This window comes from Phyllostomus discolor, chromosome 7, assembly GCF_004126475.2.
Source record: "Phyllostomus discolor isolate MPI-MPIP mPhyDis1 chromosome 7, mPhyDis1.pri.v3, whole genome shotgun sequence".
Lineage (NCBI taxonomy): Eukaryota > Metazoa > Chordata > Mammalia > Chiroptera > Phyllostomidae > Phyllostomus > Phyllostomus discolor.
In genome coordinates this window covers 123,962,027-124,034,115 of record NC_040909.2, presented here as the reverse complement: position 1 = coordinate 124,034,115, position 72,089 = coordinate 123,962,027, and the positions used below count along the sequence as shown (strand labels likewise).

At 42.2% G+C, this 72,089-nt stretch overlaps 1 protein-coding gene across 1 annotated transcript; it reads right to left on the bottom strand.

The window, feature by feature from the left end:
* Positions 1-23,780: 23,780 nt before the first annotated feature.
* SLC30A8 (solute carrier family 30 member 8) lies at positions 23,781-54,524 on the bottom strand. Its single transcript, XM_028533523.2, has 8 exons — positions 54,454-54,524; positions 49,877-50,076; positions 38,814-38,960; positions 36,622-36,775; positions 32,655-32,805; positions 30,653-30,758; positions 25,802-25,936; positions 23,781-24,448 (listed from the first exon to the last, which is right to left on the bottom strand). Exons 1-8 carry the CDS (start codon positions 54,522-54,524, stop codon positions 24,303-24,305), a joined length of 1,110 nt encoding a protein of 369 aa, XP_028389324.1. The 3' UTR covers positions 23,781-24,302.
* Between the last annotated feature and the right edge of the window lie 17,565 nt (positions 54,525-72,089).

The following is a 72,089-nucleotide window of genomic DNA, read 5'->3' as shown; positions in this document are numbered from 1 at the left end:
AAGTCTTAAGACTAAATGGTAATTAATTTTAGCTATTGGTACCCACACTCTTTTCTTGTATTATATTCAACAGTGTAGGAAATAACAGGGTTTTCATAATCAACTATCACACTGACAATTTATCTTATCTATAGCCTCATCTCCACATTTCTATACACTTGGGCATATTAGCTAATATTGTAACATAAGGCTTTGTAAAAACCATCCTGAAATGAAACCCATTCCTCTCTCACACAAGTTTATGAGTCATGTGGGAAGTTCCCCCTGAGCTTGGCTGACATCGGTTGGCCTCAGGTCCTGAGTCTGCTGGTGGGTTGGATGGGGACCCCTCGTCTAAAAAGGCTCCTCTCCCAGGACCAGCGCTTCATCTGAGATAATGGGGTTGGCTGTTCTGCTCCCGGGGGCTCATCCTCTAGAAAATTAGCCGAGGGGAGGAGGAAGAAGGGGGGCAGAAGCCCACAAGACCTTCTGAGGGCTGGTCTTGGAGACAGCATTCTTTCGCTGCCATTATATTCTGTCGACTAAAGCAAGTCATAAGACAGTCCACTTTCCAAGATTGGGGCAAAGACTTCCCCTCCCCTTAGAAGATGTGAACAGATTCATTGCAAAGGTCATGGTTACCACTCACCATTGATATGTGCTACAGCTGGTAAAGTTACTCTTTTGTGTGCTGGAAGTCTACAACTGTCTTTTATTTAGATGTTGAAATCATCTTTTGTGATTGCCTTACCCGCCTTTCAGCCTCTCTTGACCTTGATGGTGACTTTCAGGAATGGAATTTACAAATCCCCGAAGCTCCCAGAGTGAGGCATCCTGGTGGTGCTGAGTCAGATACAGATTATGCACAGTGCGTTGGGTTGCCAGGGCACTGAGAGAGAGCTGTAAGCCAAACCGCTTCTAGCCTTCGGCTCTACGTTTGAGCAAGGCTGCTCCCAGGGACTGAAAGAATCAGTGCCACCTAACTGGGGCCTGTCTGTGTTCTTGTCTTCTCTCTCAATCTTTTATATAATATACATAATACATTTATAATAAATACATTATATACGTAAAATTGAAGGTTTAGGTACAGTGTGGAGGGGTGTTTGTCAAGACTTCCTCCCATCTCTGATCTGGTTGAGAACAGCTGCAGAAATATTGTTTGTGGGTTGTGACATTTATAAAGTAAATTTATAAAAACTATAGAAATGTATTTATATTAGATGTCTTAATATATGTGTGCATACGTACCTATGCATGTGTGTATATATAACATGTATTTGCGTGTATTATAAATTCATCTCTGTAAATTACCTATGATGGTGGCAAACACCGCTAGATATAAGTGTGAGGCTGAAATTCTGCTGAGATAAAAAATACCTGTAAGATTATGTAGGAATCAGCATGACAGCGTGTTCTAAGTCCAGAGAAGGTGACCAGGAGGCCCTGCAGGTAAATGAGGAAAATCTGCCCCTAACCTGAGCCTCACATCTGGTGTCAGAATCCAAGACTTGGACCCATCACTTTAGCATCACACCCAAGGCCAACTGAGTGGATGAAAAATTCAAACCAGCCATCAAAATAGAGAACATATTTGTGCCCCTCTGCCTTGAAATTCTACAAAAACACCCTTATTCTCGACTCATCTGTCTAAAGGCCCGCAGTGAGACTTAGATCTACCTCATCACCAGGACAAAGGTCCTTCCTTTGCAAGAAGCCACAGGTGAGGGGGTTTACAGGAGAGCACGGATAACGAGCACCCCTAAAGAAGTCCACCACGCCCCTGTCTTTGTCCCCCACGACCCCTGATAGCCCTGGAGCAAAGTCGTCTAGTGCGAACAAAGGGTGAACTTGAATTTCAAACCCCAAACAGGTGGCTATATATTTGTACATAAGGATATAGTTGATGTGTGTTTTTATACTTTACGAAATGAATTGTGATGAACACATAGTGTACATAAGAAACGCACCAAATTCTTGCTTCCTGCTGACTTGCTAGTTGGCAAAGCTGAGCTTTTTGGAAATGTAAAAAGCAAAATAATTTGCAAAATAAATAGCAAGGGCTTCCATGTGATTCTCAAGTACAGCTTTCAATTTACAAGTCTTTCATCTGTCCTTACGTTTCATCTGCCTCCTTCCCTTCAACATGATCTGAACCACAGCGTTTCCATTAGCATGAAGATTCTGAAAATTGCTTGGGGGCTTCCCTAAGGAGTACTGAACCATCTATTTAGATATTTTAGGGTACTTCTAATGGGAGTACAGTGGTCTCTGGCTGCCTGCCACATGTCATGTGGATTGGTGAAATTCAATCAGCTCAGGATTAACCTGAGATAATAATGATAATAATAGCAGTAGTAGTAATAATAATGCTAGTATTATTAGTAATAATTTACATACATTGTCTCACTGAATTCTTTTGACAACCTATAAGATAGCTCTTTTAAAAGTTAAGAAAGCTGGTTCATATTTCTCTAAACCACACAGCTAACGCATGGTAAAGAGAGGATCGAACCCAGGTCCTTCTGGCTCCAAAGTTCATGCCCCTAACTACTTCTCTGTGTTGTCCCTAGAGAGACTAAAATTGTGCCACTTTGCATGTTGCACAAGTGCTAGGCTAAAACCACTGGACCAAGATTACTGACGGCTTTACCTACAGGTGCTCAGGCCATGGCTCATAGGGAAGCAACAGTACACAGGGCAGGCCACATCACTGATCATGAAGAACCACATGCCCAGCCTACAGCAGCACGACGCAGCTCGGATCCAGCCTCGTCAGAAAGACACAGTGGGTAGAGTATGTGATAACTAGAGGTAGGCGGACTCTGTGCAGAAAGCACTGGACAACTACTGGAGCAAAGGAGCAGAACGCAGTGACAGGTGACATGCACAGATGGTTATTAAGAGTGTGGCACAGAGAGGTCAGGTGCTGCCCTCATGGCCTTGGGCTTCATCAGCAATCAGATAATTGTGAATAATAACACCACTAACATGTCAGCTTCTAGTCGACTTCACACATGTTATACACGCATTCGTAATAGTGAACATTTGTTGTTCCCAGGGCAGGTGGCTGTATAGAACACAGGATAGCCAGCATTTTAAAGTTATGTTAATGAAACAGTTTCTTCATGCTTTGTGTTAGATTCAATATGTTTTGGACACGAGCCTCTGACTCTGAAGACCATAGGACCCGGTGGAGAGAAAGGCACGCAAACAGCCATGGGATCTATTTAAAAACATGTAAAAATATATTTACTTCTTTCAGTAGGAAGATGTTAGAAGCACTGTACTGGAATTTAAAAAAACACTGTTACGATTGTCTAACAAATAGCTGTGCATATGTAACGGGTAAAACTTGATGAGTTCATGATTAAGTGCGATATACAGCCCTGAACCCATCACCGAGTTCTAGCCACAGACCTATCTAGAACCTCTAAAAGTTTTCCCAAACACTTGTAATATCAGGCCTCTATGCATAGAGTGGGAACTGTATTTATTATTGTGGAGCACAGGGTACCAACGAGAGACCTAATGTAGACTTGCATTTATTCACTTATTTATTCAGCCGATATTTCTCAATGCCTCCATTAAATGTCAGATACTATGTTAATCCCTGGCATATACTTAAGGTCAACATGAAGTGGCAGGGGCAGACACTTTGAAAATGCAGGAATCTATGTTTAATTATACATGTAGTTCGTGCTACAAACAAGGTCAGAATGCCAGGGGAGTGCACTAGGAGGAGGTCTGAAGCAAGCTTACTTGTGTGCCATTTAAATCGAGACTTGAATGAGAATCAGCCCTTATTCTATGGGGAAGAAGGTGGGAAGCTTCCAGGCAGAGAAACGGAATATGCAATGTCCTGGAAGAAGACAGCTGGGCCTTCGGATGGATGGAAACGTGGCTGTAGTGACAACCGGGGGGCAGAGGGGAAGAGAGGTGTCCGAGGAGGCTGGGCAGAGGAGTCACGGAAGACATTGTCCACCATGGTTTCTTTTCAGACTCTGTTCAAGGGGCACCGAGAAGTCACGCGAAGGGTTCGAAGCTGGGGTGTGCCATAATAGTAACGAGTCAGGAATTCTAAGCACTTTATGTATGTTAGCTCTGCAGCCCTACCAGGAGCATAAATGGGGAAGCTCGCCCTCAGAAAACTTCAGTGCCCAATGTCGGGCCACCAGAAGAAAAGCTGAGCCGGGAGTCGCACCCACGCGGTCTGGCTCCGGAGCCCAGGGATCATGCTGCCTCCGATGATTAGCTTCGTGTTTCAGAGGAGAGCGGCGGTGGGTCCGCGAGCTCCATGCATCATCAATCACGTCAGTTCGCATCGCAGCGAGTTGTTCACGTGAGTGAGCGAGAGCGGACTAAGCTTTCAAGAAGAAAGCACTGGCCATCCATCTGCCTTGGGTATGCACAGCTGGAGGAGGCTTTTTGACAAATGCGAACATTACTGGCGGAAGTACTTTCTACAACTCTGAGACATCTTGCACTTAAGAGGCTCTCCAAAAATGGGAGGCAGTCCATATGTCAGCAGCTTCCATTAAGCGATCATATACCTTCCAGGTATCTCCTGCCTTACAGCAAGCCTTGGATTAATCATAAGATCTTCTCTTTACTTAGTGAAAGTTTCCCCCCTCTCACCTGCCCAACCCTCCTGCATTCTGGCCCTGATACCACAGTCTAATCTTTGAATGTGAGCTATGTAAGGTCAAACCCAGATCTTGGGCCCTTGGGTGACTGGGAATCCTTTAGCAACTATAGCCAGCCTTTAATGATGGCTAGGAAGCATTGAAAGTTTTGGGCTTTTCCTTCTCCCAAAGGATCTGTGGAACAGAGCAGTGATAATCACACTCATATGCAAATGCCCCTTTCCTGAAATTCTAGATAAAACTCTGCCCCACCCAATTCCTGAGTATGAGAAACAAGGAGAATATGGTAGCAAAAGCTAGTCACTTAATTTCATTTTGCATATGCTTATATATGGAAAATCCAAAAACTATAGATGTAGAACTCTATAGACGTATTTTAATTAAGCATTTTAAGCTTTTGAACATGATTGCTTTGCAAAGTATATTTTTAAGTAACATATTCCAATACAAATGCAAACACCATTTTCCACTCATTTCACTAAAAATTATACACATCTTTATATACATATGTATATGTATATAAAGATGTATATAATTTGTATATATGTACATATGTCTATATACATGTATATAGACATATGTACACAAAATTCTAGTCCTCCATTCTTTAAGTAGAATAAATGGAGGCATATTCATTGCCAACCAGTTTCTTAGGTCATTCGATGTTTTCAGGACAGTGCATGTGTGAGCTGCACCTACAATTCTGTGGCTAATGAACCTTGGTACTGTTTCGACTATTCAACAGCTGAGAAAATTTTCTCTGATGTTCTGTGGTCATCATCCTCACCATTACTATTAGTATAATTGGCTTGCTCAAATGAGGCAAAATTCTCACTGCTCCTGAGGGTAGTGGGCTCAGAAGACAGACTGCAAAAGAACAGCATTCTTTTACGTTCTTTTTTTTTAAAGATTTTATTTATTTTTAGAGAGGGAAGGAAGGGAGGGGGGAGAGAGAGAGAGAGAGAGAGAGAGAGAGAGAGAGAGAAAGAGAGAGAGAAACATCAATGTGCGGTTGCTGGGGGTTACGGCCTGCAACCCAGGCATGTGTCCTGACTGGGAATCGAACCTGCGACACTTTGGTTCACAGCCCGCGCTCAATCCACTGAACTATGCCAGCCAGGTACTTTCTTTATTTTAGTCTGCCCACTGATCCCCATCTCATAGCCTCACCTTCCACAAGTAGGGAGCTTTTTGCCGCTTGGGTGCTAGTGAGAGACTTGAAGGCCCCCTCTTGCCCCACAGGCCGTGTTTCCTGTCATTCAAATAGCCGTGATGAGACCTGAGTCCGGGGAGGAAGGAGGAGTTTTAGAGCATGTGCTCTGGAATGACACAGACTTGGGTCTGAATCTTAGTTCTGTTCCTTGATAACTTTGGGCAAGTTACTTAAACTCTCCGAGCTGTATCCATCTGTAACGTGGAGGTTATCATACCTAGTACCTCAAGAAGTTCTGTTAAGGGTTAAGTGAGGAAAGGTGTTTAATTTCTCATCCCGGTACCTGACTCCTTGCCAGGCACTATTATCACTGATATTACATCAACAATATATCACTGTTATGATTATCATTGGTAATGAGGGAAAGGTTGGACCCTTTTCTCTCCCTCCAGCAGTTAGTTCAGTGTCTCCTGTCTCCGGTCCAAGACTTTTGAAGGGGATATGCCAAGCTCAGGCTGTTATTGCTATTTTAATGATTTGATATTCACTGGGCACTGAGATGGTAAAGCATTTGTGGAAGCACTGAGGGAGGCGGGGGCAGCCTCTCCCACCCGAGTGGGGTTGGGAGTGTGGAGCTGGCGGGGTATGTTGCTGAGAACAGCACAGCCAACAAAGACCATCTGGACCAGTGCAGTCAGGGCTCCCAGGAAACCTGGGGGGGCTCTGGCTAAACCAAGACATTTGCCTTCTAATCAACTTCACATTAAAATTCTCCAAGCCCCCCATCCAAGGCGCTAATTCCTCCTAAAGAGGCGTGTGATGTATAGGACACCATCTCAGTCAGGCAGGTGATGTTTCCTCTGCCTCCTCTGGCTCCTGTCAGCTGGATCGATCCACGGAAAGCGGAGACTTTTTCCTTGGAATAAAGCAGAACCTTCGTTTGAATAAACGACACTGCCAATCCCTCACTTTAAGGGGCCTGAACACACGGGGGGGGGTTTATGGCTGTGCCACTCCAATGATAACTTCCCCTGGCACAGATGCCAGATCCTCTTTCTCGTTAGGGCAGTGGGCGAGCTTTTTTGACCTGCCTCTATTTTCTAGAACCGCCCAGTCTTTAACTTTCAAGCCTCCTAAACTTGTGTAAAGTCCAAGGGTGTTGTGAACACCAGCATAACATTAGTTCAGTAGCTGTCTCCTCCAACACGTCAGCTATAGGATCCTCTACGAAGTCACAAAGTGCATCCAGCAATCACTTTCTTGACTGCATCGCCCGCCTCCGCCAGGAAAAGGCACTCCAAGAAGTCGAGCTGTGCCCACACTCCCACAACAAGTGAAGCAAGGCCTTCCTATTTAAACCCTGTTTCACAGAGTGGGCCTGCAGCGCTGGGGGAAACCCGAGGTCATATACCCTCTGCCTCCTTTTTCATCGAGTTACCTTGAGCTCCCCGGATAGTACCAGGCAAACAGAAGCGGCTCAGTCAATGTTTGCTGAACGGAGCACAACAATTACCACCAGAAGAATTATTTCTCGGCTTCCGTGGATTTCTATTTGCAACCTCATGGTCAAGTGTCTTACAGGAAGACCTCGATAAGCAATTCTCCACACGTTAGACAAGCAACCAGTCTGTGTGTGTATGAGTGTGTAGATATGTTGGAGGTTGGGGAGGAAGGGCGGCTCTACTCCTATGGAAAGAGATACATCTGTTGTACAGTTTCTACAATATAGTGCCATGCAGTTAGCAATATCTGCAGTTAGTAATAACAGTATATGATTATTATATATTATAATATGTAATAAAAATGAATTAGATGATGCATAATCTATTTACATAATGGCTGATTATTTGGTTTACGGTTAATAGTTTGGTTACATATCATGGTTTACAGTTTACAGAGTACTGTTGTCTGTGCTATCCCCTTTGATCTTTATAACAATCAAAGGGAGTAAGACATGTCAAAAATTTTAGCCTCCTCTTTTTTATAAGATTTTATTTATTTATTTTTAGAGAGGGAAGGAAGGGAGAAAGAGAGAGAGAGAGAAACATCAATGTGTGGTTGCTGGGGACCGTGGCCTGCAACCCAGGTATGTGGCCTGACTGGGAATCGAACCTGCGACACTTTGGTTCGCAGCCCGCGCTCAATCCACTGAACTACACCAGCCAGGGCTAATTTCCTCTTACTTATGGGGAAGCCAAACTCCAGAGACAGCTGCGACTCTCTGACAGTGACAGGTTTGCCTAAGCTGACGCCTGTCCTGTTCTACCTCCTACCACCTGGTCCCACCTGCTCCACTTCCTTAAGGGCTCACCCAGGGACCCCTGGGCCGCATCTGTATTTTAAATGTTGATATGTCCCATGATTCTTCATCCAACTAACTATCCCGTGATTACTTAGAGATGCTGGACACAAGGATGGGTTCTAGGAGGGGATCAAAAGATAAGTAAGACAAAGACCACTGCTTTTGAGGGACTCTGTCAAATTGGAAAAGCCAAACTGTAAATAACTATTTTTGTAGAATGTGATAAATGGCTACCAAAGAAAGAGATGAAGAAACTAACTCTTTTGAGAGGAGGAAGTCAGAGAAGCTTCAGAAATAGTCAGTCTTTGGCAAGGCCTTGGAGGGCGAACAGGAGTTTTTGTTGGCTTACTTTCAGTTTTATTGAGCTATAGTTGACATAACAGTGCAGAAGTTTACAGCATATAGCATAATCACTCAATACATTAACATCCATCATCTCACAAGTTATACATGCCTTTACTCGTGACGAGAACTTTTAAGATCTACTCTCTTAGCAGCTTCCAAATACACAATACATTGACGTCAGCTAGAGTCACCATAGTGTGCGTTGCATCCCCAGGATTTATCTTATAATCGGAAGGTTGTAGAATGTGAGATTTTAATGAAGAGGAGGGGAGAAGGGAGGGGAAATGAGCCAAAGCACACAGCCATGAACCAGTGTGGCCTACTCATAAACACATGAGAAGCTCCGTGTATTCCAAGTAAGGGCTACTTAGGAACAGTGATAGTAGATGAACCTGGAAAATGAACTAGGGCCAGATGACCCAAACTGAGAAATCTAGTTTTAACCCTGTATGTTTTGCATATTTTCAGAATTTAATTTTTAAAAGGGCAACGAGGTTTACAAATGAGCAATTGTACCTCAGTATTGGTTAGTAAACTGAAATTCCTTCTTTGGGACAACAGTGTCCAGGTCAGGTGTGGATGGATGGGGCATGGGCCTTGAACTCAGTGGTGGGGATTGTCAGGGTCCCAGGGCTTTTCCTTGGGGTCTGCATGGAGGAAAGGGACAGCTCCTGTAGACCCAGAGGAGGGAGCCATGCCTTAAAAGCCAAAAAAAGGAAAGGAGGGAGGGAGGAAGGGAGACTGAATATGGGTTTATTTTATCATAAACCTTTTGTAAGTGTTAGTGATGGCAGATGGGAGAAAGGCTCCGAAGGAGAAAGGCATCTCAGGAGCTGGAGATGGAATTGGCTAGTCACCCAGTCTCCCACCTCCAAACGATGATTCTCCTGACACAGAGGGTGGGGAGTAGTTCCTCAAATGTGCTTTGCTTTCTGTCTGTGTGTGTGTGTTTATGTGAGAAAAAAAGAAGAAGCAGGAGGAGGAGGAGGAGGAGGAGGAGGAGGAGAAGGAGGGGCAGAGAAGAAGGAGGAGGAGAAGAAAAGAAGAAGGCGGCTTTTTTTTAAGGGATTTTACCGTACTTGGTACATTTTTGATGAATTAGTTTGAAAGTGCATTTTGACGAAATAATACAAGCCCACAGAATTGCAACAAGCTAAGCAGCCATCCGGTGGAAATCTTTGCGCTTACTAAACCCTGGGCCTCCCCAGGCCTTACAGAGCTGTTCCCCACTGCAGCCCAGGTTGCAGTCTTCCCTCAGCCTCGGTCGCTGAGCTCAAGCCCACCGACGTCTCTCCTTTTCCTCAAACACCCTGGGTTCTTCCTGCCGTGGGCACACACTGCCCTCCTGTGTCCTCCGCCGCAGTGCGTGGCTGGCTCCTTCCTGACACTGTGGCTCAGCCCAAAGGTCATCTACTCATAACTGCCTCCCTCAGTTCCCCACCCATCACTACCACATCATCTGGCCTCTCTTTTTTTTTCTTACCACTTACCACTGTCTGAAATGTCTTCTCTGGGTCTCTCTACTTACTTGTTTACCGTCCCGGCCCCCACCAGAATGTGTCATCATCACTCCTGGCTCCCCATGGCTCCCACAGAACCTGGCACAGATCAGGCAACCATGTGGTAAAAGCTCATGTAATAAACAAGTGGATGCAAAAAGCAAAGGCAGTTTCAGGGTCACTTAAATTCTGGCCTGCATTTCCATTAGTGTTAAAATATCCCAACTTCTGTTGGGCTTTGCGGAGCATGGAGGGAAGTGGCCGTCTATTATTGCACTTGTGTCATATAATTTCAGTGTCCTCCACCCAGGACATGTGTGATTTACGAGCCTTTTTACCCTATTATCCCCAACCTCTCACCCTTCTCTCTTCTGTCTCTCATTCTGCATCCCGTGTCTTCATCGTCCCAATTTATCCTATTTCTGTTGGCAATAAGAAAGGAACTTACACTTATCCCGTTACCTAGGAGAATGCCCTAGCACACCAGACACTGTGCTGAGCATTTTATGTGCATAATCTCAATGCGATTTGCTATAAACACCCTCTGGATGTCGTCACCCTGACCAATTTGCGTTATAATTGCCCCACTCCTTTTATTTTTTAAAAGTACTTTTTCCCTTCCATCTTTTCCAGTTTCTATTTATTTCTACCAATGTCCTAAAATAACTGTATATTCAGTAGAGTGAATCTAATTTTTAAAGGACCTCTGATATGGGCCAGAAAATTTGTTTTGGCATATTTAGATCCTTTGACTCTTCAAATACGTCTGTTAAACTTTCTTCGTAAATAAAGAACTCATACCTTCTATGATACTATCCGTGTGGTCCACAACTTCATGTCTGAAAAGCAGGAATCTATTTCGGAGAGAATAAAACTTTTTTGTTCTTAGTCAGTGGTGTGTGCAAGCTACCCAACTGAGAGTGTACATTAGTTATCTAGTGATTGTCATGACTGTGCCACACAGGCGCCATCGTCCCTATTGTATTGGGAGAGACTGAATTCTGCCTCACAGTGTGGCCCAGATCATGCAACTAGAGTATGTCCTGGGTTAGAACCAGAGTCTGAGTGAATCTAAAACTAGAATTTGAATACAAATATTGAGTGTTTCCAATGAAATATAGGGAAGCATTAAAATGCCTCATTGTCTTGCTAATAACTATTTAGGTCTGCTAGGTAAGAATATGTCACTCCAGATTAGGTAATTCATTGAAAACTATTCCATGCTAGTCTATATGCTAAGTGTTATTGTTCAAAGACAAATAGGAAAGGGCACGGGTTTTCTTCTTTCTCATGGCTGAGTGATGTTACATTGTGCATCTACACCACATTTACTTCATCCATTCATTTGTTAATGGACACAGAGTTTGCTGCCAATGTCTTAGACATTGTGAATAGTATTGCTATGAGTATGGGAGTTCAGATGTTTTTTGTGATCCTGTTTTCATTTACTTTGGATATATATGCAGAAGTGGGGTTGCTGGATCAAATTTTAGTTGTATTTTTAGTTTTTGGAGGGAGCTCCACATGGTTTTTCCTAATGGCTGTACCAGTTAGCATCCCTACCAACAGCGCATGAAGGGTCCCTTTCCTCCACATCCTAGCATTTAAAAAAGTGTGAGGTGATTTCTCATTTTGGTTTTGGTTTGCATTTCTCTATGATTAGTGAAATTGAACATACTTTCATATATCCATTGGATATTTGCATGTCCTCTTTTGAGAAATGTCTATTCAAGCCTTTTGCTCATTTTTTAATTGTGTTATTTGATTTTTGCTCTTGGATATTAACTCTTTGTCAGATATAGTTCATAAATATTTGCTCCTATTTAGTAGGTTGTCTCTTCACCTCATTTGTTTCCTTTGCTGCATAGAAGCTTTTTAGCTTGATGCAATCCCCTTGTCTATTTTTGCTTTTGCTGCCTGTGTTTTTGGGGTTATATCCAAAAAATATCATTGCCAAGGCAAATATCAAGAAGCCGGTTCCCTATGTTCTGTATTGGGAACAAATATATTCTGTTGAGTTGGCCAAAAAGTCCATTTAGTTTTTCTCTGTAAAATAAAAGGTACGTTTTTCATTTGCACCAATAACTTTATTGATTTGGATATTTTAAGTATGTTGGCTATCTCCTGCTATTGGCTTCTAGTGGGTGGAGGACAGGGGTGCTGTTAAACACCTTCCAGCACATAAGACAGCCAGCTCCAGAGCAAGAGTTACTTGGCCAAAATGTCAATAGTACCAAAAAACTTCACAAACCACTTTTGACATGTTCGATCAGTCACAGCACCTTCTCCATACACTGCACAAATCATTTTTTGCATTTCAGTTGTACTTTGACCTTTCTTGAAATAATAATACACAATAACCAAAAAAGTTGCATATCTTCTTCCATCTTCAATATTAAAATGGCTGAACAAAAATTCACCAATTTTGATGTTTTTTTTTAAATACACACTGATATAATAGCTGTCACAACACAATCTAACAAAATTGTTTTGAATGGATTTAAAAATAACTATGTGCTACTGGAGCCATCATATGGAAAGAATGAAACAACTTTTTTGCCCAACCCAGACCAGTTTTAGGTCTTTCCTTGAAAACTTTAATCCATTTTGTGTTTGCTTTTGTACATAGTGTGAGATAAGGGTCCCATTTCATTTTCTTCATCTGGATCTTCAGTTTTCCCAACACCATTTACTGAAGAGACTATCTTTTTCAATTATGTGTTCTTGGTACCTTTTCAAAGACCAGTTGATCACAGGTTTATTTTGTGGATCTCTATTCTGTTGCATTGGTCTATGTGTCTACTTTTATGCCAATATCATACTGTTTTGATTACTGTAACTTTGTGGTGTATTTTAAAACCAGGAAATATGATGCCGACATTTTTGTTCTTCTTACTCAAGATCACTTTGGCTTTTCAGTGTCTTTTATAGTTTTATATCAATTTTAGAATTGTTTTTTTCTATTTCTGTGAAAAATGCCATTGGAATATTGACAGGATTTGCACTGAATCTGTAGATAACTTTGAATAGTGTAGATATTTTAACAAGATCATTTTTTCCAGACTATGAACATGTGATATCTTTTCATTTATTTGTGTCTTCATCAATTTCTTTCATCAATATCTTACAGTTTTCTGTGACATATTTTTTTACCCTCGTTAGTTAAATTTATTTCTAAGTATTTTATTCCACCCTTTCTGGCACTAACAATCCACGCCCATCTAATCTCCAAGTCACTAGCCAATATTTGCTCTTGTACAATGAAGGGCATTGATACCTCAGTAAGTGGAGAAAGAAAAGTGAAATTTTTCACCAGTTTCTGGATCAGCAAAATCTCATCAGGAAGTGTGACTAAGTTATGATTTGATTGCACCTAAGCAGAAAGAAAGAGAGAAAGAAAGAAAGAAAGAAGAAAAAAAGAAAGAAATATATTTTTTAAGGAAGAAGCAATGCAAGTGTGTTTACTTCTCAGATTTGATGCATAGCATGAGTATTAGGATTTTTTTTTCAGGACCTCCAGGTTTAATTATTCAGTCATTTCTTTATCCTTGATAAAAATAAAAATCTTGTATATAATATAAATGTATATAAGGCAATATTGTATTCCCTGACTCTGTGTCTGACATGTGGTTGATCAATAAATATTAAGAAAATGAACTGAAAAGAAAATGAACTGAAAATGAACTGAAAAAATGAGATACATGAATTAATGAAAAATCTCAGGGTAGGAGATTAGAGGTTTTCTTCAAATTCTCTGTATTGAAGTATCTCTACTATTGTGCAAATTTTTATATCCAGGTAAAACATTCTTCACAGTTGCAGTATGTAGCCCAGGAACCCAATCTGGGAGCTGCTTAAGTGTTCATGATATTCAGGGAAAAAACACCCGGTAGACTAGCAGATGTAGCCATGCCGTTTATTACCCACATTGCAGGGGAGTGCACCACGTGGCAGGTTGGTGCGAGAGAGACTGTGCCTTCTCCAGCCTGAGGCTCACTATAAGGGGTCCCAGACGAAGGCAGCACGGGTCCAGGGTGCACAAATGTACCTATGGCGGCAGCTACATCACATCGGTGTGTATGTGCAGAAGGAAAAGGTCAAGAAGCAGTCACAGGACAAGAAGCCACTTCCAAAAGGAGATAAGGAGGGAGATACAATCTATTCCCAAAACAATACACATTCCTTCGGGCCAGGGGCTCCCTGGCCAGCCCTCATCACAGGTGGTGGGAGAGCCTCTTATTGACCCCACAGAGTATAAGTGGTAACTTCCAGTGTATTTAAAAGCTATCAAAATAATAAGAAGAAGGAGGAGGAGGAGATAAAGGAAGAGAAGAAAAATAACTGAATACCCTCAGCTGTGCTTGATCATTGTACCTCCCTCAAATTTCTTTCTTTACTTAACATTAAATAATATATAATCTAAGACCCTACAAATCTTCTCCATGATTTTATGTTTGTAAATAATTGGAGATTGACTGGAAAAAGGATCTGTTTCTTATTTCTCAGTTCAGAGCTTACTGAGCCAGGGAAATCTGAGCTGTCTTTTCCCCATCCCAGTTCCTACGAGGTGCTGAACAATATGAGAAAGTGGAAACTGGAAACAGAGGCTTCATCTTTCTGGGCCACTGATTATTCATGGAAAGTATCACTCTAACAAAATGTTGATACAGGCTTCTGTACTTTTCTGATGGCAGACTCCTGCCATGTCAGGGAAAAATTTGAAGTGGAGAATGGGGCAGTAACAGGAAGTCTTGGTAAGAAATCCCATGTATTTGCCATGTAAAATGCCCCATCCATCCCTGAAAACATAGTAGAAGGGATGGAAAAGATACAGGGCCTTAGTTTATTCAGTTCCTACTGATTCCCATTTGGAGAATGCAGTTCAACCTCAAATAAGACTCTAAAGTCACATCTGACTCTGAGGCTATTGTGCAGGTTAACTTAGCATGTTTTACAGTATCTTCAAGACAGCTCTTTCCCCTCTGTAATCTGCCCAAACATGCCTAAGCCCCACGGACCTAGGGAAATAACATTTGCGGTAGCATTGGACTGTGCATGTAGCTTTAACAGATGCAAACGAGACAATGATGTTTTTACCAAATGGATACCCCTTTCAAGAAAGGAAACACAGGGCAATTGATACGTGTCTCCTTGGGCTTGACCAACACACCTGAAAGGGGTGCAGTGCAGCTTGACACCTCATCGCCTCTTGGCCTTTGTAGGTGAAGAAGCACGAGCTCGTTCGTGTTTTATAGCTGCCAAGGGCTTCCACTGCTTCTGACCCCCCTTCTCTCCCCGCCCTGGGCTTCTACACCAATGACCGGGATGATTGCAAAAGTGCCCCTGATCACCTGTGATCTCTCTCAAACTGATCTGCTCCCCAAATGGGTTCTTCCCCCCAAGAAAAGATTGACAGTGGGAGAGTGTATTCTCGTTGCAGTCCTGGTTGGTGTCATGAAAAACATTTTCTGTCATGATTTTCGTGATCAAAAGATGGCAACTTAACCCAAAACATTTTTTCTTGATTTTGCCTTAAACAACACACTTTAACATTTTAAAATAATTTAAACAGGTGTCCAGTAACAGAATGACAAACGTTAAGTGTGAAATCTGAACGTTGAGAAACTGAACCACATATGGTCACCTTTTCTTTTTTTTTTTTTAACATCCTCCCGCGCTGGACTGTTAAGTGGCTTCATCACCGCCAAGCCAAGCAGGGCTTGTAAAACCCGGGAGGTGGGCATTCAAAGGCAATGCTCCTTGGTGCCTTTAATGACTTTTGTAATTTGTCATTTAAACAGATTGCCCTGTGATCCAAGACTGGGAATGCAGGGAGATAAGCCATTTCCTGGCGGTGCTTGAAAGCTAATTGCGGAAAATGAGGCTCGTCCCTTTGCAGGATTCTCTGGCTCCTATTTCATTGCGTGGGAACGGAGCTGGGGAGCAGCATTCTCTGACGGTCTATATAATGTATGTGCCCAGAAGCACTTTTTACGACACTGGAGAGCTAAAGGCCTTTGTGGGCTTGCAAAATTTAACACATAAGTAAGTGATCAAAATGTGCAATGACAACTCAGAGATCAGAAGGAGAGGGACCAAGGAAGCGACGTTTGGTAGAAAGGGGAGGAGTTCTGGGAGATCTGTGGCTCTGCCTTCCCTGAGCTGGACAGTTATACTTTGTTAACGCACTTTGAGAAACTAATTCAGCTTTTGCTTTGGAGATAAAAGCAGAACTTTTTAGAGCATGTCAGAAAGGGACTCAACTATTTTAATGACTCCATGACTCCCTCCCTAGGTAACGCTCTCAGATAGCTCTCAGATAACTGCCTTCATCTCAGCGAGCCTCGTTGCTCCCTGGGAGAGAAAGGGCTGTGTAATTCTCACCCAGTCATTTTCTCACTCTCTTATGAGAGTTATGCTGGCAGCTCAAAGCCTTTTAAAAGTTTGGATGACATAAATCTGTGTGTTTGTGCACACATACATACACACTCACTTTTATAATAACAGTAGTCGACATTTACTGAGTGCTAGCTGCAAGCTGTGCACAAGCCCAACTTCTTTAAGTCTCCTAATGTATTAAATCTCACGCATCTGAATAGGAAAGTTTTGCTGATCAGGAACAGGGGGCCAGAGCATTTAAGCAACTAGCTCAAGGTCACAGAGCTAATAAAGGGAAGAGCTGAGGTTCAGATGCAGGCAGTCTGACTACCGAGCTGATGTTCAAAGCACAAACCTTCTTTCCATCGTGTCCTTCAGCATCCCTATTCCCCATCTGTAACCAAACATATGGAACCCATAAATTTCTTTTATGGGCACTAACATCACCATGGAGCCCGAGATAGATGTCTATTGGGTGCTGGGTGACAGAGGAACATATTGTGGATGGAGGGTGGCAGTTAAGTTAGTTGATTTCAGTACTCTGAAGAATGAAGCATGTTGCTTTGAAAGGCATGGAAGATCATTAATGTTTTGATGGCCACAGAGAATCTGTTACCATGAAGTAAAGAATTCTACCACTCCCTCCCGGTGACCTCAGTGGCCTGGGGTTTCAACCATGCCAAGGAAAGGCAAAGGGTGAACTGACCTTCAAAACTGATGTGTCCCTTGGTGGCATCTGCTCTTTTATTTTACATCCTTGAAATCCCTATTGCAGGTTGTCTTGTGTTTTATCACAAAAACATCTACCATCTGGAGCTATCAATCCAGCCAACTAAAGAAGTAGAATCTCAGGAAATAGCACAAATGGAGCTAGGGGCAGTTCCTTTAATTGACATACAAATCCCCCTTCCTTAGGATTACCTGGCATTTAGTGTGTCTCTGGCAAAAAGTGAAAGATAACCCTGATATGAAAAGAAAGCAGAGCAAAGAATTATACTGGAACTTGTGTGTTTGCAAGTTCATCTGGTCTTTAGGGTTCTGTCCTGCACAGAACATGGAAATGAAGATCATCCAGTCGGTCCTTGGGACAGGAGAGAAATGATTTGGGGTGACCTGTCCTTTCCGTGTGGAGAGCCACCGAAGCAGGGGACACTAGGAACTTGAGCGCCTCTAATTCTGGTTGCCTCATTCTCAGTGCTTACGGAGGTGGCAGATGAGTGTATTTGTCTCCCCGGAGCAGGGCGAGCTGTCAGCAGAATGCTAAGTAGCTATTTCAGTGGCGCTGATTGATTCGTAGAGATGGCACAGATGTGACCTCCTTAGTCAAAGTCAATGTTTTCTTGGCCCTCAAAATTTCAGAAAAATACAAATGCAAATGAAAAATAATGACAAGGCCCACACGTCGCCCCAGAGTCATCGCCTCAACAATTACTAATGCCTGCCAGGCTTCCAGCATCCTTCCAGGTGCTGACAATGACAAAAAAATCATCGCAGACATAACTCCTGTTCTCTACAACATCAGTAATGATAAAGTAGCGAAAGTTACGTAGCTGTAAAGATCACAGAGCTTAAAATTTCTTTTGCCACATGTATTCTGCTTTTTAAATAAAAACTAACAAACATATGCATGCCATACACATCATTTTTCATCGAGAATATTAACCCGGAGAACCTCCACACGCATACAGAGTCCAGCATGGCTGTCACCCCGATGACATGAAGCCTCCGTGGCCATGCCCTCACTGCAGTCCTCATCACTATGTCTGTGCCCCCGTTACTCCCCCATCCACACCATTGCCATGCAAGATGTTACTGTGCATGGTCCAGTGTGTGTCTGAAGGCCCCGCTCCGTGGGGGACCTCCTTTGGTTGAGGTTTTTCTGGTTCTTCTACATCCTGTCTGTTCTTTAGAATCATCTCTGGGTATGTTTTTTTTAAAAAAAAACACAGAAGTTCAGGTTCCAAATAAGACCCATTGGCTCCAGATTTCCAGGCTACAGACCAGCACACCTTTATTTCATTTTACCCACCACAGGTGATGGTGACTCACGGTCAGGGCTTAGAAGCACTCAGTGTGCCGGATCCCTCTTTACAGCCCCAGTGCCCGGAAGAAGGCCCAGCAACAGGAGCTCACATCAGGTTCAGGGCTGGGAATCACTCACATCCACTTCACTTTACATCTCTTTATAGGTAAATATTTAAATTATGCACTGCTCCAACTGCTGAGGTCAATTCAAATGCTTTTGTAGGCTTATCTTGCTTGCAGATCTTTGGGTTTCTACAGCTGCATTCTTTGGTTGGTCCCAATGCTTTAGCCCTGAGATAAAGGCAGTTATCTGAGGTGGAAATATTTCCTTTTGTGTGAAGTTTTGCAATAGACAAGTTAGAACTTCAAGATACAGTAGAAGGGATTTATTTATTGCCAAAATGTGACAAGGAAATAAAGATTCGTTGTAAAAAGCTTCTCTGCATATTCATACACATGCCCAGACCAGAAAAAAAATCCCAAGAAATTTTCTATCCTAAAGTCCATGACCAAATTTCTAACTTCCCAATGGACATTTACACATTTAGATAACATACTCAAAATGGAACTTACTAATCCTTCCTAAACATCTCCTTCTCCTTGCTTGTTGGGGGTAAGGACTGAGGTTGAGACGGCGTGAGATAGTATTATAGGATCAAGGATGCAGAATGAGAGAACCCGGCCTTGCCACTTCCCTGCCTTCCCCATGGAGAAGAGAAGTTGCCATACAAAGAATAATAGCAGAAGACGAACCAATGTATCACATCACTGACCCAATAACCCAGTGAAATATTTCATGGTTTAGAATGGACTGCTTGGGCTAGAGCCATCCCTTTCTTTTCTACTGTTTAAATCCAAATCTTAAAAGCAGGGCATTCCGTTCTCCCTGTGCAGCAGACAGGGAGTACGAGGGAGAGATGAGAGATGGATGGTCAGATCTGCAGAGAAGGCCCTGGTCTGACTCACCCACTCAGCTCTGTGCCCAGAGGAGCTGGAGAAGAAAAGGAGAGAGCCACGCATGGGTCTGGACCAAGGAGACACACTCCGCCTAGGTTTACTTATCAAGGGGGCAAGAAGAGAAAAGAATGAAAGCAGGTGCCCCTCGCTGTAAGACCCGGTAACCCTGTTTAAGAGGAAAATAGGCCCCAGAGAATGTCCTGGTTTCAGACAAATCATATTAAATACTCCTGCCCCCTGGACGGAGGACCTGGAAAGTGAGCAGAAGTCACCCTGGAATGAATGGAGCAGCCTCAGGTTCTTTTTTATCCTGCTGGCCTCCTGTCACAAGGCAGCCATTTCAAGCTCCAAGTCTTCATGCTCCAACCCTCCACAGCAAAGAATGACCTGGCCTAAAAGATCAGTAACGCAGAGGCCGAGAGACCCTGGATTGAAAAGAACATTTGTCGAGTGCTCATTCCTATCACATACAAAAACTGTTCTTTACGTTTATTGTCTCATATTATTCTAACAGAAACCCCTTGATGAAAAATATTGAATATAATCCCCATTTTTAGATGAGGAATTAGAAGCTCCGAGAAATGTGGGCCAGCGCGAGGTCACAGATCTGGGAGGACACAGAAAGGGGCAGCAATCGTGGTTTCTAATGCCCTCTCACGTGCATTCTTCCCACAGAGCTCCCTACTTCCCCCATGACGGTCACATCTGCCTTCATACCCCCCGTGTCCCCAGCATAACTCAGGCTCTCTGGCGGTGAGGTCGTTGGCAGGTCAGCCCACAACCATGTCCATTAGTTCAGGTTTCTTTTGTCCTTAGCCAGACTCTGTATAGAGAGGCTATAAGTTTAATGCTTCCTAGGATAGGATACATTAAGAAAGCACTGTCAGTCCTTCACGTTTTTTTAAAGACTTTATTTTTATTTTATTTTTAGAGAGGGAAGGGAGGGAGAAAGAGAGAGAGAAAAAAACATCAATGTGTGGTTGCTTCTCATGTGGCCCCCACTAGGGACCTGGCCTGCAACCCAGGCATGTGCCCTGATTGGGAATTGAACCTGTGATGCCTTGGTTCACAGCCCGAACTCAATCCACTGAGCTACACCAGCCAGGGCTCCTTCACTTTTTTTAAGTATATTTTATTGATTATGCTATAACAGTTTTTTTCTCCCCTTTATTCCCATCTGCCTTGCACCACCCCCACCACCACTGCCCCCCTCCCCTAATTTCATGTCCATGGGTCGTACATGTAAGTTCTTTGGCTTCTCCATTTCCTATACTGTTCTTAACCTCCCCCTGTCTATTTTGTACCTACCATTTATTCTTCTTATTCCCTGTACTTTTCCCCCCACTCTCCTCTCTTCTCCTCCCCACTGATAAACCTCCATGTGATCTCCATTTCTGTGGTTCTATTCCTGTTCTAGTTGTTTGCTTAGTTTGTTTTTATTTATAGGTTCAGTTTTTTATAGTTGTGAGTTTGTTGTCATTTTACTGTTCATAGTTTTGATCTTCTTTTTCTTAGATAAACCCCTTTAGCATTTCATATAATAAGGGCTTGGTGATGATGAACTCCTTTAACTTGACATGATCTGAGAAGTACTTTATCTGCCCTTCCATTCTAAATGAAAGCCTTGCTGGATAGAGTAATCTTGGATGTAGGTCCTTACTTTTCATGACCTCAAATACTTCTTTCCAGCCCCTTCTTGCCTGCAAGATTTCTTTTGAGAAATCAGCTGACAGTCTTATGGCAACTCCTCTGTAGGTAAATCTCTCCTTTTCTCATATTGCTTTTAAGATTATCTCCTTACCTTTAATGTTGGGTTATGTAATAATGATGTGCCTTGCTTCCTTGGGTCCAGCTTCTTTGGGACTCTCTGAGCTCCCTGGACTTCCTGAAAGTCTGTTTCCTTTGCCAGATTAAGGAAGTTCACCTTCATTATTTTTTAAATTAAGTTTTCAATTTCTCGCTCTTTCTCTTCTCCTTCTGGCACCCCTATGATTCAGATGTTGGAATGTTTAAAGGTGTCCCAGAGGTTCCCAAGCCTCTCTTCATTTTTTTTTTTTTGGATTCTTGTTTCTTCATTCTGTTCAGGTTAAATATTTATTGCTTCCTCCTGCTCCAAATCATTAATTTGAGTCCTTTTCTTCACTGTTGGTTCCCTGTATATTTTCCTTTATTTCACTTTTCATAGCCTTCATTTTTAGCTCTAGTTTGTGTACACACTCAACTATTTCTATGAGCATCCTGATTACCTTTTCCATGAGCATTTTGAACTCTGCATCTGATAGGTTGATTGTCTTTTCATCGCTTGGTTCTTTTTCTGGAGTTTTGATGTGTTCTTTCATTTGAGCCATATTTCTTTGTCTTGACACACCTGTTACATTGTAATGGGTGGAGATTTAGATATTCACCAGGGTAGGGCAACTCACATCACTGTGTTGTTGTGCTGTATGTGGGGGAGGGGTGCTAGAGGGAATAATGCTGCTTACTTGGCTCTCAGCCAGCTTTCAGTCACTTCTCCTGGTACCCACAAGCATCTTGGGCCCTTCTGGTGCTGGTTCCCTAGTGGCTGGGTTTTTGTGTGTTTTAGGCCTCTCCAATGAAGTCTCCTGTGAGTCTGGGAGTTTCTTTCTGCCATAATCCCCACAGATTTTTACAGTCAGAGGTTTTGAGGTTTTATTTCCCCACACTGGAACCCTGGGTTGTGGAGTCTGTCTCACTTCCCAGTTGTTCCTCCTGGTTTATCTGCACACAATTGTGGGATGGCCAGCTACTGCCTTGCTCACCCAGTCTTCCAGCTGCTGCTTTGTCATGAGTCCTCTCCACCCAGCTGTCCATCTCCACTCCTCCTACCAGTCTGAATGAATGTTTCTTCTTTAACTCCTTGGTTGTTGGACTTCCATACAGTTCAATTTTCTGGGAGTTCTAGTTGTTTTCTGTTTTTAAATTTGTTGTTGCTCTTTTGGTTGTGCAAGTAGCCAAAGTATACCCACCTACTCCTCCATCTTGGCCAGAAGTCCTGTGCTCAGTCCTTTGCTTTAAACTTGGGAATTTTTTTCATCTGATTTTTTTGAAGAAAATAGATTTGCCTTTCTCGTGCAATTCTGAAATAATGGTTCATCATCAATGCAGATTACTTGGTCAAAAGGATTGCAATAACTATGTATGGGGCCAGGTGGGTACTTAAAATATTGGGGGTCACCACTCATTAAAATGCATGCTGGTTTAACCACTATGGTGTACATCTGAATCTATTAGAGAGTAATACTAATTATAGAATATAATTTAAAAACAGAAACAGCCAAAAAATAAACATGTTCAAAGATAAAGTATAAATGAGATTTTTGGATAAAATAGATCTGGACTTCAGCTGCTTTCCAACTTGAACTTCCTTATCTCTCCCATTTCGTGTTTTTTTAAATTCACCCCCTCACGTAGTGCCCCCAGCCACAGGTCCTCCTTCAGTTCCTCAAATACACCAAGTTCTCTTCTCAGTGTCTTCAGTTATGATCTTGCACTTCAAGAGCCAGCTTCCTCCTACTTCTCATGTACTTACTACTCACTTTTTTGTTCAACTGTCCACTTAGAAGCTATTTCTTCATAGAGGCTCTCCACTGACTGCCCCCAATCTAAATCAGCATCTCTTCTCTCATCGTCACTTGTCACTGTTTATAGTCCTTCCTTGGGGGTGTTCAGTGGTGTTTATGAGTGTGATGCCCATCTCTCCCACAGTAGAGAGAGAACTCTAGGAAGGCAAAGGCCCTATTGGCTTGGTTCACCAATGCTCAGTCAATAGCTGGCCTCAAAACATATTTTTGAATGAATGAATAAATGACATGGTTAATTCACTTAACCTGTATGAGCTGTATGTCCTTATCTGTACAATGATGGTATTAACAACTTCTCAAAATTATCATTCGAATGAAGTAAGGTGATAAATAGCCCAGTAAAATACTTGGACAATAGTCAGTACTCCATAAATATTATTCAAGACCTGGGAGTTCTTATCTTAATTCTCTGATTAAATTATTTTCCATGTGACTTGGGGTAAGTACTCTGCCTTTCTATGTCTCCCCATTTTCTTTTATTATTAGGTCATACCATATGAAAGTACCCCCAAAACAGTAATTTCATAAATTTTAATTTATACAGAATTTTTATACAGAGAAGTAAAACATAATTCAATGTTTCAGACATACTACAACATACCTTATAAGCAAGATGAAGGGAGGGCATTTCTACCCCATTTAGTGAGTAGTGATGTTGATAGACAAGGATTCAAAAGAATTGCCCCACTTTGGCTGGTGTGACTCAGTTGGTTGGAGCCTTGTCCCATAAACTGAAACATCACAGGTTTGATTCCTGGTCAGAGCACATGCCTAGGTTGTGGGTTGGGTGCCTGGTTGGGGCACATACCAATCAATGGTTCTCTCCCTGTCTCTCTTCCTCCCTGCCCCTCTCCCTAAAATCAATAAGCATGTTCTCAGGTGAGGATTTAAAAAAACTTTCCCCAAATCAAATTACCACTTGACAACTTTGTAGAAAAGTCAAGTTCTTAAGAAGTATTAGGCCTCCACATTCTCTTTTACCTCTAACTTGGCTCATCTTATTTTTGTTTCTTGGGTTTGGGGAAATTTTTGTGACTCTTGGCCTTGCCACAGATCCCTGATCAGACTTTCCTGAGTTCATTTTCACTCAGTCACCCTTGCGCGGTGCCACTGAATGGCAATGAACTTTTTATTGCCTGCAGTTACAGACAGCTGTTATTTCAGGCCCCGTCAGGAATGACCTACACGTACATTCTTGAAATTGAACACAGCTACTGATGAGTTGATAATCCAATTGATTGGTGAATCTAAATTTATCTTATTCATGGTGGATGAAGCTAAATAAAGGTGTATAAAAGGTGCACTGTATTGTATCATCAATTTCTCAAACATCTTCCTTTGGTTCTTTCTTATGTTCCAGAAACTGCAGAGCATCATTTACTGGCCTGTCACACTTGGTGTACTGACCGTGTGACCGAACTAGTCCCGGGGATCTTCACAGAAAAGGCAGCCAGAGTCCCGGTCGCCAGAAGATTCCATCTGAATGGTGAGTGAATGCACAGGAAAGCTATTTCTGAGGGTTTTAGCAATCTCCCTCCGAACACTCTGGCTGTCCCAGCTGGCTGCTGTTGAAAAGGAACCACAGTGAGACTGGCATTGATTGTACACACAGAGGTGACTAGTAAACCTCCAGCTTTGAGTACTCCAGGGGGTGGGACCCAGGCCAAGCACTCAGAAGGAGGCAGGTTGGCTCTGACAATCAGCTACAGCCACACAGGCAAGACAGAGGGGAAATTCAAGTGCAGCAAAGTACCCCGTCACTGTGGGAGCTCTTCCTCACAGTTTTCTCTGGGGTCTGGCACTCCTAGGTGCTGCTTATAGAAGGGGAAATGAGCCCTGAAAAAAAGCCAAGACAACAGTTATTTCTCATACAACTTTGCTCACCAGTCCCCAGGGACCGCTGAGTTGCAGCCCTTGCATCTAATCAGAAGCTATATCAAGACTAGTGACAGGAGGCAGGAAGCATTTAGAGCTCCCCACAGACCTTTCTTAGAGCAGCAACCCTTACTCCATCTTTTCTCTCGTCCCCAAAGGTGTCAGGAGGCTATAAAGTTCCCTCCATGGTAGCCTGATTACTAGATTCTTCCATTTGCAATAAAATATTGGTGTAGTGGATGCTGTAAATTCCCTGCAGCCAGATCTGATCCTCTCAGAGAAGATGAGGCATCTGAGAAAGCAAAGTCCTCAGATGACTGTCACCAACATCCCTGTACCCTGCCACTAAGCAAGTTCTTGAGTTATTTCTTAGCAGCCTAATGTATCATCCTTGGCCTGAGCTGTCCTGGGAGGCAGTGGGACTCCTCCCACTGCCCACTTCCGCAGCCCTAGGACATGTCCTGGATAAAATCACCATCTACTTGAGAAAGTAGTTTTTACAATAAACCCAACATCCTAGTTATTGTCACACATGGTTATAGAATTTATAACCATTCACTAAAAAAATTATTAACTTTTACCAGCATGTTTTTGGGATCGTTGGAACCTTAAGGATAGAGCCTGTGCATCCTTCATCCTTCTATCTTCAGTGATAGGCAAAGCATCTCATAATTAGGAGATACTCAATGGAGATTAATTGTTTAAATCATTCCTATTATTTAACTAACTGTTTGGGTGCCACGTCAAGCAGGTGAAGTCTAACTTCTCAGAGCCTAAGGTCTTGAAGTTTGGGTGGCACTTTACCCCTTTGTGCTACTCTCTACCCTCTTCAGTCAGCCTCAAGGGATGTCATTGCTATCCCTGTTGCCATGACGACACTGACAGGAGGGATGGTTTTCAAAGGCCCTTGGTAATACAAAACACTTCACAGTTGTTTTGACAGGCAGCAGACTCTAAGGGCAGCTCTACAAAGAGGAGGGAAATTACTGAGTTTATAGAACAGGGACTGGATTTTGTCCAGGGTGTTTACAGAACTCACTGACCTGCAGCAACGTGCACTGAGAGAATCACGTGGTTCATTGTGAGAGACCAAATGTGCAGGTTGTGCACAGACACCACCCCGTCCACCGCTGAGATGAGCTCTTTCACCGAGTCATAGCTCAGGTTGCTTGGCACCCCTGACAAAAGGAAGGAGTGGGTGGTTGTTGAATGGGAGGTTGCTGTTATTCAACTGATATTACTCACTGAGATGGCTAATCGGGTCTGCAGTATCCCCACCCAGGTATCAACACGTGCCATCTCCATTTACAGTTTCTTATTTTAAATGTGTACAAATCAGATTCACTGACTGCAAAGAGTTTACTGCCAATCAAAAGTTCGTGACAAATATTTGCAGATTTTACTGTGCAATAATCAGCAACAGTTACGTGATCGTCCTTCATTTCCAGTGTGTATTATTAAACCAATTGTGCTTTTCCCAGTGACCTTTGCATACACTCTGGAAGCAAAATGAAATAATCTGGGATTTGGTATCAGATAATCCTGGGTTAGCATTCTGGCTGTAACTATTTTGAGTTTATCCAAATCTTGGAACTTCTCTAATGTTCAGCATCATTTGCAATAAAATAAGGGTGATAAGAATAGTACGTATTTCACAGAGTTCTTTAAGGAGCATATCAGAAAATAACTGCCCTTTGTAAACCAATGTTAGTTACCCAATAGGTCAGTTAAGTGAACTGCATTAATAAGTAATCTTAACATTGTAATACCATTATAACATTCAGTTTGTGAAATTGTACTAAACTTTCAAACAAAATAGAAACAGACTCATGGAGACAGAGAGCAGACCGGCAGCTGTCAGAGGGGAGGGGTGTTGGGAGCTGGGTGAAAAAGGTGAAGGGATTAAGCAAAAAAAAAAAACCCTCACAGATACAGACAACAGTATGGTGATTACCAGAGGGAAAAAGGGGTGGGGGGGTTGAAGAAGCTACAGGGAGATAAATGGTGACTGAAGGAGACTTGATTTCATGTGGTGAACACACAATATAGTATACAGATGATGTGTTACAGAATTGTACATGAAACCTATACAATTTTATTAACCAATGCCACTCTAATAAATTCAATGAAAATAAAAATTAAATGAAAATGTTCATTTAGATTCATTAGTTAGGGTTTCAAGTTCAGGGCACAGAATGTAATAGTCTAACTGCCATCCTTGTTTCTAAAGAAATAGCGGGGAGCACACAGGAAGGTGGGTGGTCTGGCCGGCAGCCACTCAGCTTTCCTTTGGGGCTGAAGGAACTGGGGTGTCTTGAGCCTGGAGAAGAGCAGGCTAAGGAAGTAGGATGGCTTTTCTCAAACTTTGCAAGGATTGTCATACAGAAGACTAGAAGGTATGAAAAGTTTGAAGTTGCTTGCTCTGGCTCACTACAGGAGCCAATGGCTGGTTAGAATTGTAAAAGGTACCAGTTCGACCAGCACAACAATGTCAAAAGCCATTGGATGCAGTAGTAAATCCCTGTCAGTTGAGGACGATCCAAACAGAATGCTGTAGAAGATATTTCTAAGGCTGACCATCTTTAAGCCTCTACTTCAATCCTATGTATACCACACCAACACCTGGTGTGTTCGTTAAAAATAAATATGCCTTGGCTGCGTTCCCATCCTCCTGAAGAAAATTTCTGTGGATGAGGCTCTGAAATCTACACACTTGCAGAGTAGCTATCAACCTTGGATGCATAGTAGTATCACTGGAGGAGGTTTTAAAAATCCCGATGATGGGGTTACATGCAAGACCCATTACATCAGACCCTCTGGGGACAAGACCCAGCATCAGTACTTCTGATGCCTGTTTGATGACTCTAACACAAAGTCAATGTCAAGAACAATTGTACTAACATTTATAAGCCACTGGACAATGTTTCTACTTTGCAGTGGTTCTCAAGCTTGGCCACGTGTTAGAAAACATCAAAGCCTGTCGCCACCCCAGTCAGTTGTGCCAGAGTCTCTGGGTATGGGGCCTGAGCTTAGGTGCTTTTAGAAAGCTTCCCAGATTGTCATGACCAGCTAGTTGAGAAGTGTTTACTTCAAAATATAGAGAGCATCCTTAATCCTCCTTTCTTGGAGTTAAGGACCTTGCTCACGGGGATTTTCCCCTTAGGGCTATTTTAATATTCTCTACAGTTTGAGTTCAGTGTAATCCCACTTCATAGTGTTTCACGGAGGCAACAAAGCACCGGTCAACATGTACTTTCTCTGAATGAGCTGCACAAAGTACAGGATACCAGAAACAAATTAAAGGAGTTGTGTCTCAGATGAGCCATAGAATGCGTTGGAGTCATAGGTGAAGTGGTTCTATTGTAGTAATAATAATAATAGCGTACCTTTATTGAGAACCTACCCACTGTAGGGCAAGGTTTGTGCCAAGCACTTTATTTAGAGCGATTATTTTACTTTAATATTTATAAGAACTTGAAGAGCTAGTTATCAGTGTTACAATTGCTATGTGGAGACAGAGAAGTCAAAAAGCATTGCTAAGGCCACACAGATAAGTGCGGTGTCGGAGTTCACACTCTGAGTGCGAGGTGTTATGCAAATGCTAGACTTAGGTGTTGCGACCCAAAGTTGGCCATTATGCCCAGTGGGTCATCTCTGGGGAGTTCCCTTTGACCTGCTACCATTCACCTGGGACCCATGAGATGAAGTCATGACCCCATTACCCTTCGTCTCTCTGGCCTCCTTTACCTCCACATCCATGGGGAACACAAGTCCACTATTCTTTCCTTCACTCTGTGAAACAGTGCTGACAAGCACAGGGACGTGCTCCCACTGACCTCAGTGCTCCACCACATTCTAGAAACCTCTCCTTTTCTGAGGGAGAGCCTGCAAAAACATTCATGCAGCCAGGAAAATACTCAAATTAGTGTTTAAAAATAGTTTCCCAGGTTAATAAATATACAAAAAAAATCACTCAGCCTGACTCAGTTAAAGAACTGCATGTGAAGCCAATAAGATAAAACATTTCCCCTATCAGATTAGGAAGGAGTCAGCGGTTTGACAATGCCCAGCGATGCTGAACATGTGAGGGGACGGGCACTGGTGTAGGCTGGTGGCCAAAAAGACACTGATTTAGGATCTTTGGCAGGAATGGCAGTATCTGTCAAATTTTAAAATGCACAGAACTTTGGAAACAGAAATAACATTTCTAGGAATTATTCCACAGATATGTAAGTGCTAAAAATACATATGTACAAGAATGGTAATTATACCATCGTTTTTAATGCCCGTCAATAAGCAAGTACATGCATTCAGAGGAATACTTTGTAGCTGTGTGAAAGAAAGGGGTATTTCTATGTATCTTTCTAGTATTTTTGATCATATTGGAGATCTTTCCATATTAGTTATGGAAAGTGGAAAAAACAAGTGCAGAATCCCATTTGTTAAAAAAAATACACACATGCATGCACACATGCACTATACATATACTACATAAATGGTACGCACATATATATTTCTACTTGTGTATATATAACATGTACATACATAAATGCATAGTTATCTTTGAAACATATGTGTCAACTTATTAGTAGGCATTACCCCTGATGAATGGGACTGAGAATTCAAAGGTGGAAAAATGGGAGGACTTTTTAAATTCATTTTTACCTTTCCATATTATTTCAATATTTTACCAAAGATAACTATTCTTTTATGCTAACCTAATTCAAAAACCTAGTTTAAAAATTAAGCATCTTCCAGATAGGAGTTATCTGACAGTTTCAGTGATTAGCTGTCCTTTCTTCCCTGGATAATCACCAGGGAAGAAGACAAGGAAAGCGGGATATAATCATCTCAAATTGTGGACCAATCTGTCTCCTATCCCCCTTTTAGTCAGTAAGTTCATAACAGCAACAATAGCTGCAGCTCAGCACCTGGCCCTCAGGAAAGGAAGTAGATGTATTTGTGACTTGTCAAACCAGACATTGTCACCTCCAGGATGAGGAAGTTTGTTTGTTACTCCATGACGTTTGACTCCGTTTTGTTTAGCTACTGTCAACATTATCATCTGCCAGCAACGATAGGGCCCACTTAGAACAGAACCCTTAAATGTAGCCCCGGCAGTAAACACTATAAAAACATGAGCTGTTTTGAAGCCAACAGCCTTCTGAGACTGTATCTACCTCATATCAAAATACACTAGACAATAAAGAAATGTTTGGCCAATATCCAGGTATTTTTGATCATCTGCATGTTTGACGTAGTGCAAACCTCTGGTGCTGGTTGAATTTTGGGGTTGTTGTCCACAGTCCCCTCCTATAGAAATCTCTTTAGTGGTACGAAAAGACTAATCCAGTGGTTCTCCCCAGACCAGCAGCAGCAGCATCTTGTTAGAAATTCACATTCCTGGGCCCCACCCCAGACCTACTGTCTCAGGAATGAAGGGTTGGGGTGCCCAGCAATCTGTGTTTTAACCAACCCTCCAAGTGATTCTGATGCCACTACAGCTGGAGAACCAACGACCCGGTCTAACAAGGGTTCCAGGCATATCGTTCACAGTAGTTACAATGCTGCCTGGGGGGCAGATCTGTGCAGCCTTTCCGGGGTCTTTTCCTCACACTTAGGGATAAAATAACTTCCTCCATGACCATCTCCAGTGTTTGTGCACATTGTTTTTACACTGAGCCATATCATTTAACATCTGTTGGAGGAAAAATAAAAGCCAATACTTTTTACTGGTTCTTGCCTGAAAGAAAATCATAGTATTTGTTTTCTCCCAAATTCCTTATCAGTATAAATATTTTCTGTGATGCATGTTATCAGTGAGGCCACTCCCTTTTGTGGTCCTAGGGAAGAGGCAACACGGGTCCTAGGAACAAGAGTGAAATCACTCCTACCTTCCATGAGTAAGATGGAGAAGTCCTTTAAGATGGTGATGGTGCTGGCCAGAACCAGGATGGAAAAGACGAAGGTGCAGATTGGGTCCGCCACTTTATAGTCTGGCTGGAAAACGCAGGGACTTTGGTTAACTGGTTCTGTGCCTCCTTGGCAGACAGGCTGATGAATAAAATCAGTAAACCTCCCTTTCTCCTTCCCTCTCCATCACCCTTTCACCCCCGCCCCCCGACACTTGACATTCAACTCAGAGGCCACACTTTCTGAAGACTTAATCCTTTTTTTTAAAGATTTTATTTATTTATTTTTAGAGAGGGAAGGGAGGGAGAAAGAGAGAGAGAGAAACATCAATGTGTGGTTGCTGGGGGTCATGGCCTGCACCCCAGGCCTGTCACCTGACTAGGAATCGAACCTGCGACACTGGTTCGCAGCCTGCGCTCAATCCACTGAGCAATGCCAGCCAGGGCTTGAAGACTTAATCCTTCTTTTAGGCTTTAAACAACCAGTGAGGGAAGAAGAAAGACTACAAGACATGCTCTCCCATAATTTAAGAAGTAATGGAAAAGATACTCTTGAGTGTTTTCTCAAGAGGCCCAATTTAACTTCTCTGGAATTAAGAGAAGGACCGAGTGTGTGGTAGACTGATTTGCACAATACCCAGTGACTTTTCAGCCTTAATTTTGATGAGAAGAAAGCATGTCATCTGTCCAGAGGTTGCATCCGAAGAAAGCAAAGCTGGATCTTGGTCTTGGCAGACTGGAGGTACTTTGGTTTTTCCCTCCCAAGTATGGCACATACTTGAGGCAGCCATCTTTGATACCATCTTCAATACCGTCCTAAGAGGACAAGCCGAGGCCTCATTCTTGCCTCGCTACTACCGGCCCCCTTAGCCTCAGGGTGAAACGCCTACTATTCTGCCTCTGATGCACTTTTGTGCCATGAAAAAGTATGTACCTCATTATCTCTAAGAAACTTGGCATCAACCTAACCTTTATAAGCATACTCTCAAACTCTACTAACCCATATAATTTTGAAGTGTTTTCCTTAAAGTTTTCAGTGAGCATTTGCTCAACTGAATTCTGATCTGTCTTTGTAATTTGCATTTGCATGTTTTCATTTTTTAGCGAAAATAATGCGGAAGCCCTGCTAACTGGGCAGGCATGACGTGAACAGAGATTGGAGCTCTTTTCCTCCATCACCCCCGGCCCCCACTCTAGACGCCCCCCTGTTCGTTCTCGGTACTGCCCAATAGAGATCTGCAGTGGAAATTTCCTGAGGGTCAGAGACCCTGCAGATCCATTCCCAGTTTCCATTAACACCCGGACTCTTTGGAGAGCAGTTACCTCCCCCAACGGTGGGTGATACTGGTGGGACCGTCATCCCCGTGCTCTACCCTTCCCCCGCCAAGCAGCAGGTGTGAGACCCAAACTAGGTCAATGAGACTCCCTTTCCCAGAAACAGGAAACTTCAGCATAATGACAAGAGATGGAAAAAAATGAGTTACATGCATTTCAGTCTTGCGTCTGGGACAGAAGTTGGATAGTTTCTGAAAGAAGTCCCCCTCGTGTGTACCTTAATTTCTGTGTGGCAGTTTATCCAATGAATTTCAGCATATATATCTACATATATATGTGTGTGTGTGTGTGTGTGTGTGTACATGTATATATGTTTTTTTCTTAAGTGAGCTAGAGATCTTTCTGGTGCTTACAACCCAAGATCCCTAATGTATTCATGGTTCCATTGTGGTCCATATTGACTCCATGACAAAAGGAACCACTTTCCTGAAAGACTGGAAGTTCTACAGTTAAAGACACAGATCGTAGGAATTTAAGTCTAAGGTTTCAGGCTTTGAATGCACGCCTGTTTGTTTGAAAACTTGCACAGTAGTTTGTTTAGGCAAACATCGTCTGTCCACGTTCGTGTAAGTTAATATCAGAGGATCCACTTCTACACACGTTGGTCTATAAAATTATGACGACAGTGGGTGAAATCAAACATTCTCACCTTGAAGTAGATAATAAGTGCACTGGTTAACACACTGATGCTCTGAAATAGATCTCCGAGGGTGTGCACAAAGGCTGCTCTGACACTGGCATTAGCTTGCACTTCCTTGTGACTGTGACCAGGGCGTCTCTGGTGCAAGATCACACTCAGTCTGAAGGAGAGAACAGCATTCTCAGCACCCATGACATTAACCCTTAAAAACCTATGCAGTGTAATGGAAGGGTTGACAGTGGCGTATATTATCCAAATTGGCAGATAATTGAAATGGCAATGTTTTAAGATACACTATTTTGAACTAAGTTTGAACACAAGTGGATCATAGCATTTAAAATTTGTCACGTAAGGACAGACAACGAAGATTTTCCTCAATTTTCCCTTCTACCCACCTGATGCCATTGTTTCACATTAAGCCCAGAAATCATCCCTTCTTAGATGAAAGTCAAGTGTTTGACGATGAGGAGGGGAAATATCATGTAATGATGGTCCACTGCATGTCAGGCACCAGGGTAGGCTTAAAGCTGAGCTTTGGTGGGAATGTAATTAAATGTGCTGCTCTCGAATGCAAAAAGCAGCAGAAAGGGGTAAAATAAAATAAGTGAATTTCATCAGGGTTAGATTTTTTAATTTTTTATTTCACTTAATTTTGTTCATTTATGTGAGAATTTGAAATTTGAATAATTTTCTAATGGCCAACGATGAATATGCTGTGCTTATGTATATGTGGCTATTTATCCAGAGACTAAAGTATATTAAAATATTACAAATGTAGATGTAGATATAGGTACACACATACCTATAAAATACTGCAAAACTGAACAGTTCCTATTCACACCAGAGTTCAGTGGTAGTCATTATAAACTACGTACCTGATTCTATTTATCTACAATTTCAAGAGGTTTAGACCAAAGGTCAAATCAGAACTTTTTTACTGATGGCCAACAAGGACTGTTTTGCCTAAAAACTTTATCTGTACCTTTTGTTACAAAGGTTTTAAAAATTATTGTTGGGTACCTTGTACCTCTATTTTCAGTAGAGTGTCTGCTAAATCTCAGGGCATCGTCACAAAGCAAACTGGCTGTTCTCTACCACAATTTGATGATTACATGATGTACACTTTTCAGACTGTCAGTGTTCAGGTGATCTTAGAACCTCAGTGAGGAGTTGCTGTTCCAGGTTCTTCGGGTAGCCTGCCATGGCTGGCAGCAAATCGACGCTTGTTCTAGGTCTGCCATGTGTGCTCCTGACATTGTCATTCATTCTTTACTCACGTTATTTGAAGGGGGGAAAAAACTTACTTAGGGACCCGTGTATGCCAGGCCCTGTTAAATGTCTGGGGCATAAAACCGAGTGAAAACAGACACGGTCCCTCCCCATCGTGGCGTTAACTATGATGGAGACGCAGAGAACTTAGAAAGACACATACGTACATGGACAATTCTAATTATAATAAGTGTATGAGAAACTGCTGCTACAGATAATTGAACAAGGGAGACCGATTTAGTTGGCAAGACAAAACAATTGAGCTGGATTCGAAAGATCAGAGTTAAATGGGCTGATGAGGGGAGGGAACGTTTCAGGCAGAGAAAATTGAGCATGTAAAATAGCCTGAAGCCTCTGTCAGTAATTTGCATCCTGGAATCCCTTTGCAACCTGTACTACAACTTCCTGTCCTGATTTTGAGTCCCCAGGGAATAAATATGTTCCCAGATTATGGTTCTGATATCCCTACTCAGACAACACAGCCTCTAGCTGCACTTGGAACCTATAAACCCAGTTCTGGGAGAAAACATTAGAGTCATCGGTATCCTCATCCATTAATAACCACCTGATTGGCCAGGAAAGTCAATGTCTTTCAATTCTATTGTCTTTCTGAACATTGAAAATTGAGGTCCAAGTTCAAAAGCAGTGGCAGTAAAAAGAAAATGTGAATGGTATCTGTAGAAAGTAAAATTCAACCATTGAATGTCCAGGTTTACAAGGTCGTTAGCTAGGGGTATCCTTCATCTTTGTGTAGCATTGACACGACTTATGTGACGTATGACTCGGGAAGTTGTGAGTATCTTTATGCTTCCTGCAGCCTTGTGGACGTGTTGTTCTCCTATGCAACGATGATGTCATGGACCCCCAGTCAGGAGGACATGCACTCTGGCTTGTCTCCTGATGGTAACAGATTTGCATTGATCTCCCCAGTGCCAATGTGAAACACATTTTCAATATAACTGGGGCTGGGGGAACTAGGGATCTAGTCAGTGACAGCAAGTGAAATACCACTCTTCTAACTCTTTAGTTCACAGGTTTTGAGAAATGGTTGGCAAACTAAGAGGTGAGGGACAGAGGCAGGCACAAGGTAAGGGTATCAGAGTGACCTGAGGAACTTTTTCAAAGTCCCATGCTCAGGTTTAACCCCAGTTTTAGACATTCCCCTGCACCCTCTATTTAAAAGCACCATTTGAGAAGCCATTTGTCCCTCACTGTTTTCACTTTCATGTATAAACCTACCGCATAGTGTGCACCATATTGCATTGCAAGATAGACAAAGAGATGATGCATAGATAGTGTATGAGTTTCCTAATGCTGCTGTAACAAATTGCAATAAGCCTTTGTAGCTTAGAACAAGATAAATTTATTATCTTATAGTTCTGGAGGTCAGAAATCTAAAATGTGTGTGCAGGACTGCATTTCTACTGTAGGTTCTAGGGGGAATCCCATCTTCTCACCTTCTCCAGCTTCCAGATGTCATTTACATTCCTCGGCTCCAGGTCTCTTCCTCCGTCTTCAAAGTCAGCAATGCAGCACCTTCTCCCCTCTCTGACCTTACACTTCCCTTTTATGAGGACCTTAGTGTTACAGTGGGACTATTTGAATGATCCAGGATAATTTCCCCATACCAAGATCCACCCTTTACATAATCACATTTTAGAAATTCCTTTTATTGTGTAAGTTAACATAGTTAGAAGTGCCAAGTAATGTGGAAATTTTGGGGGGCCATTATTTTCTTCACCACAGATGATAGACCGTTAGACAGACAGACAGATGCAGTTGTGAATAGGGTTGCCCAGAATCAGGGCAACCTTATTTAAATGGGAAGGAGCAAACTGACCAAAAAGATTAAAGTCCTGGCCTTAAAACTCTATCGTCACGAGCAATCGAGTAGTTCATTTGGGGGACAGCAGACAAACATGGCAATGATCGCATGGCCCGTAAGAATGATTTAAGACTACCTGGTTAAGAGAATGGACCAATAGGCAGAAAATAAAGACAGAGTTTAGCTAACAGAACTTAAGGAAGAAGTTTCATGTAGTCAAAATAATGCAAAGATAAGATAGAGTGCTTTTGAGAGAAATAAATGTTGTTACTAATTCATATATGAAACTAACGACTATTTTATGGGGATGTTGCAAAAGAGAATTCAGAAGTACAAAGGGGACTGAAGTAAATAATATGTAAGATCCCTTCCAACCCAGCTCTCTGGGAACCCATAATATGTTCCTTAGTAAAAAACTGAATAGGAGTAAGTCACATCCCATAGGGAACCATCAATATACATGAGAGAGCAGAACGGCCAGGACCCGATTCTGAGAGTGGTGGGTCTAGATTCAAATCCAGGTTCAACACCACCTCCTTGGCGATTTATTTAACCTCAGTGAGTTTCAGTTTTCTAATCTGTAAAGTAGGGATGTGGTGAAAATTGAGCTTGATGATGTAGATCAAAAGATCATAGCACAGTCCCTGGCCCACAAGAAGCATTCAAAACAGTAGCTATTAGAAGCCCATATTAAAGCACATAAGCTAGTACAACCAGCCTTCCTTTCAGTCATGGAGACATTTGAACACTCTCTCAGGTCTCCACCATCCCTCCCAGTGGAGGAATTAAACAAAAACAAAAAAAATAACACAATGATAAACACACATCTAGGTCCAGACAGGTCTAAAGACTGGCTTCACGGGCAGTGGCGGGGGGACTTACACAATGTTGGCTGCCACGGCACAGCCCGAGACGATGATCATCACAGTCGCCTGGATCTGGTAGTCGGGGTAGAGGAGGCGCTCACACGCCAGGTACACCAGCACACCTGTCACTGCCCAGACACACAGGATGGACAGCAGGGCACCGAGGATCTCTAAGGATGTAAGCACACAGACATCCGCACACAAACAATTTAGGAATCACCTTAATGTCCCCAAGAGTCATAAGGCATTCATGTTTCCTCCCTGCCAAAAGAGGTTTCAAACTAGTTCACTCTGACTCACAAAGCAAAAATTTGGAAAGATTTTTGCACTAAGATGGAGTAGTTTTATGTTGCGTATATAAAACACCAGCATGTGACTTCATTACGCTCCATGTTACTCAGTACTTTGCAGCAAATTTTTAAAGCATACTAATTGCTGCCTACCCATGCTCTTTTCCTTGGAATTTTAATTTAAGCAGGTGCTAAAATGATTGAAACTTAGTAGGAGATGAAATAATGAGACACAAAGAGTGAAAGGTATTTAAAAACTCTTAATTTTGCCATAAAGCCTTTACAGCGTGCCGGCACCAGTATCTTCTGTGGATTAAAATAGTGAAAAGGGAGGCCTTCAGAGGGTACTTGAAAAATGAGTTTCATTTGCCAACTCAACATACCATAAACACGGAGGTAAGCTCAGAGGTATATCAACACTCTCACTGCATTTTAAGAGCAGCAGAAAGGAGAAGAAACGTCAGAATGAAGACATTTACATTAATATTTAAAGACAAGACAGTGTTCAATCTGCCTGCTGAGTGAAGGACATCTGCTCACTCAGGAGATTGTTAACGCCTCACCCCGATCTATAACTGATCTTGTGGATGGATTCTGGAAGCCCACAGGGTCTAGAAACATCCTGTGAGTCAGTGGTCAGGCACGTTCCATTGTTTTGACCCCCCCCCCCCACTTTAAAGGAGGGCACTGCAACCTGTTTCCCACTGTGGGACATGTTCCCCCAAACTTTAGTCACTACACACAATTGTCATGAGATTTGCCATAGCCACCTGCCACCTGTCTCATTAGACACTTCATATTCTCCTTAAATAATTGGACTCTTTATATTTAGCTTCTTCCTGAACAAAGATCTCCATGAAATTACATATTTGATGTTCTAGTTGATTTCAGCCTCTATGTCACGGTACTGCCTAATGCAGTAGCCATCAATCACCCGTGGCTGTTTAAATTGAAATTTGGTAAAAGTAAAAATCCATTTCTTCAGTAGCACCGGCCATGTAGTAAAGTGTTCTATGGCCATGTGATGCTATATACTATAGAACATCTCCCCTGAAGCAGAGTTCTGTTGAGCAGCACTGGTCTCCTGGCGTGTCTGTGAACTTCTGTGGTTAGGATGTGACAAGCGGCATTTGAAATTCTGAGTCCTCCCTGTGTTTACAAAACATCCTATGTTTACAGGAAAGCTCTGGCCAATGGTATCCACAAAGGTAAACTAGACAGACAAATGCTGGATGCTCAGCCAAGAGTACATTGTTTTCCAAGAGTGTCTCTGTTGAGGGATGGAGAAAGCATCTTCAGATCACATTGTCACGACCTCTTTTTATCTACGTTTATTGCCTCCTCCCTCTCGCTCGCTGAATGGAATTAGAACTTCCTTCTATTCTAAGCTTGCAAAAGTGCAGTCCACAGTTGCCGGGCTGTGGTCTGTGTGTGGGGGCGCCTTTCCGAGAAGCCTGGCCGTGTCAGCGTGTCGCCCACCCCTGCCCCGCCCTCAGTTCTCCTTCACTTTCTCTTTTTGCCCCCCTGTGAGAAGTTCTTCCATCTCTGCAACTTTTTTGTGCTGTCTGTGCCTTACTTTGCAAAATGGTAGGAACTTTACCCTCATCCTGTCTCCCAGATGCAGAGTAACTTAATGAATGACACTGTGGCTGCCACCACACATGAGACCCTGGGGCTGCGGTGGTTGCCAAAGTGATCTGTGTGTTCCTGCTGACCCACTGGAGTAGACACAGCCTGACAGATCTGGCTTTTATCTGAATTAACACTGAGAACACAGTTCCCAGCACGTGTCTGTTTTATCCAGAGATGTGCCTCTGAGGGATTTTTGAACAAGGCTTTGCTTTGTCCCTTTTATTTCCACCCTCGGTTTGCCTCTGAGGCACTACGCTGCCATGAATGCTCCATAACTGAACGGTACCTGCTCGGTGCCATCCAAACGTCAGCCGCTTGGAGGGAGGCTTTGAGGACAGCCACAAGGAGAAGAGGCTGAGCAGTAAACTGCTCAGGTCAATTAAGAGGTGGGCGGCATCCGTGACGACAGCAAGACTCCCAGCCATGTGGCCACCTAGGAGGTGCAGAATGTCACACGTGTTAGGGCCCCAGATGTCGACTCTCTCCATATGGGTACTTACCAGAGTTGGTGAAAATGCCACAGACTCATGGTGCTTTAGAAGAAGAATTAACATTGATTCCATCCATCTCTTCTTCCAATTTGACAAGTAAAGAAACCAAGACCCTAAAAGTGGGAAGGATCTAAGCATGCAGAAATGAATTTCGAGGGCACAGCCGTTCCTAGGGGAGTAAAGACACAGGGATCGGAAAGTGTGGGCATTCTTGGAGACCGTCCCTGTTAGACTCGGACACAAGGATTCAGAAAGGGCAGTGCAAAAAGATGAGGCTGGAGAGGTGCAGGCCAGATTCCAAGGAACTCATGCTCCAAAGGGAGCACCGGACTTTTGTCCGTAAACCAGATGACACGATGGCCCGCTTGGTGTGTTTTTATTTATTTCTTTTTTGGCTTGTAATTTTACCAGAGTCCTCACCACTTTTTACTTTTCTACTAATTTGTATAACCCACTTGAGTTCCAGACCCCTGCTGTGAATAGTGTGTGGGGGGGGGGGGCACAGGAAGGAGAAGGGCAAGCCCCTTGCAATGGGATTCCCAGCACAGCAACCCAGTCAAGCGCAGGAAGAGCACTCATGCCCTGAAGTCCTGCCTGGCTTTTCTCTCCATTCCCTCCAGGTCCCTTTTGAGAAAACACCTTCAGCCTCTAAAATTGAAGTCAAAGGAGAACCTTGCTTCTTCCTTCCTGAGCAGGGCTTGTTGTTCGAGAGCAATAACCTTTATTACTCTCGTTGCATCTCCCCAGCAACAAGCTTTGCTGACTGATGGTCCTCCCAGCAGCTGTTTATTGCCTTCTGTACTAAACAGCAATGGAGGCTGTCAGTCATCAGCCCCTCCGTCATCAGACTCACCTTGTCGACTAATGATGATAAAAAATTACGTATATGGCTCATAATTGCGGCAATCCCCCCAGACTGCTAGCTCTAGCTGCAGTTAATAACTGGTTTGTCAAAGTTTAATGGTCTGAAGCAAAGTAATCTGCAAGCTTGTTACTGAGCTGTCGGTGCAAAAATCACAATGATTCATTAGCCAAAAAGCAACATTTTGCTAACAAATCAGCTGTCCTTCCAATTATCCTCTAATGTTGCTCTATCTGCCAAACCGGGGCCTGATAATGAAGCTGTGTTAATAATGCATTATTTCTTGCCCGGGAAATGACTACATGCAGATAAGCAGCATGCCACCATCTCAGCAATGAATGATGATGGTGCTTCCATGGGCTGAGCTGAAATCATAGCCTAAGTCAAGGAAACGAAGTCTGGCGGGGTTTCTTCGACAGGCTCAGCTGAGTCAGGAGGCAACTGAGAAAGAAAAAGGGCCTGGCTTTGGAAGACACATGTAAACACGGAGGATCAGGAACCAAGAACCAGTTTGCAACCATCAGAACTACCGGTACTTTAACTATCCAAAATACTGGGCAATTATGCTGAGTGACAATGGAGCAAACTTTTTATAAGAGGTAGTTTGCACTGAACTTGAACTTGCTTCTGAACGTATGGGGTACTACTGACAATTAATTCAATCATCCAGCCAGCATTTATCGAGCCCTTACTGTGCACGGTAGAGGGACAGGACATATAAAGATAATGTTAAACAATCACAGTCCCTTTCTCCAGTGATCTCCTGTCCAACACGCACTGCACTGAAGGCGTGCCTAACGGGCTGAAGGACTAGAAAACCACTCCCACCGAGAGCATCGAGGAACTTTTCACAGGAGAGAGGGGTAAGAATTAGCTAGAAGAGAAGGGTTTGTTGGGAAGAGGTAACGGCGGGAATGAGAACAGAGAGAAATGAAAACATAGAACCTTTGTGGACAAGCAGGAACAGAGGAGTGTTGAAGGAATAATAGAAAGTCAGACTGGACAGGTGGGCTGGGGACCCTCATGTGGGGCATTCAATGTCATGCTGAGGAATGGGGATGCTATCCTACGGGAATAAGAGGATCAACTTATGATTTTGAGGCAAGGTCATGACATATTCAAAACTGTATTTGAGAGAAATCTTTGCCAGCAATATGGAGACTGACTTGGAGGCAGAAGAAGCTAGCAGTTAACACACAATGGTACCAGACAAAGGAAATGATGATAAAGGCACGAGGTAAGCCGCAGCACTCGTGTTTCTGGATCACCTGGCAAGACGTAGCAAGCAGTGCACGTATAACAAGGTGGGAAATGCACTAAGGACTACGTTCTGCACACACACCCTCCTTAGGGCCTGTGGGGTGGAGGCCACAGCAGGAGATCAGGAGAGCACTGGGCCTGGGTCTCACACTCACCTCAGGTGCAGAGAGCTGGTGTTAAGCACACACGCTGTTTGCTGTGGAGAACAGAGACATGCTGACAGCACTGAGAGACATCGAGGTCTCTCCAACAACAGGAGCCTTGGTCCCCATTACTGAACTACACCCTGGTATGCCACTAATCCATATTTAAAAAATTCTTTAATAGTGTTATTATCCCATGTACCTTATCATGTCAAAAACTCACGGGATTACTACATAACAAGTATTCAAAACATGCCACAGTTTGCATAGGCATGTTTTGACATTTCTTAAGTTTTTAATACCAGGAACATGAAGAAATGTAAGTGGGGTAAGCTGCTGAGACATCCTGGCTCTAGTAGGAAGTAAGATCCCTCATCAGCTAAGCTTGTAGCTAGCACACCACCCAGCTGTATCTTTTTCTTACTAAGAGAGATGTTTGCTCACTCTGAAATGCTCACCATCTCCCCAAGCCTGCTTCCAGCTCTGTACTTCTATCTAGCAATATGGTGCTTCCTCCATCTTTGCTTACCTCTCAGTAATTCTGGGTCAGGATGCCTTTCCTGACTTGTCTTCATTTCTTCCAGTAATGGCCATAGCTGAGCTTACTTTTGTGAATTCTCCATGTCTATACGTCTGTCTTTTCACATTGGGATGCATGTGTACATCTGCACTGTAACTCATCTCTTTATGTCCTTTCTACAATGTGCAATTTTCACAAGCAATCAGAGAGAGTCCCAATTCAACAGGTTTAAAGGCACATTAACAGAGGACACACTGATGCTTACAGCCTTTTCTAATTCCTTCCTCCCATCTGCTCTGAGAGCTGAGGCCAATTCTCTCCCTAAACACAGCTCTATCACCTCGTTTTCCTCTGTTCAAAATGTCATTTCTGCCTCCAGGCCTGCAGACTGAGTCCAATTCCCCAGCCAGGCCTCATGGCCCTTGAACTCCCAACGACTGTTCCAGTTTTATTCTCCACTGACCATGCTTTAGCCTACACCACCGCCTTAGATCAGTCCTTTCGCTTGTAAGTCAGTACTGCTTAACTCAAGCTAACTTAAACAGCAGCAACAAGCTGATGATTTATTGACTCGTACAACTGAGAACAAACCTGGGTGGGATGGCATTGGGTGCAGTCTAAACTAAGGTTCCAAAAATGTTGTTGGGACTCTACTCTGTCTCCAACTATTGCTGTTCATTGTCCTACTGAAGACAGACTTCCTCCCTATCAGCAAGAAAAGTGGGCCTCTGGAAGCTCCAGGTTCTTGTCATTTTAGCAGAGTATTTGTAGAGTAAACAGAGGAAGAGTTTCCCCCTAGCCTCCCTGTGTAAACCCAGAGACTGATTAATCCAGTCTGGTATCTCATCCCTAGCTTTGTCCAGGAGCATGGGGTACGTGGGCCAGGAGGACCAGAACTGCAGCCAGCACAAAGAGTAGGAGAAAGCTTACTCACCAGTCCATTACCAACAGTGGCACCAAAGTGTGGCTACATATCAGATCATTTGAATTGCTCCCCAGGAACACATAGTTCCTGTTGTGTTGCAGACCCACCCACTCAGTGTCTCCAGGCAAGGCTGATATTTACTGCCTCTTGGACCACAGCAATAATCAGATGCTGCTCATTCAGGCCCCTCCCTCTGAAAAGCAATTCTCATCTCCCTCTTAGCCACCTCTCCATTTCTACCCTACCCTCAAGACTTTGCTCAAATGCCATATGCTGCAGGAGTGACCTGAGAATAATAATTGCTTTCTCTGACATGGTCATCGTGATTTCTGGAGGAGGTGAGCTGTGGGTTGGGCTCTTGGATCACGTCCAGGGTTTTGATGAGTGTGGGGAACGAGGAGAGGGATTTTTCATTCAAATAAAAAGGCATAAACCAAAGCTACAAAGACATTCAGGTACAATGATTATGTTGCATTCAGTGAATAAACAGCTGAAACAGAAGAGCTATGTAGGAAAGTGGTAATGAAAGAGACAGATAGTTTGGCAGCCAGATGGTGGAATATCTTGAAAGCCAAAGTAAGGACTTTTTATTTTGCCCAGGATGCTAGAGCTTTCAATCTATGGATCTCACTCCCTCAGGGCATCCCGAGGGGCCCGGCCTCTTCTTGACACAGGCACCCTTGCCAGGGTACCCCAGTGCTCGGGAATGTTTCCTACATCTGCCATGAGGGGAAAAGGTTGTGAAAGGCTGAACTAGGCAGAGAGGAGCCACGGAAGAATTTTGAAGACAGAATTAACATGATGAGAGCAATGTTTTAGGAAAATGTGCTCAATAAGTACAGTTCAAATTCCAAATGGTGTCTGTCAGTACCCATTTAATTCCTTTACTGATAATATCCCTTCCCTCTGACTCTAAAACAAAGTCAGATTAGAACTCACAGACTAATTATCAGGAATGAGAAGGAAAGGAGACCGATTTGCTCACTCCAAGCGAATAACTTCCCATTTTACTCCTTAAAAATACAAGTCATTAAAAAACAAAGCCATAGAACATTAAGAAAAGGTACAAGGAGAAAAGTGAATTTTTGAATGGAAGACCAACCATGTCATTTCAGACTATTGGTTAGACATCAGCTGGGGAGAAGATGCCATCAACCCTCAACATCTAAGTGGATTCAGGGAAAAGCAGAAGAAGAAAGTACTGGAGGAAACAAGCCATTTTCTATATCTTCCTGAGCTGTGTGGGCATGGGGTAGTACCAGGACTTTGTTTGGAAGGCTGTGAATTTCCAGAAGATCACCTTTTCAATAACATTCAAATGGATTCTGCTTCTTAGATTTTCCATTTTGTCCATCTGTTTCATGAGCAATTCAATATTGTCCACAATCTTATGAATTTTGATAATAAAAAACGTTAGTGGGTTTCCAAAGGGTGTTTTCCAGATTGGAACTACTAAAAGTAAATTATCTGCAACCCCACCAAGCTATTAAGTCAGTTCCTTCAAAAGACTTGCCCTGGCTCTAGACATTGTGTGGCATCAATTATTTTTGTAAATCGACTGGGGAAAGGTTATTAACAACCCTGGATTTGTCTTGGGCTGGATCCGTCTAAGTTCTTTTCCAGCTTTGAAAAGCTATAAAAAGTCTGAGTATATAGGCCATAAGACTCCATAGCTTGAAGAAACCAATTAATTCTGATTGCTAGCTATTATAGTACCAAAAAGAAATGGCTTAGCAGATTCTATTTCCTTCTGCTCTCAGATTATTATTAATTTATGCCACCTTTTGGGTAATAGAGAAAAATGAAGCCAAAATGTTGGTAACAGAGTGTAACAGGCAACAGTGAATAGCCTGGTGGCTTATGTATAGTGTTTTCATGAAGAAAATTGTTTTGGAAAAAAATAATAACTAACATTGTATATCAAAACTTTCAGACTAAGTTAATAGCTGCACATCATTTTATTAAGCAAAGGCAACCCTACTCCGCTGGAGCATGGGAGAGGCTCCCGCTCTTCCCTGGACTTCTGAGCAGAGGCATACCTTACTTTAGGACTTCCAGCCAAGATAGAGGCCTAGGTAAACACTGCTCGCCTCCCTGCACAACCAGAGAAGACATTACACCTAAACTACAAAACAGCTATCACCCAGAAAATCAAGCTGTATGGAAGCCTGGCAACCAAGGAATTGAAGAAGTCACATTCATCCAGGGGAGTAGAAGGGGCTGAGATGCAGAGAGGGGCAGAGATGTGGGGATGTGGAAGAGGTGGTCCTATACCCACATGTGGTGGATAAAAATTGGGAGGGATGCCTTAGGAGCAAAGGATTCCAGCACTGTACCAGGCCACCCAGCCCAGGGTTCCAGCACCAGGAATATAAATCCCCATAACTTCTGGCTGTAAAAACCAGTGTAGGTTGGGGAGGCAGAAGAAACTGTGGGATTCTCAGGAGTCTTCTCTTAAAGATTACACCAAGTGAAATTTTTAAAAAATTAAAAGGAACCAACAGTGGAATGGATGACTCTGAGAGTCAAATCAATGGTTTGGAACATAAGGAAGAAAAAAACATTCAATCAGAACAGCAAGAAAAAAAAAGAATCCAAAAAATGAGGATAGATAGGCTAAAGAGCCTCTGGGACAACTTCAGACAAACCAACATTTTAATCATAGGGATGCCAGAAAAAAAAAGGAAGAGCAAGAAATTGAAAACTTACTTGAAAAATAATGAAAGAAAACCTAATTTGGTGGAAGAAATAGACATACAAGTCCAGGAAGCACAGAGAATCCCAAACAAGATGGAGAGAAAGAGGACCACACCAAGACATGTCATAATTAAAATGCCAAAGATTGAAGATAAAGAGAGAATCTCAAAAGCAACAAGAGAAAAGTGGAGAGTTACATACAAAGGAGTGCCCACAAGACTATCAGCTACTTTCTCAAAAGAAACTGCAGGCTAGGAGGGACTGGCAAGAATTATTCAAAGTGATGAAAAGCAAGAACATACAACCTAGATTATTCTGTCCAGCAAAGCTATCATTTAGAATTGAAGGACAGATAAAGTCTTCTTGTGCTTCCCAGACAAAGTAAAGCTAAATGAGTTCATCATCACCAAACCATTATTATATGAAATCAAAAGGGAATTATTTAAGAAAAAGAAAATCAAAACTATGAACATTAAAATGGCAAGAAATTCACAACTATCAACAACTGAAAGTAAAAATCAAAGTAAGCAAACAAGCAGAACAGAAAAAGAATCATAGACATAGAGATCATTTGCAGGGTTATCATTTTGGAGCAGGAGTGGGGAGAGAGTGGGAGGAAAGGTGCAGGGATGAAGAAGTACAAATGCTAGCTACAGAATAGACAGGAGGATGTTAAGAACAGTATAGGAAATGGAGGAGCCAAAGGACGTATATGCATAACTCAGGGACACAAACTAAGGGGGGATTGCCTGAGGGAATGGGGGACATAAGGAAGAAAAAGTTCAATCAGAACAGTAAGAAAAATAGAAAAAAATGAGGATAAGTGGAGGGTGGTAAAGGGGGGAAAATTGGGTCAACTATATAGCATAATCAATAAAATATATTTAAAGAAAGAGTAAAAATAAACAAATAAGAATATAATTTAAGATATTAAAATGTACCATAAGAACACAACCCTGCCCTGACTGGTGTGGCTCAGTTGGGCATCACCCTGCCAAGGGAAAAGTGACTGGTTTGATTCCCCATCAGGACACATGACTGGGTTTCAGGTTTGTCCCTGGTCAGGGCGTGTACAAGAGGCAACTGATGGATGTCTCTCTTTCTCACATCAAAGTTTCTCTCCCTCTCTTTCTACCTCCCTCCACTTCTCTCTGAAAAGAAAGAAAGAAAGGGAGGGAGGGAGGGATGGAGGAAAGGAGGGAGGGAGGGAGGGAGGAAGGAAGGAGAGAGGGAGGGAGGAAACAACCCTGACCAAAGGTGGAAGAAGTGAAAAAGGTTTTTAAAGCCAAAATTATGTTTTAAAAAAATAAAAGAGAAACTAAAACAACAATATAGTCAAGAAAATGTATACAAATAATATATCAGTAAAATAGACATCTACCCAGTTAAATCGAGGAAAAGAAGATAAAGTATATAAACAATATTAAAATAAGAAAGGAATTAGATACAGGGTGTCAAATTCATTTTCACCTGGGGCCATATCAGCCTTATGGTTGCTTTCAAAGGGCTGAATGTAATTTCAACTCCTTAACAGTTAAGGAGTAGTTACACTTATACAGTCCTAAAATTATTTCAGCCTTTAATAAATTATCTCAGTATGACACTATCACATTCCACTGCATGATAATGAATTGAAAATTTCAATGAAATAAATGGAAAAACATAAACTGGAAAAACATAAATGACCACAGTTTACTCAAGAAGTACAAATTTTGAGTATGTCAGTGAATGAGTAAACTAAAAAATATACCAAAGAATTATTTCCAAGGATGTCTTCAGGCCAGTTTATCAGGAAGTTCTTAAAAATGAGGAGATAATTACAGTGTTGTATATACTCTTTCAGTTTTTTTTTAAAAAAGGGTATTACTAAAATTAAACTTTTTATTTGTATATGCTTAACTGATTCAAAATCTTAGAAAAATAGCTCCAAAACAGAAAACGGTAGGTAAATTTCCATGATCAATAAAGGTATAAAAATCCTAATGAAGATGAGTAGATTAAGCAGTGCTTTGACAGGATGCTTTGTCACAGTCGATTTGAGAGGCACCAATGCGAGGGCCAGAGAGCCAAGTCCTGAAATTCAGGCTGCCTGCCCATCTGCAGGAATGACTCAAGTAGAGCAATTTACTCTCATGCTTCAGATAGCTCGTCTATAAAGTGCACTTCATCATAGGACCTACCTCTCAGGGATTTCGACAGGATTAAGTAAGGTAATGCAATGGAAAACACTCATCACAGTTCATGGCTCATAGTAAGCATTAAATAAATATTAGCCATTAACACCATAATGCCAGAAATACAAAGATCATAGTATAATAGGAAAGCTATGAATATAATACATGTCCACAATGGGTGAAATTGTTTTTAACAGAATAAATTTAAAAGAAATGGTATTAGATAAAAGTCAACACTCACCCTTGATTATTGGTTAATCATTAAAAAAAAACTAGGACAAGAAGAATACTTCATTAACACAATAAAAATACTTAACCCCTCAGAAAACATTTTATTTAACAGTGAAATAGTTGAACCTAAGATTTTACAAAAGAGGTATAACTATTGAAAACAAGGAAAAATATGGTTTTTGCACAAGAAAGCGTTATCTCCAGAGATGAGTTCGGGGGGTGGGTGGTAGAGGAACAAGGAAAATGGACTGAGATGCATTTAGAATGATATTTCAAATATGTACACAGTTGAGTACAAAATGATTACACAAAATGAACCCTTTGCAGAATAAAAACTAACCATCCAGAGAACAGTATAGGAGAAAAAGAAGACCCCCACTCACCTCCAAAGGTGAGGGTAACTGATTGTTACAAACCAAGCACATCAAATAACTATAAATAACTCTAGCAAGAAATAGGTTGTCCCTGTGTTAAAACAAATAAACAAATGAAAAACCACAAAACTTTGGTTAGAGATATAGAGTATTTGGATAAATAAAGAAACACAATATTTGTGGTGGAAAAATGGAGTATTTTAAAGAGATTTGGATTCCCAAATTAATTTATATACCAATAAAATCATAATTAGATTTTGCAGGAAACTGAACAAAATGATTCTCATGTTTAATTAAAATAATAAATTGAAATAACTTTTTCCCATTAAGCAAAGGATAATAAGGAAAGAACAAGAGATATTATAATGCATAAGTTTAAGTTAGTTAAATATGTTACTCCTGATAGAGACCAGCAACATGGACCATGAAAGGCCTCAGAACCAAACCATATTGTTTATAAAAATTTGATAAATGATTAAAAAAATAAAAAATCAATGAAGAAAATAATTATTATTCAGTAAATTATACTGAAAACTTTGTTGGCTGTTTAGAAAAGGATTTCCCATCCTTAGAACATATCTAATTTCACACTGACTTAAAACTAACAGTAAAAACCTGAACAACAACATAATGATATTTATCTTTTCAGGAGCTGGGGAAGGCTTACTAAGTACTACAACAGCAAAAGAGTGGTGAAAAACTCAGCTAAAAATAAAACATTCAATACAATGATGTATATAAAGTTTAAAACTTCTCTAAGTCAAATAAAAAATTAAACAAAAATTAAAAAGTGAACAACAATCTGGAAAAGTATTTCCAATAAATCTATCTAAAGTTTAATATCCTAATATATAAAGAGCTCCCACAGATCAATATAAAGAATTACAAATTATCTAAAAAACAGACACTGAGAGGCAAGCAGTTCATGCATTTACAGAGAATTACAGATCACTAATAAGCATGCAAAAAATATTCTAGCAGTAAAGAGTGCTAAAATAAAGCATATTCACTTATACATTAAGATTTTTTTTAAAGATTAAAATAAGTTCTGGTAAAGATTGGAGAGAAATCATTCTCATGTAAACCTGGAAGACACATGAATTGTTTTAAGCTTTCTGGATGGCAGTTTGGCAGTATGCATCAAGAAGTAATAAAAATATTTGTCCTTCAACCAATTATTTCCACTTTTAGGACTCTTTTTGAAGGGATTAACAGAAAGGCAGGCAGAGTTTTATTCAAGATTTTTTATTGCAGCATTGTCCCTAAGCAGGGAAAAAAAAAATCCCTAAATGTCTAACAATAGAGATGTTATGTAAAGCACAGTGGAGTGCATATTGTTCAGGCATAAAAATATTTTCAAAGAATATTTGATAGCATGGTCAGAAGCATTCAGTATGCTCTCAGTCATGTTGAAAAACACTGAGCTATGAATAGAAAATGTATTGTACAGAAATACTTCATAATTCTATTGGAGGTTATCACTCAAATGTGGGACAGTGACGATTTTTATTTTGTTTCCTTCTATTTTCCAACTTATCTACCATGAGCACATTGTTACTTCATGCTTACAGAAACCGTTAATGCGTACTTTAAAAGGAGAACCTAGGTAGCCCTCCCATAAGGATGTAGGTTTGCCTGTTTAATCAGAGCAGACTTCTGGGGAAATACTCACCCACGACCTCTGCAATCATGAAAACAAAGCATATTCCTGAAGCAGCACAGAGTTTCCACTTGGCATACACCTGCTTGTTTGCCCTGTTCTCTGCGGCCTTGGCGTCGCCGTGACAGTGATCAATGGCTCCAGACTCCAGCTCCTGTGGCTTCTCTCCCACACATTGATCTTCACTCGCAGGTTTCTGCTGGAGATCTGCGCTGTGGTTGAGTTTGACAGAAGCAAGAAATGAACATGGTGGCAAACGTCACAGACAGCCCTACCTATTCTCTGAACCACTCTTGGGGCATTGGCTACCTAACTAGGAAGTTGCAATTCACAGCTCCTTCCACAAGAAATGTCAAGTGTAAGGACTGAGCAAGAAATTTCCATCTGGAGTCTCAACTACTAAATGTTTTGCTTTTATTCAGTCAAACTCTATTCGATCTCTACCACCAGTAATTAATTGATAGCAAAGGAACAGGGGAAAGGAAGCAGACACCCTGCGATGCATTTCCTTCCCAGTGACTTCATTTTGAAAAGATACTGGACACCATCCCACAAGTTAAAAAAGGGGGTGGGGACAATGTTGGACATCTGTGTATGAGCCAGCCTGATGATTCAGAGACCCACCATTGCATGCCATCACTGTCACTTTCTTCTCCACGACAGCATTGGTAATAGATCATAGCACCTTTTCCTGCTAAGTCCATATGGGCCCTCAGAAACCTTCTTAACATAACGTTGCACACAGTCTCTCTCAATCTATGAAAATGGTCATGGACATTGACACTTAACTGATAACTTCCCATAGCAAGCACTGCACATCAGTTCTGCTCGGACAGAAATCTCTATTTAGAGCTGTTTAGAGAGTTATAGAATTGCACAGATGGAAAGGTTGTAGGTAACATTTAGTCCAACCCCATGGTTTCGTAGTTGAAGTAATTAAGGTTCAGAGAGGTTGAGTAATTGCCTGAGGTCAACAGCCAGCCAATGGCAAGCTGGGCTCCCAAGGCCAGCCCACTTCCTCCCCTACTGAACACAGCACATCTAACCCCGGTCTCGCTGATGCAAACCTTGACATTGGTCTTGAGCTAATCAGATTTACATTTTTTCAAATAAAGTTATTAGAAGGCATTAATAAGATTCTTAGAATTAAGAACTTCGTATTTATGGCTTTGAAATGTGTACAAACAGAAATAAATAAGCTTCCAGTTGAAGAGCTATTTCATTTTTCTTATCACCGTCTGAAATTAAAGGTCTGCAGGCTTCAGCTTAGATGATCATTTTGGATTATGACTCTAATTATTATTATGTTTATTTTTTTCTGAATAAACTAATATATTCATTCTAGAAAATCTGAAATTACAGAAAAGCACAAAGCAGAGGGAAAAATCACTGGTACGCTTACCTGGAAGAGACATGTTGTTGTTAGGCTTTGTAATATACAAACATACATTTTTATGCATAATTAGAGACCATGTTAGTTAGGGTGTTTTTGACTGCAAGTACAGAAAACAAAGCTTTGGCTAGATTAATTAATGAATGGGGATTATGGTTGTGCAACTGAAAATGTCTGGGAGTATCAGGCTTCCGGCTGATTTGCCAGGACTCCAGATCCACTGCTTTGCAGCTCTCACTGTGCTTCAGTCTCAGGCTGGTTTTCCTCATGGTCGTGGATGTTTGCCCAAGGTAGTCAGGGCTACGTGCTTGCTGTTTCTCATACAGGAAGTGAGAGTGTCCCCATTTCCAACTGCTAAACAAGTCCTGAGTTGCATGCTGATTTGGCCAAATGGAAACCAACACTATAGCCAGTGGAATAGAAATGGGCTGATTGGCTCAGACCTTATTCCCGTCAGAAGACTGGCTAAACCCAGCCATGCTGACTCCTACCACCAAGAATGGGGCAAATGCTGCCTAAATCACACGGTTGTAACTCAGCGGGGATGGGCTGGAACAGATGGTGGATGACATCCACTGAAGTGTCACCGTAGTGTATCCTCCCAAAGATACAGCTATGGGACCTGATTCTTAGCTGTGTACATTGTTAACAGTTTCTCAGCTTATTAAACATTCCATGTCATTATTTTAACATTCAGAGATCACTACATTTAATATAGATATGTCACAACATACTTAAGTGGTTTCCTATTATTAGAGAATTCATTTTTTTCTAATTATTTGCTCAGTAAGTACCACTGTGATTCAAACTTTTATAGTTAATCTTTGCTTGATATATCTCCTTAAACTGTGGTCCTAGAAGGGAAATTATTTGGTCAAAGAGTATCTACATTTTTAAGGGCTTTGATGTATATTTCCAGATTGACTTCAGAATGATTGTGCCAATGATGTTAAAAGCACTCAGGATTTTGAGCGGTTCCAAATAATCTTCCTACTGGAATAAGAACCATTTGGCAAGGGGCACAAATAATGTATTTATAGCTATGCATTTTTGCTTTTGTGATGTGATACGTACCCTGATAATAAACAACCATGTAATGTAGTAATGTGGGTCACCAACGGTCCTCGCTCGGGAACCTGAGAACTGATAGGAAAGCACAGGAGAGGTTCCCCCTTTGCCTGTGCTGAGCAGGCAGCACGAGGAAGACAGGCTCACCAATTGTTCTGGCACTGTTTACATGACCACTGGTCTGCTGTGGTCACAAGAGGCTTTACTTTATGTTTTTCATGAATCTTGTGGCCAGAGAAAACCAGGTGGTAAGTGACCGGGAGAGAGAACACGTCCTGGAGCAGTTTAGAAGGCAGACCGAGGCCTGTGGGCAATGCCACAAGGGGAACACTGCAAGGACCCTGGCCAATTTTGAGTTTTAAATACGGCATCCCTGTAGACTTCAGCTCAGCCAATATTGCTATACTTTGAGCTGAGATTGAAGCCTCAAAAATTAAATGTACATTTGCTGCCAGTGAATATATCAACATAGATTCCCATGCATTCTAATACATCCTGAGAACAGGAAGAGTAGACCAGAGCAAAGAAATTTACTGTGGCATCAGAAGTTTAAAAAAGGGAGAAACAGGTTTATAACTGGAAAAAGAAAGGATCAGGGTAAATGATCTGTCCCAGGTTTAATTGTCTTTATTTGAAAAGAATATAAAAACAAGCTTGACAGTTTTGATCATCACCATGACTTGCAAACTCACCCCATTTATGAGGCAAATGGGACCCTCTAACTATAAGCCTTCAGTTTTATGTGTGTAACACAATGCTAGCAGTCCATTTTAATGAGAAGGGAAATACTGTTATTTCAATAATGTAGAGATGCTCTGTTAATAGTGTCCATTCTGTTAACAATTCATTGTACAAAAATTCTGCCGGACCTAACACGAGGCTTTATTGTTTATGATCTCAATACATCACATCCAATATTGATTTCTAAGAAAAGTAATTCTTATAAGGTGAGATACTAGATGGGCTCAATTCTTTGCCACACATTTCCAGAGCAAAGGTGTACATATCCTAAGAGAAAGTTTTCCTTTGTTATTGTGCAGACATTTCATTCTGTCAAACACAGTGCTGCTGCCACTCTTCAGAGTACCAGTTTGGTTCCACGAAACAAACATTTCACATGTTATTAGGGGGTAGTTATTTTCTTAAACTGTGCTCCTCCTAACATGAGTTTATTTCAGATTTTCATTCATTCATCTGTGTGTTATGTTTGTCTTCGCTGCCTGCTTGGACTGAATCCTCCAAACACACTAAACTCTGATTCTTATAGGTCTCTGACTTTGCCAGGCAACATCCCCATCTGAAAAGCTTTTCTGAGCCCTTCTTCCGATGGAAGGTCTCTCTAACCTTGCTCTAATTCCCCTTTACTTTTCAGTTCTCCATTTATCACTGCCGGAAAGCTTTTGCTGGCTGCCACAGTCCAGCTGTGACCTAGGTTTCCTCCGGATGCTCTCATTGAACATCCCCAAAATGACACACAGACTGTTTTTGTCATTGACTTCTCCTTCTATGTATTTCACATCACACTCACAGTTTCCAGGGAACAGAGATCTGGAACCAGGAATCTTTTCTTCTCCATCAAATATCCCAGTGTGCTCAATCAATAACTTCTAAATAAGGGGAAATGAAGGCACCAGAACTATGTAGAACATTAAACTCAGCTATTTTTATTATAGGTGTGCAGAGTTGATCATGGTAGTATATGATGAAGAAAACAGCAAATAATTTTGAAGTCAATGTAACCACAATTTCATCACATAGTTGAAAAGCCTTAATTCTTTCCAATAGAATTTAATAAAATTTACTCTCTATATTAAAAGTAAGAATAATTGAGGACAAGAAAGGTAAACACATTAGATTGTATGTGTCTATTTTCTGGAAGAAAATCTACAGATCAAAATACACTCATGAAATGTGACTTCATGCTGTTAAGGATATTTATGAATCAAATAAACTATATAGAGTATTGCACGTTTCAGGATATGAATTATACAAGTCAGCCAACAGTTTGTGAAATTTCACAAAATGCCCAAAGTTGCACAGCCAGTTTGTAATTTTGAAGCTGGAGGACCTGAGGATGTATTGACTATGGAAGACAGAAAACTGTGAGGCAGAAACACACATCTGTTACCTGTCCAGGGTGAAGGCATACATCCTGGTGGCTTTGTCATTCACGAGATAAGTTCTCTCAGGAAACTCCATGGTGGCCGGGATGAGAGCTGTGGCTGCTGCCGTAGGTTTTCTCGTTACTGTTGTTGCTGCTACTATTTTTAACTTACTGTCGAGTTTTGGGAGCCAAGCAGCATTACCGTGATTCACATACTTTCCAAAGGAAAAAAAAAAATTGAAAAGGCTTCTGGGACTTAGTATAGCAGGCCTCCTACATCAGTGTTCTCGGTAGATGTGCTACAATTGCAGCCTCCTCGGCGTGTCACCTGGCCTCCTTCTCTCGCCCACAGAACTCCTTTCCTCGAGAGACTTGCAGGCAGGCTCCTGTGCAGTGTGAGTGCACGCTTCCCAGGCCCTCTGAGTCCATTGTGCTTTCTCAGAGGTGGAGCAGCTTGGGGCTTCCTCCTGCTAAATGCTGATGTCGAGGTTTGGTCTTTAGAGCACAGCTGGGTGATCTGCACACAGCTACCCTTCTGTATAATAATCTCTTTTTTTTTTCATTTTATTTCCCTTTCCTTTTGGGGGTCTCTCTGTCTCCCTCCCTTCCTCCCTCCCTCCAAAAGCATGTCTCCTGACATGTAGTTCTAAGATGACCTCTAAGCAGCTGTCAGGATTTAACTTCCCTTCTCCCAGGACCATTTTGGGATTTCACTGCTGTACAGAGGACACGGGTCATTAGTTTACTGAAGTCTACAGTCTGAAACAGTTCCTGGTACGGCAGCTTTGAAACCATTTTCGCAGGCAGAAGGAGGGCAGACTCAGCTTCTAACTAAATAAAGACCCTCAAGCATGCAGGAACCAGAATGGTGTGGGTTCTCCCTGGCCTGGGCACGCTGTGCTCAGGATAAAAGCCTCAGCCAAGGAAACCCTGTCAAGCACACCAAAATCACAACACTTAGGTATGGAGTTTTTTTCAAATGATCTTGAAATCTTCAACCACAACCTCCTAGGAATTTACTTTGGGTTTCATTACAAAGAACTTCCTTTTCCAAATAAGAACAGATAGGACAGCCCACAGGAAACAGCCAGGTCAAAGGGCAGGACCTTGTGTGGGGGCCAACGTGTGTCCCAGGCCTGGACAGAGGCTTCCAGGGGTGGGCGGGGCCAAGTGGAAAAGGGCGTAAAACTGACCGCTGAGCCCGTGGTCCCTCCTCCCTCCGTCAACACCCACTTCCTAGTGAGAAACCTCAGAATCGGCCAGAACAGCCCCTTGGCCCCGCATCCTGACAGTCTGTCCATCTCGATGAGCAGACCTCAACCACCCAGTAAACTCAATGTAAAATAAATACTGTCCCCAGAGGGAGAAGGGAATTCAGTGGCAATTGCGGCAGGCCGTGAGGAGGGGAAGTCATCTTTGGCCGAGACCGAGCGCGCAGGCCTCCCATCGCATCTGCTGGGGAAGCCGTACTCCTGTGTGAGGTTCCGCACTCTTGAGTGTTGATTCCACGGTCATTTCGTAGGAGCCCATTGCCTGAGTGATTGTTAACTTTGCTCTGACACATGGAGACCAGAGAAATGGCTCAGGGAGGTCGTTTTCCTCGCAGGAGAAATTCTGGGTCTTCTGTTAGCAGTATGAAAAAAAAAAAAAACGAATTTCTTCTCATGTACTTTGCAACATAATACCTTATTCTGGGGAGACAAAAGTAGAAAAACAGAAAAGAATTACTAATCCATCCATGTGTCACGTGGTTGCGTGTTATAGCTTGAATCATTTGTGAGTAATTTCCAGCAGAGAAATGAGAAATAAAATTCAAGTGAAAGAATGTCAAAAAGTGAGGAAACTACTTAAACTGGGTTGAAATCCACTAAAGATAAGTGCAAAGAAGCATTATTCAAATGCAAGAAAGAGACTATTCGGCTATAAATATCAACTGGAAACAAACGATCTGAAGTTTGCAGTTTCATATGAAGAGCTTTGTCACTCAGATGTGTGTGGATGCACGGGGATATTTATGTCTGTTTGTGATTCCGGGAGTGTGGAGACACAGGCGTGGTTGTTGACGTGAGCTGCGTGTGCAGGCCAGGGCAGAGAGAGCAGACCTAACAAGGGTCAGGTAGACTGGCATGGCATAGGGTAAGGTGGAAACGGGAAGAGAGGGTAAAAAAACAAGAAAATATTGCACCAGAAACTGTATTTTATCATCTCTCTTATTTATTTGTAAATGGCAGTATATAAAATTGCCATTTTTGTAGGCCCAGTGTGGTCTGCAACAAGCAATTTCACTCGATTGGACTTAAATATATATGCACACATATCTACACACCAATGAAGGTGTATGTGTGTGTACCTGTATTGTACATTTAAAAAGAAAAATAAGTGTGCATATTTGGAAAGCATTGGGAAATTAGGTACCCTTTTCATCAAAGGTTTGTGAATTTCCAAGTGCTGCCCTTGAAGATGCTATAGTACTTTGCTATAAACCAAAGCTTCTGATGTAAGTAGAAGGAGAGTAGGGAATAAGGGATGATGTCAAATAAACTTTTATGTGGAAAAAGTAACTTTTGCTGCAGTAAACTTAAACTGTAGACCAGTTATGATCAGAAATTGCCTGCACGTTACATCATGTGAAATATTCATCTGCGACCACCTTACCTCTTACAAACGCATTTTAAGTACGCCATTATCCACCTCTCCCTCCCCCCCAGCCCCCTGTGTATTGTCAGCACAAGGTTTACGGAAAATTTCCCGCACTCCCTGCGTCACCTTTGGGCACCTTTGGCCATCAGGGGCCCAGGGCCCTAATCAGACTCCCCGTGAGTCACAGAATTTGTGCTTGGAAAGCAGTGCAGATCACAACAGCACTCCCCTCTCTTGTTGACAGTTGGTCTGGGCGGGCAGTATGCTGCTCATCCCAGTTTCCTGGGCAACCAGCTTCCAAACCATCCTGAATTACAGGTTGTCCTCTCCGCCCACTCTCCATCACAAGTGTATAGCAACTGAAGAGGCGAAATGCACTTCGTAACAGTCGCCTCTGGAATAAATATCCTGTCGGCCACAAGAACATCTATCTCATCTCTGATACAACCGAGAACTACTTGGGGTCTCCAGGGCCAGCTCTGGTTGGCAACAATTTCTTAGTAGGGTTTACCAAACAGTAGCTCATACTGGTGCAAAGATGATTTATGGAAGTTTCTTATACCTTGTTTGATATTTTGTTTGCAGAAAGGATGTGCATATTTGTGCAAAATCATGTGATCAGCCTGGACATTAAAGTACTGAATTCTTACAATTTGCATTCACAAAATTTAAACTCATATTTCATAAACACTTCATGTTGCCATTGTTTTCATGTAACTACCCTTTAGAAAGACGTGGAAATTTGCTTGTTTTGAAATACCATGGGGTTGCTGTCCTGTCTGGCTCTCTCTTATCTGTGCAGAGAGGCAGGCAGTCTAGTGAGGTAGCTTCATGCATGGGCTTTCAAGTGAGACTTTGCTTCCATTTCTGGTTTGACCACTTTCTTGTATGTGTGACCTTGAACAAGCTACCTGACCTCCGTGGTCTTCAGTTTCTCTTCTGCAAAATGGGCGTGTTAACAGAATCCAGCTTAGAGAGTTCTCGTGAAAAGTAAGAGAGATAATGTGTATAAAAGTTCTTAGCATAGTCACCTGGCATTTAACCCATTTTGCATGCACGTGAGTGGCTAGGGACTTGATCTCGTCAGAGTGAAATGTCTTGGCTGCCCCTGAGAAACTGGCCCCGGTCTTAGCAGAAGACTAAGAATTACCCATGAATGGAAGAATCCAACAAGGACATGGAGGTTATTGGAAATAAGACCTGGGGATTTTAAGCTGCCATTAGCCATGTGGCATGAAGACTCCTCAAACTTTTGGGGCTCATCTTTCTAAAATAGTAGATTTGTGCCTGCTTTATACAACCCGCTTCGCCATTCAGAATGCATCCTCATTATCGACACACCGGGAGAGAAACCACAAACTCAATCAGTGTAATCGCCTGCTCAGGATTCTGTATTCATGTTATTTCCACACAGACTATAAAGATATTATTTCCAAGTTGGGTAGCATTTCCTTAGGAAGGTGGTTTTATGGTTATTACTGCACTGTGAGGTTTTTCAAAAGTTCCATCCAGGAACTTGAAAACAAAGGCACTGGAAATTAAATTGGATTGTATTTTAAAGAGCGTTATGAAAATTTCATTTTAATCTAAAGTCAACATGTATAAAACATAAACCATGCCCTGATATTTCATACCTTATTTGAAAATGGAATGAAAGTCATCTGAATTTTATTTTCTTTTGATAAATTGATACTATATAACTCTCTTTTTTTGCCATTTTGATTTTTAAAGAGATTAAGCTGTAGAAATGCTCCAGTGCAAATATAATTTGTATTTGTTGAAAAATGAATGCCTTGATAAAATATTGATACTAAAACAATAAAAGAAAGATTGTATTAAGGCTGATAGATGCAAATATATAATACAAAAATAAACTAGCGGTTTTTTTGGTGGGGGGAAAGTATTAGGGCTGGGTGGTTAAAATGTTTATGAAGTATATATTTGATTGATTAGTCTCTATGTCCCACACTTCCTTTTCTAAGAACTCTGCAAAGTTAAAACTAATTAACCCTCGAATGCATCCTCTGAGCTAGGTATGTCTGGCAAACTCCAAAGTAGTATTCTGCTGGCTCCATAGTCTCACTGCTGGGTATGTCCTTTTTCTTTATTTTATCTACATTGGCAAGCAAGAGAGTGCTCCAAGGACCTAAGCCACGGTTTTAAGGCACTAGAATAATACGCAGAGACAAAGCCCCACTTTTAAACAGGCCAGCTCCTTGATCTGCAAACGCCCGGAAGGATTTTCACAGCAAGGCCTGGATGAACGCCCAGGGGCAGAGGCATGCTGGTGTCCCCAGGAGCCTGGGTTGATTTGATTAGAGGCCGACAAGGCCGCTCCTCAGAAGAGAGTCCAGGAGACAAGACGGAAGCCTCCTGGACACTTTCCCCTGAAAGACGGAGCCACGGATTTTCATGTCAAACCCAAAATGTGTCAGGGGCCTGCAGCCGGGCTTTCTGCTTGGGCACGCAGCCACCCAGGCATTGCAGCTAACTCCTCTCTTCTTTTCATAGTAATGAACTTGCTTCTACTGAGTCTACATTTTTACTTTATTTGTTTCAATGTTATTTTATTTCATCTTTATTGTATGTCTTCCATTCCCATTCAGTCCCCTTATACCTCCCTCCCCACAACGGTCACAACATTGTCATCCAATGCGAAGTGAGAATCCAATTGTAGTAGATCTCCCCCCACCCCAAGAGCAGATGCGTTGTTTGAATTTGTAGCCAACCCTGAACAGCCGAGGTTTCATCTTACCTTTTGTATCCCCGAACCCTCCACCCAAGTGCCAAAATATTGGTCAGTGAGGCGGTGGGAGCTTCCATTCTCCTCCCAGTCGGCTAACTCCAAAGGAGAAGACAAGTATGTACTTAACTGGAGCAAGCGAACACATAACAGCTATTGAAAATATATTTGCAACAGATTATTTAAAGCTTCATGTGCCTAGGATAATATTCCCCTTGACCTTGCAGATTCAAAAACTAAGATTTTCCTCAGCACCTTCACCAGAATTGTGATCCTCCATTATTCACAGAATAGGTTTTATTTTGAACCTTATAAACATTTGGATGAAACTGCCACCAAAATAATATCCAAGACACAGACAATAACAATGTCCTGCTGGTTTCAGTATTACATTGGGCTGGCCAGAAAGTCCATGTAGTTTTTTCCATAAAATAAAAGAAACATTTTTCATGTTCACCAATAACTTTATTGAATCAGATACTTTGAATCTGTTGGCTATCTCACGTGTGGTATAATGTTGATTATTCTCAATTAACATCTCGTTTTGATCATGGTCAACTTTAACTGGTCTACCTGACCACAGGGCATCATCCAGCCAGAAATCTCCAGGACAAAACTTCACAAACCACTTTTGACACCTTTGATCAGTCACAGCACCTTCTCCATACACCACACCAATCTCTTGGTGCTCCAGTTGCGTTTGTACCTGTCCTGAAATAATAAAGCATACTATGCCAAAAATGCGTAGTTTCTTCTTGCGTATTTTCTTCTATCTTCAGTATGAAAATGGCTACACCCAAATTCACCAATATTGATCATTCTTTAAAAGGCACTCTGATATGACAGCTGTCACAATACAATCAAACAAAATTATTTAAAATGAAGTTAAAGACAACTAAACACTACCAGAGTCATCTTATGGGATAAACCAAATAAACATTTTGGCCATCCCAGTTTGCGCAACAAAAATCCATGATACAAAAACATATGAACAGTTTTTGATAGAAGCTGGTAAGAATAGGACTTGGCACAAACTGCACTTTCTAGCCATGCATTAGTTTCAAAGGAAGCTGATAGATCGTAAACTCAGATGCCCCTCCGCCATTTTTACTGAAGGAAACAGAAGGAGAAATCGATGCAACGATCACTGTAATGTCCTGATGAATACTAAATCTCCGTCACTTCTCAGAATCATCAGTATTATGGATGTGACTGAGTAACTGAGGAACAGTTCTTTTTAACCTGCTTTATACTACATGGTCATTTCTTCTTAACTTTTTCATGAAAATCAGGCCCCACCTAAAATGGGGTTTAATGATTAGTCCCAAGGTTTAAATACATTGAATCTATTGTCTGCTCAAATATACCCTTTCCACTGTTGACCGGCCAGATTACAGGCCTTTGGGCATTCCATTCTAATCCACATGGTCATCTACTGCATTTACTCTTTGTCAGGTGGAGGTGATTATTCCATTTCTACTCACTAACTTAGACAATAGGGTATTCTTCCGTGTATTAAACTCTTCTCTGGGGATATTTTGCCTTAAGTCTAGCTTATTTGACCCCTGAATCCAGCCCTACCACCGTTTTAACTGAACGACCACTAAGGTGACCAGGCTGTTGTGCTAAACGCAGCCAGCAGGCAGACCAGGGGCTGCCGGTCCTGGCTCTGGCCCTTCCTCTGATTTCCAGTGTGTCAGTGAAAAAGTTTGCTTCTTTCTGCCCCAGTTTCCTCACCAGAAAAATTTGAATGAGCAGGTTCAGCCAATTCAGAAGACTCTCATCAGGAAAAGTAACCCCCTTTATCCTCCAGAGGTAACAAAACATTTCCCAAGATTTAATATTGTTAAATACATGAACTATGGAGAAGTCATTTGTGGATAAAATAAATACAATGGACTGTAAGATGAATACCACCTAAATAAACATTTTTGACATATTTTTTAATTTAAAAAGAAACATATACACAGTAGAATGTCTTCAATAGTCAAGAAGGTAGATACCATATTTTGCCACGTATAATGTGCACCCATGTTTTAGATCCAAACTTTCAGGGAAAAAAAATTTCATTTTAACTTTTTAATTTAATTATTTATTTATATTTAGAAACAAAACTGATTATCATATTCCAGGGTATTATTTTGCATATGGGTATCATTATTGCTTTCTAGAGTTATACTTTTAATGCATAAGCATAAATAAAAGATTTAAAAACATTTGTATAAAAATGGAATTAGTACTACCCATGTATAATGTGCATCCTTATTTTCCCCTCAAAATTTGGGCAAAAAAGTACGCATTATACATGGCAAAATATGATAATAAATCCCCCTTTTAAGAATATCCTGAATAACTTCATGGAATTCTTTGGGCATTTATGGGTGTGTGTGCATAAACACACCCATGCACACTCACATGCTTTTTTTAATAGTCCAATTTAACATGTACTTTAGGAATGACTTACAAGCCTGTCAACAATTAATTCCTTATGTGTCATTTTCTTAATTATTAATAGACTTTGTTTTCTACAACAGTTTTAGGTTCACAGAAAGATTGGGTGGGTACAGAGATTTCCCATACACTCCTGCCCCCGAGGCACGCCGGGCCTCCCCCTTTACCAACATGCCCACCAGAGCGATGCATTTGTTATAACTGATGGACCTGCGCTGATACAGCATCACACCCACTATCCTTACATTCAGGTTCATTCCTGGTGTTTGGACAAATGTGTAATGGCATGTATCTGTTAGGTAGCTGCTAGGAGTGAGCAGTCAGATAGGAAATACATGCAGGTCCCTCGCCGTTCCAATCTCACAAAGAGCTTAATACAGGAGGCTGGAAGCAAAAGGAAGACATGTCTCACCAATGAACGCAGCAGTCCTGAGCTCAGTTTGATAAGATTGCCAGGTGTCCCTGGCTGGCATTATGAGCAAAACAGGGCAGGAGGAGAGTCTCAAAGACTGGGCTGCAAAAGGGGCTTCTGGAACAATGTTACCAAGACTGCCGGGTGTTCTGTGCATCACAAACGGGAACTGCACAGGAGGAAGAGAGGCACCTATGCTGGGAAAGGGGGCTCTGGGACAATTTCACTACCTAAGACAAAGAACCTTTGCTATCTGAGAAAGAAAGCCTTTGTAGCTGCACATTGCTCCCACGATTTAGACCGGGGAGAAGGAGGGCTACCTGGAAGCAAGCTAAGCTATATAACCCCCGAACCCCACTAGTCAGTGTACCCACTTATAGCCTCTGCTCATGTGTATAGAACAAACTCACCAACTTACCAACAAACTAAGAACTTCCTTTTCTCTATATGCGGGTCATTTAGACTAGCTGGGTGCCTGCTTGCAGCTTCGTGCTCATATGTTTTTCACAAATAAACTTGCTATCTCATTTCCACTATACGTGTTTGTCTCTCACTTGAATTCATGTCTGGTGACCGAGACAAGAACTGAGGCGGGGGAACGAGCCTCTAGACTCGGTCTCTCTCTCTCTCTCCATCCCTAACATATCCGCCCCTACAATGTCACACTCAGTAGTTTCACTAAGCTATCATTTCTTTCACACACACTTTTCTAAACCAGATTTTGCCCAGCTCTTATGAGGCTGCAAATTTTAAGGTAGTGCTGATAATGAAGCTATTTTCTTTCCTGTGCTCTTGCGGGGAGACTCCCAGTCCCCTGCCCACTGGGCCAAGAAGCTCTGATGGCTGTGCCCACTATGCTGTACAACCTCCCCCACCAGGCACTGCAGACGGTTCCGTGGCCCACCTCACATCTCCTTTGCCAGCCATCCAACAGGCTGAAGTCCCCAGAAGTTGCTTTTCATTGGGAGAAAAGGGAAAGTAGAAAGCAAGGGGTCCTCAGAGACATGGCTCAACCCAGCAATTGGCCCATCAACCCCATCCTCCTCCTGCTCCCAAGCCTTGATGAAATTCCTACTGCTACTAGCTAAGCTCAAAGCTCATGCTAAGTAAGTGCTAGTGAGTCAGACAGATACAATTCCTGCTCCCTGGGAATTTATAATGGAAGAGAGAATTGCTTTCAGAAGCAATTCATTTGGAACTGGGTGACATACCACAGTAATCACAAACTAGCAAACATGTCACAGCACTGCCAACATATTTATGTGGGAACTACATCACGTTCATTCACAAAACCTGGACAGACCGAGTGGCAAAGTGAAGATCATCAGCTCCAGTTCTCTGCAAGGCCAACGCTAGAAATCAGAAACTCCTGCCTTAGCCCTTTGGATCATTAGATCTGACTCTGTCAATCCAAAGCGGTATCACATATCACATATCACACATCACACATGATCATGTCCTTTCTCTTGGCTTTAAAAACAAAATCTCACTCTCTAGAGCCTGAAATCGCAGACACCAAGGCTTGTCACGTTGTTCTGAAGGGTTAGGCAACTTAAAATGAAACATTCACTTTGTTGTAGGAATCCAAATATTTTCCTGCCTCCCAGAAAATGCCATAGGGAGGTGAATCTTTTCTGGCTCAGTCCAAGAGCTGAAGTCACGACAGTACATAAGAAATCATCTCTCTTCCCACACCCTAAGGGCAAAATTATCCTTGTCGCTCTCGGCTGGAGATCTCACTCACAGAGAGCTTCAGTTACTACTCTTCAGCACAGTGTTTACAAACACTCAAAACTCACTTTTCAGTAGATGAGAGGAAATGGGAAGGCTACCAAAAAAAAATGAACTAAGGCAGTAGGTAATATAAAAAGGCTAATTAGAAGAATCTCTTGTCCATAATTTTCTCCTAAGAACTTCCACCTGAGACTTCTTTCTCCTCGGTTTCAAAAATAAATGTGGCGCCTATAATAAGTACACTTCAGAGTTCGTTTCGTTTGTTGGTTTAAATCGAAAACAAACAGCCAAGCTTGAAATGGTAGCCTTCGTGGAATCACCAAAAAACCAGAGGACAGGTCCAGGGGCGTCTCTTCTAGAGAGACGTGTGGTGTGTAGTTGGTTGGAGATCGCCTCCATTGAACGTGTTGCCTGGTTTGGGAACTGGGCCCCCCGAAGTGACAGCTCCCATCCCCTGCAAGGGGCCCTCTCAGACACGCCCCAATGCTCCTCCTCTTCCTGAGACACCTCTGGCCCTCCTGGCCACGCCTGCACAGGGGCTGCCTTATCCAGCTGCGCTCAGCTCTAGCGTCGCCTCCTTGGAGAGCCCCTCCGACTCCCCTGGGAAAAGCGTGTGACCGACCTCAGCCACCCGGATCCTGTTTCGCTCTTGCTCATGGCACCCCTGACTCCTGCCAGAGCCTCTAATCTCTTTCTGTGTGCCTCTCTCTACTTTTGTGTTTCTGGTCATCTACTCCTCCAGGAATACAAGCTACTGGAGGGCAGGGACATTGCCATTTCACACTGTTGTGTCCCCAGTTCTTGTTACAGAGTATCTGGTACGCTCCGGGTGAATGCTACCGTCATTAGAAATCAGTGAATGAAGGAATGAATGATGGAAAGGGTGGGTGGGTGGATGGATGGATGGATATGGTGGGGCATACTGGTAAGAAATTATTACATAGTGATCCGCAGTAAACTTTTTAAACTCATGAAGATTTGGGTGTGACTCTATTCCGCAGGTGGCAAACACAAGGCCCACAGGCCAAATCCAGCCCTCCACCTTGTTTTATCTGGACAGGCACCTTGTTTATACCCGGCGGCAGCACCGAGCCCTCACTTAACTGTTAAGGAGCAGTTACATTTACACAGTCCTAAAGTTACCTCCGGCCCTTTGAAGGCAACCCTGAGGCTGATGTGCCGCCCCTCCCCACCGTGAGAATGAGATTCACACCCCTGCTATTCACTGGGTAGGTTGTCATAACCTTTCTGAACCTGTTTTCTTAACTGAAAAATTGGATATTTAGTTTTTTGTAGATTGTTATAAAGTTTAAATGTAATAATTTATATAATAAATTTCACATGTACAGATACTAATAATTAATGAATAAATAAAATATATGCATATTAATACTTCATATATAAAATCAGCCTGTAATCAGATAGGCAATTCTGCCTGATCAAATATGGGGGAAAAAAATTCACAAAGGACTTTCAGATCTAGTTGTCAAGTCAACTAAGATGGAGAAAAAGCTCTAAAGGATGGACTTTTCTGCCTTAAAAAAATGACAAAAACCATTTGGAGCTGGCAAGCATATACAGCTTGAAACCGCACTGCTACCTGGCATGTCTCAGCTAAGTCTGTGCTTGCAGGAGAGCACAGAAGACAGTGCAAGCTGTTGCCTTGTGAAAGCAGAAGAGACTCTTGGACTGGGCCAGAAACGATTCACCTCCCTATGGCATTTTCTGAGAGGCAGGAAAATATTTGGATTCCTACGACAAAGTGAATGTTTCATTTTAAGTTGCCTAACCCTTCAGAACAATGTGACAAGCCCTGGTGTCTGCGATTTCAGGCTCTAGAGAGTGAGATTTTGTTTTTAAAGCCAAGAGAAAGGACATGATCATGTGTGATGTGTGATACTGCTTTGGATTGACAGAGTCAGATCTAATGATCCAAAGGGCTAAGGCAGGAGTTTCTGATTTCTAGCGTTGGCCTTGCAGAGAACTGGAGCTGATGATCTTCACTTTGCCACTCAGCCTGTCCAGGTTTTGTGAATGAACGTGATGTAGTTCCCACATAAATATGTTGGCAGTGCTGTGACATGTTTGCTAGTTTGTGATTACTGTGGTATGTCACCCAGTTCCAAATGAATTGCTTCTGAAAGCAATTCTCTCTTCCATTATAAATTCCCAGGGAGCAGGAATTGTATCTGTCTGACTCACTAGCACTTACTTAGCATGAGCTTTGAGCTTAGCTAGTAGCAGTAGGAATTTCATCAAGGCTTGGGAGCAGGAGGAGGATGGGGTTGATGGGCCAATTGCTGGGTTGAGCCATGTCTCTGAGGGCACTTTGCTTTCTACTTTCCCTTTTCTCCCAATGAAAAGCAACTTCTGGAGACTTCAGCCTGTTGGATGGCTGGCAAAGGAGATGTGAGGTGGGCCACGGAACCGTCTGCAGTGCCTGGTGGGAGGTTGTACAGAATAGTGGGCACAGCCATCAGAGCTTGTTGGTCCAGTGGGCAGGGCACTGGGGGTCTCCCAGCAAGAAGAGCACAGGAAAGAAAATAGCTTCATTATCGGTGCTTCATTAACTCTGACATTTACTAGTTAAATTTTTACACATCTGGATCCTATCTTTTTTTTTCTTAAAATACGGAAACTTACAGCTTATTTCTTTTGCTAAAACTTGCAGAATATGCTTTATTCTACTGCTTTTTTAAATTTATAACTGCGTTTTGGACAGTATAAATGTGCACTTTAAAATATATGCAGAGAAAGCGAGTTTATTATAAGACAGGCAGAGTTCTACATTATTTCTCATCGGTGCAAAACTAATTGGCTTTTCCCGGTCATTGCACAAATATTTATTTTTCCGTTTTATCATCCTTACAATAGCAGCTGAAATTAGAAGAGGGCACGTCCACCTGTCAAAATCTGGGGCGGAAAGCCTTGCATTTGCAAGCGTCCTAGCCACTTTTATTTTCCTTAAGTGCCATTGCTGATAAGGGCCCCTTACTCTCCATGGTGCCTCCGCCTTGAGGACCGCAGCTGCCCACACATTCCTCCGTTCACAGGAACGTTTGGTAAATTCTTTCCTGGAGCTCCAGAGAAGCTCCTACAATACATGGGCTATCTAAGGCACCGGGGGTAGGGTTAAAAGTTGGCGACAAGAACCCCTGGCTCCTCCACCGACTGCCTTAGAATTGCGCGGATCTGGGCTGGTGTCTGCATGCGAAATTGCGAAGGAATGATGAAAAGTGTAAGAGAATGGAAAAATTAAAAAGGAAAGAACTAAAGCCCAGGAAACCAAGTTACCTTTCCCTATTTGGGGACTAGACTCAAGGGTCTCCATCAATGCAACAAAGAACTTTCTTACACACCTGCATACTTTATCCTGATAACAGTCTTGAGTATATGCCAATGTAAGTGACTGGGGATCTCGTGGCTCCTTGAGATATTTTGCTTTAATGCCAAATTCCACAGTCAATGGAAATTCAAAGTCTCCCCAGTATTTTAGCAACTTTCTAGGGGGACAGAGAGGGTCCGAGGAGTGGAAGGAGGTCTGCTTCCCTGCTCTGCTTCTGTGGAGCAACGTTCTACATCAGTAAAGAAATTCTCCATCGGTTTTTCACAGACGAAATCCATACACACAGTGCATTGGTAAAGGTAGCTGACTTACTCAAGATGGAGGGCAAAGATGAAGGAGGAAGTTAAACTGCCTCGTTGTGAGAAATCTGAGCTCGAACCGTAGTCATCAGTGTTCTGGAAGGATTCTTCAGTCTTCTTACTAATAGGCTTCAGCTTTTCCCTGGTCTTCTGCTCCCTGTCTCTGCCTTCCTGCCTTGCTGACTTCTATTTCTTCATTCTTTTTAAATTTTTTTTCTCTCTTCTTCCTCTTGGAATCATAGCAAATTTTTAAACTTAGCATACTCAGAGTAATTCAGGAATAATCTTCAGTTGCCTGGTTAGTTAGCTCTCAACCCGCACCCTAAGTTGTTTATCAAGATATTTTCCCAAATATAGGAGAGTTCTCTCATTGAAAAGAATTCAGATGCTAGAATTTTTCTATCTTGACTTTCTTCCCCCTCAATTCATTAAATAGTGCTATATGTGTGGCAGTATTTATTGCCATCACTGATTTGTAATATCCCCTCTCTTTCTAGACACAAGGGAGGACTTCCTGCCCCCTTCCAACTGGATATGGTCATGTTTCTGATTTCTGCCCAAAGGGTCGAGGGTGAAAGTCACATTAATTACTTTTTGGTCGAGGTATTTAAATGCCAATGTGAGGTCCCCCAGTAGCAACTTTGCCCTGCTGGGGCTAGAAATTGAGTCTATGTCAACCTAAGCAAAAACAATGTATGAGCAAAGCCTCCCTGTTGACATGCTCTGGACAGGGGAAACAAATCTGTGTTGCTGTAAGCATCTGAGATACATGGCTTATTTGTTTTTGCAGCATAATCTGGCCTCTTCTGACTAATACAGTATTCTGATCACAGAGGGGTGGCACAATTTCTTCTTCCTGTGGCAAAAATTGCTTCCCCTTGGACTCAGTTTTACTCTCCATTGAATGAGCACTTCAAACAGGTGCTCTCCTTGACAATGTTCTCTCTGAATCTCAAGGCCTGAAAAGGAACAAATTTTTAGAGAAATTTGTTCATGAGGATCAGTTGGTCCTTCTGCTCATCCAGTTCCTTTCCCACCTTTGCCTCTGCTTTGATCATTGTCTATGAAGAGTCTATCAAGTTGAAACTAACCAGGCACTTGCTCCTCAAGTGCAAATAGAAAGCTAAAAAAAGGGGTCATTCCTCAGAGGAAGTCAACACACAGTTGTACCAGCCAATGCCCAAAGCAGACTCCTTGTTTAGTTTCTCCATCAGTAGTTCCCAATGTCTTCAGTGCTCTTTCTGTGGTTTGTCCCATCAGACCTGAAAATGAAACGAGGCATTGAAATAAGCAACTCTCTTGTATGTGAGGTACCTTAAGCATGACATGTTGTGTTCTGAAATTAGAATGTGAGGATATTGCAACACTATGGCAACGAACTAAAAATCCTTGAAGTGTACACATAAAAAAGTGACTTTTATGGGAGGTTAATTACACCTAAAAAAATCTTTTAAAAAAGGACAAAGTGAAATATATTATTGCTTTAAATAAATTATAATTTTAAAAAACAAATATGGCTTTCTTTTATGAACTTTTCATATTAGCAGAAAAAGATACCATAAACTTTTATTTCCATGTTTCAAGAATATGATCATATCCCCAAAATATTAATGGCTAATGAAATTAGTTCAGGTTTCTAATTAATGTTCCATGTAAGGGTCCCATCGTGTTAGTTTAATACTGGTAGCCTATTTATGTAAATGTCATCATTAGTCTGATTCTGATGCCTGTTTACACCTTGCATAAAATCAGGGAGATGACATTTTTAAAACATTGAAGGCCAGGAAAACAGACCTTTTAGTCTCTATGTCATCTGAGTACATGGGAAAGTTTGTATGTTGGCACATGCTGTCTACTGTCATGTATTATGTCCCAGAGAAGGGTGGTTAATTTCCCAGTGGCAAGGAGCAAATGGTGAGGGTGGATGAGATGGGCCCCAGCCTGTGGTACGCCCCCTAAGTTAAGACTGAAGACACAGAAACTCCCCATTAGTTCATTTAGCAAATGTTTGTTGCATGCCTGCTCTACACCGAGCGACAGGCCCAGTGCAAATACTGCAGTGGTGACCAGATCCAATAGGTCCCGCTCCTGTGGGTGTATATTCTGAAGGTAGAGAGGAATGGCCAGCACAATGTCAAAAATTCTGACAGACTCAGGCATGCTTCGAGGAGCAGCTGACTCAAGGGTTTCCATGCAGAGGAGCACAGCCCCCTGGTGGGGAATGGAGACAGAGTTCATCTGTGGAGTACAGTGTTGTCATCAGCAAGGACACAGCACAGCTCCACAATCCTCGTTTGTCAGAAAGGAGACATAGACTTCAATGAGGACTCAGGCAGCTCAGAGGTCTTCCATGGAACACCCAGCACTCGAGTGTGATATAGAACCTAACACCAGTGAGAGCATGAGGATGTTCACAATGGCTTGCTTCAACTCTGACCTCATCTGGGACCCACAGTGGATGTCAGGCCCCTGATGAACAGTCTTTGTAGATGGTGAGCCCATGTGTCGGAAGCGGAGACGAGTGCCGACAAGGAGAAGCTGTAAGGCCGTGGTGAAGGGTGCGAGGCCTGGGAGCTGAAAACCTCAGTTTGAATCCTAGTTCTGCTGTTGTTGAGGTAGGTAACTTAGGCAAGAGGTTTGATCGGTTTCCTTATATGTAAAAAGTTGATCATTATAATAGCATCCAATTACTGGATCACTCTTATTAATAAATGAGATAATATATGAACAGTGCTTAGAATATTGCCTAACTCTCCACAAACTCTCAAGATGTATTACTGTTATTCAAAGATGCCAGGCCCTAGTTAGTGTGGCTCGGTTGACTGGAGTATCATCCCATAACTGAAAAGTTGCAGGTTCGATTCCTAGTCAGGGCACGTACCTAGGTTGTGGATTAAATCCCCAGTCTGAGTGCACACAAGAGGCAAACAATTGATGCTTCTCTTTCACATCAATGAAAAAAAAAATACCCTCAGGTTAAGATCAAAAACATAAAAATTTAAAGGATGCCAGGACCTAACCTTTGCAGCTGCAAATAGGCTTTTAAATTTCATTTGCCCCCATAAGATTCTACCATAAACCAATTAGAGTGAGTCTATAGGCCATACAAAAGCTTGCCTCACTGCTTCTAAGCCGTAGTTCCCAAATAAGCAGTTAGCCTGTGTATAAACATCCCATAGGAATCAGGTTCAAATGTAAATGAGCACTCTAATACCATGGTTTCCTCCTCCGTAAAAATGCACACACCCTAGACCAGAGCACCTTGCACTTCCTATTAATATGCACTGTGCCCTCCCAGTACTAGAGTTTCCACCTCGTTCCAACACTCTAGGCCTCCTGAGAGCATTGTAAGGTGTTCCCTGGTGGTGGCCAGGCAGGGCGAAACCTAACACTTAATGACCACACTTGAGACCACATGATGTGCTACGGGAGTGGGGAGCTGAGAGGGCTTCAGCACAGAGGAAGGAGGGATGGCTGAATGGGTGGTCAGGGTGAGAAGGTGCGATAATTCTTAGGAGGCTGCATTCTTCTCACTCTCCCCTTAGCTTCCTCGTTGAGTAACGTGGATGTGGCAAATGAGAGAGGGACTTCAGCAGCCAGAGCCCCAGCACTGACCAGGGGTCTCCGTTCTCATTCAAAAATTCAGCCTGAGTTGTGGGGATGGACAAGAGGCAACACTGACTGACCCCCACAGAATTCTAGCCCAGAGCAGGTCTCAGATGTTCCCCTAATATACCATGGACGAATTAAGGGTATGAGGGGCAAGAGCTAGAGTTTTGGATTCCGTGTGAACACAGGGGAACTCTGAGACTAGTGTTTAGGAAACACCGTCCATGGCTAACCTCATGGTTTGTCAGTACTACACCCAGGGTTCTCTTAGACTCTACCTAGAGCTGCCTGGAACCCCTTCCAGAACACTCTAACTAGTGCAGGGAATCAACACTTACGTCTGTCCTTTTCAAAGTGGAGTTTCTGTAGTCCTCGGCATGGAAGTCACGAACAAGGTGGCTGCCGTCTTTGATTTCTGCCAGCTGA

What these genes read in the sequence shown, in the direction of transcription:
- SLC30A8 (XM_028533523.2), bottom strand. Translation starts at nt 54,524, where the DNA reads ATGGAGTTTCCTGAGAGAACTTATCTCGTGAATGACAAAGCCACCAGG. An exon ending in GTTTGGATGGCACCGAGCAG is followed by an intron (nt 36,776 to 38,813) that starts GTACCGTTCAGT and finishes TTACATCCTTAG; the next exon opens with AGATCCTCGGTGCCCTGCTG. An exon ending in CTCAGTGCACGTTGCTGCAG is followed by an intron (nt 24,449 to 25,801) that starts GTCAGTGAGTTC and finishes CCTTTTCAACAG; the next exon opens with CAGCCAGCTGGGACAGCCAG.